General features: G+C 41.7%; 1 protein-coding gene and 1 pseudogene across 3 annotated transcripts; both read right to left on the bottom strand.

Annotated features, from left to right (window-relative positions):
* Window positions 1-11594: 11594 nt before the first annotated feature.
* Peli1 (pellino E3 ubiquitin protein ligase 1) lies at window positions 11595-65064 on the bottom strand. 3 transcript variants are annotated; one of them, XM_076546048.1, is made up of 7 exons: window positions 64927-65064; window positions 25754-25893; window positions 23613-23742; window positions 20093-20194; window positions 14835-15032; window positions 14560-14748; window positions 11595-14056 (listed from the first exon to the last, which is right to left on the bottom strand). In XM_076546048.1, the coding sequence occupies exons 2-7, from the start codon at window positions 25822-25824 to the stop codon at window positions 13490-13492; spliced, it is 1257 nt and encodes a 418-aa protein (XP_076402163.1). In that variant the 5' UTR covers window positions 25825-25893; window positions 64927-65064; the 3' UTR covers window positions 11595-13489. The 3 variants fall into 3 exon arrangements, with proteins under 3 accessions (XP_076402163.1, XP_076402164.1, XP_006974873.1); XM_076546049.1 differs by lacking the exon at window positions 64927-65064 and adding an exon at window positions 41009-48884; XM_006974811.4 differs by lacking the exon at window positions 64927-65064 and adding an exon at window positions 38597-38994.
* Window positions 56893-64524, bottom strand: LOC143267574 (ATP synthase F(0) complex subunit g, mitochondrial pseudogene; annotated as a pseudogene).
* Window positions 65065-72089: the final 7025 nt, after the last annotated feature.

Here is a 72089-nt window from a genome sequence, read left to right as displayed (position 1 = left end):
CTTAGGGTGGCGTTAGTAACTAGCCATGATCAGGTGTCCTAGCTCCATGAATTTAGCTCACCAGGAGCTAATAAAGGCTGTGGCTCTCAAGAACCCACACGCTTTAGGACGGGTTTAACATCTTACACATGACTACCCAAAGCCCCGTCTGATGTCTTTTGCCTGGGTCTTTGGGATCCCCTCCTGTCCTGTCTGATGTCTTTGGAATCTGATGTCTTTTGCCTGGGTCTTTGGGATCTCCTCCTGCCCGTCTGATATCTTTGGAATCTGATGTCTTTGGAATCTGATGTCTTTGGAGTCTGATGTCTTTTGCCTGGGTCTTTGGAATCTCCTCCTGTCCCTTCTGATGTCTTTGGAATCTGATGTCTTTGGAATCTGATGTCTTTGGAATCTGATGTCTTTTGCCTGGGTCTTAGGGATCTCCTCCTGTCCCGTCTGATGTCTTTGGAATCTGATGTCTTTTGCCTGGGTCTTTGGGATCTCCTCCTGTCCCGTCTGATGTCTTTGGAATCTGATGTCGTCTTTTGCCTGGGTCTTTGGGATCTCCCACCACTCCTTACTTTCGTTCTCCACTTAACCTCATTCAGTTTGTTTCCCAAGTGTGTGGGCTGTTGAGGCGCTAAGCCTCTGCGGGGCTTGGCTGGTGCCTCTGGTGGGATGCTCTTGACTCTCGGCTACCTCTTCCTCCAGGCCCTGACTCCTGGCACTTCTGCAGTGTCTCCCCTGACCTCCACAGTCTGCCCTGCAGCTCAGGTACGTGCTCTCAAAGGGTCCTCACTCCGCCTGGCACTTAGCCCGTGCTGTAAGTACCAGCTGCCCCTCCGATGTTCTCAGCACCGGGAGGGCCTGGGCATTCTGTCTGTCTAACGTTCCCATCTTCGGTGCCTTCCTCTAGCTCAGTGTCATTTATCAAAATAAAAGTCTGGGTTTGATGCATCTACTTACTTTCTCAGGGCCAAACATGTCTGACTAGTTGGGCAATTCGGGACATTCAGTGAGCAAGCACCTCCAGGCAGAAGAAAGACAAGAGACTCCCTCTAGATACCCTAGCATTTCAGTCACCAGTCTTCACAGAGCACTCTAAGTTGTGATACTCATGAAAAGAGAGGAATGAAGATGAACTCTTGCTTTCTGGGCGGAGCCGACAAACCTCCTTGCTTGAACTTTGCTGAGTCAAGGAGAGAGAAATGACCTGTCCCATGCTGTCCATAGAAACATGGCTTCCTTCTTTTCTGCTCTCTCCTCTGATCTCAAGGTTGCTCGGAAATTAAAAATAGTTCAACACATGAATGATGAAAGGTCCAGTTCTTTTCTACTCAAGTGTTTGATGAATATTTAACTGCAGGCTAATAAGCAAGACACCATCTTTCCATTATCCCTGTGTGTGTGTGTGTGTGTGTGTGTGTGTGTGTGTGTGTGTGTGTGTGTGTGTATGAGGGCGTGCATGTGTTATGGTGCTCATGTGGAGGTCAGAGGTCATTTCTGGCTGTTGATACTGATTTCCAATTTGAGACCGGTCTCTGTCATACTGTATATTCTGGGCTAGCTGGCCTGCAGGCCTCTGCTGGTTTTCCCGTCTCTGCCTCCCATCACATCACAGGAGCACTGGATTACAGCTGCATATTACTGTACTAGATTATCAGGCCTCTGGAGATTCAAATTCAGATCCTCACCTTGTCTTAAGCCCACTACCTGCTGATCTATCTCTCTAGACTGTATCTTATTTTCTTGCACAGACCTCTCCTAAAGAGACAGGAAACCTTTACTCTCTTGTAAAGGTTCAGAGCCTTTAATCAGCATAATAAAATCAGACAGCTTCAGGCTGGAGAGATGGCTCAGAGGTTAAGAACACTGACTGTTCTTCCAGAGGTCCTGAGTTCAATTCCCAGCAACCACATGGTGGCTCACAACCATCTGTAATGAGATCTGGTGCCCTCTTCTGGCCTGCAGGGACACATGCCGGCAGAACACTGTATACATAAAAAAAAAAAAAAAAAAAAAAATCAGTTTCAGTTCTAGTCACACAAGATTGGATCATGTTCCTAAGATTCCAAAAAGGATTTTGCTCTGAGCTGTCATGAATTTTGTCTAACACTGATAGACACACATCACACCATTCCCACTCTCTTATCCTTTCCATGTATCTGAGACCCCGAACATGCTTTTGAGACTGGTCATAGATGGCTTCACACACCAGAGGAAATAACTGGCCATGAAACAGGATCTTAATGCTATAACAGACCAACTAAATAGCTTTCAACGCTACTTGAAAGAGAACTGATCATCTCGATATCCATTAAAAACATGAGATCATAGGCGATGAGTTGTTTGCATACGTACAACACTTGGAAACAAGAAGGAAATGCTGGTGTTTCCAAAATGCACTGTTAGCTGGAAATAAACCAGAGGAGCACATAATCAATCAGACCTCTAAGGACTAGGGGCACATAATCAGGCCTCTAAGGACTAGGAGCACATAATCAGGCCTTTAAGGACTAGGGGCACATAATCAGGCCTTTAAGGACTAGGGGCACATAATCAGGCCTTTAAGGACTAGGAGCACATAATCAGGCCTTTAAGGACTAGGGGCACATAATCAGGCCTTTAAGGACTAGGGGCACATAATCAGGCCTGTAAGGACTAGGAGCACATAATCAGGCCTCTAAGGACTGACTTGCTCTCTGCAGCTAGGAGGACACTGCTGATGCTTCCTAAGAGCCTTCAGTTACACTTCTCCAGTCTCCATCACTAGTCCATTGAAAGAGAAGCTTTTAATTTATTTTACTTTGGAACAAGATCTCACTTTACAGCTCAGGCTGGCTTAGAACTCACGGCAATCCTCTGTAGGAGCCTCCTGTGTGCTGGGATTACAGGTGTGAACCACCATACTCAGCTAGAAAGAGGAAAAATTTGGAGAAAGAAAATGGGTTTCTGGCTTGCTGCTGCCCAGTTGCCACTCAGAGGCGGGTGTGGTGATATTCTATTTGTGCTGAAATGTGGTGATATTTTATTTGTATGTCAATAAATAAAGTTTGCCTGGAGATCAGAGGAAATAGCAAACCATTAACACAGAAGTCAGGCAGTGGTAGCACACGCCCTTAGTCCGATCATGTGGCAGGCAGGGTCTCTGTGTGTTCAAGGACACACTAGGGAACAGCCAAGTGTGGTGACACACGCCTTTAATCCCAGTACCAACCATAGAGACCTGGAGGTCTGTACAGACAGACAGTGACAAGGAAGTGAGGTAGCTGGGCTAAGAGCCAATGAGAGGGCAGAACAGCAAGGCATTAAAAGCCTGGGTAGACTGGAAGTCGTGGCATTTTGGAAGCTGCAGAGCTGGTGAGGTAAGGTTGTTTGGTGGCTTTCACTATTTCCTCGAGCTCTAAGGCTTTCACCCCTATATATGGCTCCGTGTTTTTTATTTAATAAGACCACATAGAAATTTGGCCACAGGCGGGGACTTCTTGTTTATGTGCAAACCTTCCCTTGTAGATATTAACTAACCTAGGCTGCAGGTATTTGGGAATCCATGTTAACGAGAGGCTTCAAATGCCGTCATAGTGAAGTGTGATAATGACCAAGGTCAGCTTACTCACATTCTCAAGTGCAAGCACACACTCTGCCTCTCTGCATGCTGTATCTCATTTCACTCATGACTCTTCCATGTCATCGTATGTTTGCTTGGTATGTAGGCTTACTTCACCACAACGAGGTCAGTCACAGAAAGCTGAAGAACAATTTTGCTTAAGTGAAGTATAAAACCATTTTTTTTTTTTAGATAAAAAAACTATTCAAGGCCTAGACCCATGGATAATGTACTTGCCACAAAGCGTAAGGCTCCACAGAAAGGCTGAGCAGGCCTGGCAGCCCACCTGTCATCCCAGCATTTGGGAGTCAGGATTCTAAGAGCAAGCTGGCTAGCTACATTAGCTAAACTGGCCCGCTCTAGGCCCAGGGGAGGTACTCAACATCAGTCTCTGGCATCCTCTCTCCCTCTCTCTCTCCCTCTTCCTCTCCCTCTCTCTCTGCTCCAAAAGGGTACTCAGTATCAGTCTCTGGCTTACACACACACACCCACACACATGTGAACACACACACATGCATGCATATCTCACACACAAAGATGTTCAAACTGGTACAAAACAAGCTACTGGGGATGGGTACTTGATTTAGGTACTGGGGTCACTGCTCCGCTGTCACCCCCAAACTCCTTTGTACTCTTTCAAAAGTATGACCTATTTCAATGATCTTATCCATTAGCCATTAAGTGATTAAAGGTTTTGTAGACTATCGGAACACACTCAACATACTCTTGACTTTGTTGTATCAAAGGGACGACTGAGTTCTGAATTATAAAACCGTAGAGGTGTTAGCTGGGGGGGGCCTCTGCTGAACAATCTAACTGTACACAAGATCAGCTCCAGGGACTGAGGGAACTAAGGTGAAACAGAATGAACGTCGGACCACGGCTACCACAGACTGGGTTATTTTCCTACAGAGTAGGCAATGAGACTCATGTCCAGTGACTGCTTATATGAGGCCAAACTGAACTCAGACTTGGGTTTGTGCCTTGTCTGAAGAATTCCCTGTGGCTGTGGAATCCCACCCAGGTATTTTCAACATCCCCTTTGTATTTCAAGAGGTATTAAAATGCGCTCATAAATAAGTATTGCCATATTTGAAGTCAGGAACAGTAACAAAACCATAAAAGCACCTTGAAATAAACTTTTGATTGTGAAGTCTGGAGGGACCCTGGAGCAGTCAGCTCTTCTGACATCAGTCTACAAGGCCACATCCTCAGAGCAATATCCCTGACTTCCATCAGACAAGTCCTGTGTCCTGTTTTATTACATCACAACTGCAAACAGACACCAACTTTGCACAGTATACTTTTAGTGATTCCTGCCAGTTTAGATCTTTGAATGAAATCAATGAAAAATATACATCAACATTTGCATTCACACAGATTGACTAATCCAGAAATGACAATAATAAACTTGTCAGATTTATACTCAAATGAACAGTTTTTGTTTTTAACTAGTCATTTTGAGAAGCGATCCTTACCCTAAAATTGGGAGCAACTATCTGGTACACACTCACATGGGTCCTAACACCATATCAACACCCACCACAGAGAATTCCTCCCTTCTCCTCCTCAGCTGCCCCCAAGCCCAACCTAGCTTTGTCGTTTCCTGGCTGTGGATATCCGACAGCCTCTCACCCTGTGTTCCCAGTCTGACTCAATTCCTGCATCTCTCCCTCAAGATTTGTTCACTCTGAACTAAGAAACCAAGATGAAATATAATGATCAGAGAACCATGGCTACCAAAGGGGTGGGTCATTTTTTTCCATAGCACCCCAGGTAGTGAGATTCACGTCCACGGACAGAGCTATGGAGTATGAGTGCATAGGTCCCTGAACAGCTTATCTTCAGCTAACCCCCTTCACTCAGTTTCCGGTTCCTGTCCAGTGAACAGCTGCCCATTAGCTGGTACCTGCACTGTACGAGTACCTGACATACAGAGGATTACTCTTTAACTATAGTGAGAGTAGAGACGTTTTTAGTAGAGATATTTTTACTTGACCACACAATAATTGTTACCATCTCCATTTCAAGTAATACATTTTCAGCAGGAATTCAATAAAGCATCCAACTGAAGATGAGGAGTCTGAAGTCACTGCAGAAGTGGGATATGCAAAGTAACTGCTAATATCCTGGGGGGATGAAACAAACAGAACCTTCTACTAGGTGCACACCATTTGCTGAGTGACTTACAGTGACCTACGGCGAGCCCCAAAGTGAAACTGATGGACTTGTGTAGTGGGGAGCCATTCCAGCTTTGACCTGGAAGTTCCAACCCCCATTGAGGCTTCGGTAACTGTCACGCCTACAAGGCAGGGCCAAGAGAGGACCCTGAAGACCCGAGATCCAGATGCGCGGGCTCTCTTGGTTCCTGGATGCTGAAGGCAGATGGAGCAGAGTTCTCCAGAGAACACCGCCGGACTGTGCCACGCCTTCCCCAGACCCTGTACCCCATCCCTTCACTTGTAAGTTACCCCACAAAATAAACCTCCCTTTTAACTATGTGGAGTGGCCTTAATACTTTCACCAATAGACTTGGTTTTTCTTTGGTTGGTGTGTGTGGAGGGGGCTCTCCCTACAATCCTGTCTGAGGTCCAGATGAGCACACATGGTCCTCCTTTCTCAGCCTGCCGAGGATCTGGGACTACAGGCGTGTGCCCCCACGGTGGGCATGTGTCACCACATAAGGTGGACCCTTGATTCTCTCTCTATACTCGTGTCTTTCATTTCTAAAACCAAGTAGCTTTTGTTGTTGTTTGCTTGAGACACAGTCTATTGTGGAGCCCTGGCTGTCCTGGAACTCACTATGTAGACCAGGATGACCTTGAACTCACAGAGATCCACCTGCTTGAGATCCGGGATTAAAGGTGTGCACCACCACACCTGGCCACAAATTATGCAGTTTTAAAGAAACCAGATCTGAAGCAGACCATTCCATACACGTGGGAACCTCTGTTCACATGACGCTATTTCCACTCTGTCGACACTCAGAATTTAGAAATGAAGCTATTAAATGCAATGTATTGCCTGTGTGTCAACAATGAAAACATGAGAACATACTAAGTCTGGGTGACTCGAGTTCACGATAACCAAATGTATTGGGATCAACTGGGCACAGTGGCTTGCACTCCGAAGGCTGAGGCAGAACGGCTGAAAGCTCAGACAGCCTTGGTTACAGCCTGGTTACACAGTGAGTTTTAGGAACAAACAAGACAGATAGATTAAGGTAGATGTAGGAGACTGAGGACCTAATACCAGGTCCTTCCATCCTCAGTGGATGGCTGCTTATCTGGATAGGACTTGGTTTCCTCATCTGCAATGTGATTGCCAGGATCCTTTTAGTCTATTTCCAATGTGGAAAATCACTAATCGTACAGTAATGTAATCGAACTTCAGGTACATCTAAAAGGACACAGTCTTACTTTTTCCTACATCGGCTGCCCTCTGAGCTCTTCATCGTCTGGGCACCAAATATCTTAGTTACACTTGACTTTCTAGTTTGCCGCTGTAAAACCAACTTAGGTAGGAAAGTGTAGTTCAGCTTACCAGGTCCAGCCCATCACTGAGGGAAGCCAGGACAGGAGAGCTGAAGGCAGGAACCTGGAGACAGGAACTAAAGCAGAGAGCAGAGGAACACAACTCACAGGCCCACTCCCCCTGGCTCGCTCACCTGCCTAGGGATGGCACTACCCACAGGGGACGGGGCCCACCACATCAACTAGCAAGTAAGAAAATGCTTCACAGACATGGCCACAGGCCAATGGTCTCTGGTCAGATCTCCAGCGGAGGTCCCCTTTTCCCAGGTGAATCTAGGTTTGTCAAGTTGACAGCTGAAGTTAGGTATCTATGACACTTGGTGTTTCTTTGAGTCAGGCTAGTGTTTCTGTAGTTCTCCTGAAGTGCTCTCCTCATGGGTTTTTCCTTCTTATCCGACCAAACGTCAAGCTAGTGCTGAGCAGGAGTCGCCTCTGCAGCCAAGGTAAACAGGGTTTTGATAGAATGAACAGCTTCTGTAGCCTTCGTTTTTTGGGTTATCTCTATTGGTGTTTCTTACTTACAAGAGTGTCATGAGAGCTGAAAGGGTATCGGTTTTCTCTGACTACGGAGAAATAGTGTTTGAACATTTACCTTGTGTCTTAAGTATGCTGTGACCATAATTACTTAATTCACTAACTTGCACTGACACATAAGAATCCTTCAATGTGTTCTCACTCAATACAACGGGGAAACCCTCGCAAACTGAGAAGTTCAAGCTGAGAGTCCTTCAGGTGAAGCACGTGAGCCTTGGGCAAGTCACATTGCCGGGATGGGTGTCACTGAGTTCCTGCTGCCCACGTGGATTTGAATACACCGACTTCTCTCCGTTGTGTCGGTGACGATGACTGGCATACAGCGAACACTCAGGAGCTTACCTTGGACTCTGACAGCTGGGTTTAACCACATGAAGGACCTGGTTTCCTGCCACAGCGTCTAGACCAGCGTCCCCACGCTGTGCTCTGAGTTCCTGGGAAAACTCTTGATTTTACCCACTCGACTTTCTGTGGACAATTACCCGAGAGAGACATGCTTCCTTCAGGGAAGCAGACTTTAAAATCTAGATCCGTAAAACAATCTTCAGAGCTCCACTTTCCCAACATGTCACTTTAATGATTTTTAAAGCTTTATGGAAAATAAAGAGTGCTAGCATGTCAAAACAGATAGGAGGCAGACAATTCCTGCTAACGTAAGAAAACTGCACTTTACTTTTTAATTTGAAAGTAAAAATTTAAAGGCCTATTTTACTTATTGCGTGTCCTTGTGTGTTGGGAGGGAGTGCCTGTGGAGGTCAGAGGACAACATATGGAGTTGGTTCTGTTTCTACCATGTGGATCCTGGGGGGCATCTCAGGCTGCCAAGCTTGATTGATAGTATATGTCTTTAATCGATAATCCATCTTGCCGGCCTCTGAGAACTCTTTTCTACAAGAGCCAATTTTTTTTTTAAAGTATATATGAATAGGTAAGAAAATTCATCAGAATAGGAAGTCATTGCTATTGAAAAGAATTTCCTCAGAGGGTGGCCAGACAGAGATGCACCAAGAGCTGAGCCAGCTCTACCTCAGGAAAAGGAGGCCCGCATCCACCAAGAGAAATACTTTTTCCTCTCAATCTGTTCCTAGGCTAGCATGGGGTGTACAGACAACACTGACTATAATGGCTGAGAACTTTGGCAATATATAAAAAAGGTGGGAAGCTGGGTGTGGTGGCACATGCTTGTAACCCAACCCTCAGGAGGGAGGGGGGAGATCATGGGTTCAAGGCCAGCCTGGGTTAGAGAATGAGATCCTGATGAAAACACAGAACTGGGAACGTACAGCTCCAGGAAGTGTCCCCTGTACCGGTGAGGCTACACTTCCAACTCCCAGCACCATGAACAAAGTGGAAACATCCACCTTCGACAAAAGTCTCGTGGCCTTGATTTAATGTCCATGGTTCCAGTCCTTATTTACTATCAGTATGCCTTCCTAAACTGTTTCCTCACAGTCTCTGCTTTGATTAACAGCAATTCCATCTCTCCAGGTGCCGAGGCTGATGGAACTGAGTCCTTTCGTACACGTGTGCAAGTGTGGGCACTCACATGCATGTCCACATAGTAGGGATGGAACCCATGACCCCTCTGCCACTGAGCAACTCTCTGCAGTTACTCTTCATACCTCCTTCCATTCACTCTCCATGTGCCAGCGAGTTCTGCCAGCGGGGCCTTCAAACCACATCCAGCCCATCTTCACCAGCACTTACACGCTGACCTCTCCTAGGATTACACCAACCTCCACGCTCTCCCCTTCTGTCTGTTCAGATGTGTTTAAGAACCAGATTTCCCTACTCTCACCTCACAGAACCAAGAGCCCCTAGTTCAGGAGGCCACTCCTGACCTAGCTCTAGTCCCACCCCTAAACACCTGGCTTGCTTTCTTACCAGCCTCCTCCTCCTACCATGTAGCCACACTGGCCTCCTCTACTCTCAGAAGACCCAGGCACGTTCCCACTTCGGGGCCTTGGTGGCTGTCTTCTTTCTTCTGCACAGCGCCAACAGCCTCCAGCTCCTCCAAACCCCTCCTTCCTAGCAAGACTTCCTCTGCGGCAGCCCCCATCCCACTCTCTCCCCTTCTCTGCTGCTTTGTCCTATCGGTCCGGTTCTTACCCCCCCCCCCACCTGCCTTTCCTACCAGATTAGAAATCCCATCAAGGTAGGGATCTTTGGTCCTTGCTCCACCGCTCAGCGTTTAGCACATAGCTTTGGCACACAGGCATCCAAGCCTATGCTCTGTAAGGATGAGTGACAGGAGTGGAGAAAGACAGCGCACACTCACTTGAGGGATTCTGAAAGGAAGTGTGAGGTGCAGTGACGGAGTGTGGCTATCCAGAGCCCTGCTGATCCGATCTGCTACAGGGTTAATGCTTCCAGCATAAAGAAAAAGCAGTGGGAGTGACCAGTTGTCCCTAAAGCTGGCAGCACAAGATGCACTGAGGTGAAGAGCCACAGTTCTGAATGTTTTTATAAACTTTAAGGGAAACTGAACAGATACCTACTGGCGCCCTCAGTCTATGTCAGAGAGTCATTATCACTCATGGGTCCCAAAATATCCTGAGGGGAATACTCAAATGTTAGATGTAATTATTTATTTGCATAATTATTTATTTTTACCCTGTTCCATAAGATTTTTCTAAGAGCAAAGCAAGCAATTATAGCTTCAAAAGGAGTTGGTAATATACAGTTCTCATGAGAGAATGCTTGCCAGGCATGTGTAGGCCTTAACTTCTGATTCCAGGTGGTACTTGATTCCAGTACCACCTGGGATCGGTAGGACGGGGTCACCTGGTACTGGTAGGATGGGTAAACCTGGTACAGGTAGGATGGATACTTACAACTGTCTAACCACCCTTCATGACCCACAACACGCTGCATGAATGGGAACCGAATGCCTTTCAGATTAAGGGCCTTCTGAATATGAAGATCACTTTGATGCAACAAGACTTAAGGGTTACCCTCTTGAGAGTTCATTTAGGAAAAGCACATATAACCGTTTTTCCCTTGCCCAAAATATGGACATTTCTTTCCTTCTTTACAGATGTGTGTAGTCCCGGCTGTACTGGAACCCACCCTGTAGCCCAGGCTGGCCTCAAACTAGAAGACCCGCCCGTCTCTGCCTCCCAAGTGCTGGGGTTAAAGCTGCACACTGCCACCACCGCCCGGCCAGATTTCTTTAATGTGCATGTGTCTGCACATGTGCAGAAACCCCCAGAGGGCAGAAGAGGGCACGGGATCCCCTGGAGGCAGTCAAAGGCGGTGTAAGCCAGCTGCCGTGGGTGCTGGGAGACACTCCCATCCTCGGCAAGAGCAGAGAAAGGGCTCTTCACCACTGCTCTGCCTGTCCAGCCCTGGAGTTCTTTTTGTTTTTGTTTTTTCGAGACAGGGTTTCTCTGTGTAGTTTTAGTGCCTGTTCTGGATCTTGCTCTGTAGACCAGGGTGGCCTCAAACTCACAGAGATCTGCCTGGCTCTGCCTCCTGAGTGCTGGGATTAAAGGCATGCACCACTACTGCCCAGCTCTGAAATTCTTTTAATACAGATGAGTAAGTATGGCATCGCCAAAGAAACAGAACTACCATTGCTTAAACAAAAACACCTGATTAATGATTTTTATTTCCTGAGTTTTAAAGACTTGAGTTTCATAGAAAATGAGACATGTTTTATTTTATTTTTTAGCTGATAGGAGGGAAAATTCATGGCTTCTGGGAAGAACACAGAACCGTTATCATCAGGAGCACAAATCAGGTAGCTCAGTGGCTAGCTCTCTAACAGGCCTAACCTAGAGAACCAGAGACCCAGTGTCCGTTCAATGCCAACTCCTACGTACGTAACAAGACCGCGTCACAAGAGTGGGGCAGATCCGTTTAGTCTGCAGTAGATTTATCACCTCTGGCTTCCCACTCTCAACTGTGCAGAAAGGAACCCACAGAGACAAATTCAAATATCTACTTTGAAAAGTATTTACTTAGTTTGAATAAATTAATTGCAAATAAAAATTAAGCTACAATATATAGCCTCAACAGAAATAACAAGAACAAACACAACACAGGACTCCATTTCCTTGCATTAGTCACAAAGCATGTGACTAGAAGACTTCAAAACCAATTAAACTTCTTTGAAAAAAGGGTAATAACCAGCAGTTACTGATACATCACAGCTAACTTATAATACAAATTTCTTGACATGCATTTCCTGAGTGAACCCAAATGATCATTTTCAAAACAAAGAATTTTGACAATCAAATAAAGTAAAACAGTTCATGGCTTCTAAGTGACTTTTTTGTTTTACTTAAAAAAAAAGACAAATAACAAAAAATAAAAACAAAAATTAACCCAAAATCCAAACATTGATGGAGTAAGATAAATTAAAGCTACACTACCACATATGAAAATTTGACAACAGTCAATTAAGTATTATACAATTTTTCAAACTAAAGGAAAAGAAATCAAAAGACTGAAAGATGATTCTGTCTAATGGCTACTGATTTCTATAAGTGTTGCAAGGGTTTGGTGTAGTGCAACTGTTTGTACTTCGGCTGCATTTGAAAAGGCTAGGGTGAGAAGAGACTGTCTTGCAAAGCACACACTGGAACTAGAGAAGGAGAGGGCCTGCCTGGGGTGCGCCTCCTCTGCTGTCACCCGCCTTCAGACAACCAACACTTCAGAGTCGCACTGTGGCCACCGCCCTCAGGAGTCAGGCCCACAGTGAAGGCTGGTCCGCCCTCAGGAGTCAGGCCCACAGTGAAGGCTGGTCTGCTGGGTCAAAAGGGAGGTACCACTGACATTCAACCCTCTGTAGCTCTAGGTTTCTAATGTCTGGAATAATCCAAATACAGAGTGATTAACGAAACACTTTTTATTTCATATTTCTAAAGGCAAATCAAGTAATTTTCTTTTCTTGTTAATTTCTTGTTAATTTATGTACTTTCTCATAGGATTTTTTTCTTTTTTCTTTTTTTTCTTTTTTTTAGAAACAGTGAACAGATGAACCACAGTTTATATCCAAAAAAATAAACTTGCCAAATGTCGCTGGCACTAAAAACAGATCAGTTACCATGGGAGAAAAATAGATCATCTAGATTAGATTGCATATTCAAAGGAGCATATAAAATGTCTCTTAGCATTAGCTTTTGTTATAGTACTACACTTGAGAGAAACATTAAGAAAAAAATGTTTTCCAATGAACTTCAATGTGGTTAAAAACAAACACCTCTTAGACAATGGTAATTAATGTGAATCTGGTTTTATGAAATACTCTAATTCATCAAGTTCCCTACTTACACGGGCCGGGGGAAGGAAGCTCTCTTGTCTTTCTCCTTAACTTTGCAAATCCTTGAGCGATGTGCCCACTAAACTACCATTCACACCGGAAGTGTGCGACACCATCGATACCATGCTATTCTATCACGACATCCTAAGGTATTTTCTATGATAAAGATAAATAGAAAAAAATTAATATACATGTTGCTGTATTTTACAATGTTTGCAACAAATTGTAAACTAACATAGTTTGAACCAACAGACCCTCAGTTATACATAACAACTCAACACTGAGGATGGATGGTGATTCAAAAACACTAAAACGAAGGCATCAAATTAGACTATGTCTTTTTCTCCTCAAAATATATTTTCAAAACTCAGAATTCAGAAGTCTGGAACTTTCAAAAATTCCTTTGCTTGAGTTTCCCAGATTTTTTTCTCAGAAATTGCTATTATAAATATTTAAAAAATTCTTCATCTTAATGCAAATGACCAGAGCAGAGAAACTTACATGGACAATGGGTCGGAAAACCCAACTCACTTAGCTTATAAACTTCTAATGCAGTCCTAGAGACAGCTGTTAGTCTAGAGGTCCTTGGAAAATAAGTCTGATATAGCCTTGTTCACCAGCCAACTGGTGCGCACAAAAGGGACAGGCTGCATGGAAAGTGTGAGTACCATGAGGAAGCGGGATCTGGGACCAGTAGGCCGTCGTCTTTTCTGAACACACGTGCCCACAGGGGCTAAAGGCATGGGTGGGGGGGCCGGCGTCCACATAAAATCCAGCTTCACATCCAAGCCACAGAGGGACATAGGGACCGACAGACCTACACATAGGACATTCACGATCTTTTCCGTCACGTTCTTCTTTGTTCCCCCAGTTATGATAACCATGAACATGGCCGCAGTTCAGATATACCCACGGTTGTTTTTCATCTACAACGTCTTTCCTCTTCATGCTGGGAAAGGCTAGTGTGTTGAAGCCTACAGGGCACTGAGGTCGAGCTGCGTTGATTTCCTGCCGTAGAGCTTCCAAGTGCTTCACAGTAGGCGTATGGGAAAGGCCTTCTGCAGTACGCCAGAGCAGGGTTGCACCACAGAGGTCGATTAAGGAGCCATCTTGTAGCTGATTGGTTTCGATTTCCACCTGAAGGAGACAAGAATCCAAACCACATTTACTATTGTGTTTACACTAGATCTTCAGTAAGTCCTAACAAGGGTACCTGCTAGACTTAAGGAAGTTTCTATTTGTGTGTAATGCGGAAATAGAAATTTTAGCAGAAGTTAGGAAAAATGCTAAATTTGAAAATCAATAATAACACATTGAATAGTAACTTCTCTCTTTCAAGCCAAAAGATAACTTATGATTTAATTATCTGGCTAATCAACAAACTTAGTTATTTTTAATTAGTTACATATAGTCAAAGACATACACAAAGAATAGAAGTTTAATCTTTCCTAACTGAAACAAAACACCATCCTCTAGAATTAGTGTTTAGAAGTCAGTGTTTGATGGTCTTAATTTTCATGTGTCAGGAATATGTCTAAGAGCTACAAACACACACACACACACACACACGCACACACACACAGCCCAGTTCAACTCATCCTGTTTACTGCTGTAAAAAGAAGCTACACAGAGGTCTTTACCATCTTTCCTCTCTGTTGGGCTGATCTGGTTTCTCGCAGACTGAATACATTTCCACACACTGATATTTCTCGCCATATCCCAGGCTTGGAGTCTTCCGTGAACCCATTGCGGGGATGCATCACAAGAACGCCGTTAGTGGTCAAGCCGTCCATCTGCCCGTCAGAGGTCTTCCACTTGGCGGCCTTTTCCTATAAAGACAGCGAGTCTCTATTTGTGTGTAATGCGGAAAGAGAAACTTGTATAAAAGAATGTATTAGGAAAACACGCTTTTTACCCCAAGAAAGATGTTTTTGGACGAATCGAACCCTGCAGCATAAATCCGGGCTGTAAAGGGGGGGTTGCGCTCACATATGATCCTACAGGCGAATCTGGAGATGGTGCTTTGCACTGACTGCGTGTCCGAGTTACTCTGACTCCCAGGGACTGTGTCGGTCACCACAAAGTCAATAGGACTCTCAGTTGACCGGCCAATCTAAAGGGGAAAAGAGAACACACAGCTTCATTCAAAGAACACAGCAGACTCCACTAAGAAAGGGATACGGTAAAAACATTAAGCTTCTGAAATTTCTAAAGCTCAAACTTACAACACTTAACTCTGGGGACATCTGCACCTTTGAAAACTAATCTGTCACACTCTCTGATACAGCAGTCACGTGGAGTACAGAATTAAGTGGGAACTTAGGATGGAATTCCTGAGACCCTTAGGGAATAGAGAATCCAATGTGGCTGAGGTTCTTAGGAGGCCTAGGCTTTAACCTTTTTAAGGTAGAAGTATATCTACCATATACTACCCCACCTTAACAGAATACACTGAACACGACAACCTTTTATGATGACTCCAGAACATCATTTAAATAAATCTAAACTGCTGCTGTGTTCAGAAGCTGTACATGAACACTGACCCTTTTAATGGCTGTACACAGAGCCTTGCTCTGACAGTTCCCACCTCTTGTGTTAGGTTAATGGCTGCACAGAGCCTTGCTCTGACAGTTCCCACCTCTTGTGTTAGGTTAATGGCTGCACACAGAGCCTTGCTCTGACAGTTCCCACCTCTTGTGTTAGGTTAATGGCTGTACACAGAGCCTTGCTCTGACAGTTCCCACCTCTTGTGTTAGGTTAATGGCTGCACATAGCCTTGCTCTGACAGTTCCCACCTCTTGTGTTAGGTTAATGGCTGCACATAGCCTTGCTCTGACAATTCCCACCTCTTGTGTTAGGTTAATGGCTGCACACACAGCCTTGCTCTGACAGTTCCCACCTCTTGTGTTAGGTTAATGGCTGCACACACAGCCTTGCTCTGACAGTTCCCACCTCTTGTGTTAGGTTAATGGCTGTACACAGAGCCTTGCTCTGACAGTTCCCACCTCTTGTGTTAGGTTAATGGCTGCACACACAGCCTTGCTCTGACAGTTCCCACCTCTTGTGTTAGGTTAATGGCTGCACACACAGCCTTGCTCTGACAGTTCCCACCTCTTGTGTTAGGTTAATGGCTGCACATAGCCTTGCTCTGACAGTTCCCACCTCTTGTGTTAGGTTAATGGCTGCACAGAGCCTTGCTCTGACAGTTCCCACCTCTTGTGTTAGGTTAATGGCTGCACAGAGCCTTGCTCTGATAGTTCCCACCTCTTGTGTTGGGTTAATGGCTGTACACAGAGCCTTGCTCTGACAGTTCCCACCTCTTGTGTTAGGTTAATGGCTGCACACACAGCCTTGCTCTGACAGTTCCCACCTCTTGTGTTAGGTTAATGGCTGCACAGAGCCTTGCTCTGACAGTTCCCACCTCTTGTGTTAGGTTAATGGCTGCACACAGAGCCTTGCTCTGACAGTTCCCACCTCTTGTGTTAGGTTAATGGCTGTACACAGAGCCTTGCTCTGACAGTTCCCACCTCTTGTGTTAGGTTAATGGCTGCACACACAGCCTTGCTCTGACAGTTCCCACCTCTTGTGTTAGGTTAATGGCTGTACACAGAGCCTTGCTCTGACAGTTCCCACCTCTTGTGTTAGGTTAATGGCTGCACACACAGCCTTGCTCTGACAGTTCCCACCTCTTGTGTTAGGTTAATGGCTGCACACACAGCCTTGCTCCGACAGTTCCCACCTCTTGTGTTAGGTTAATGGCTGCACACACAGCCTTGCTCCGACAGTTCCCACCTCTTGTGTTAGGTTAATGGCTGCACACAGCCTTGCTCTGACAGTTCCCACCTCTTGTGTTAGGTTAATGGCTGCACACATAGCCTTGCTCTGACAGTTCCCACCTCTTGTGTTAGGTTAATGGCTGCACACACAGCCTTGCTCTGACAGTTCCCACCTCTTGTGTTAGGTTAATGGCTGCACACAGCCTTGCTCTGACAGTTCCCACCTCTTGGGTTAGGTTAATGGCTGCACACACAGCCTTGCTCTGACAGTTCCCACCTCTTGTGTTAGGTTAATGGCTGCACACACAGCCTTGCTCTGACAGTTCCCACCTCTTGTGTTAGGTTAATGGCTGCACACACAGCCTTGCTCTGACAGTTCCCACCTCTTGTGTTAGGTTAATGGCTGCACACACAGCCTTGCTCTGACAGTTCCCACCTCTTGGGTTAGGTTAATGGCTGCACACAGCCTTGCTCTGACAGTTCCCACCTCTTGGGTTAGGTTAATGGCTGCACACACAGCCTTGCTCCGACAGTTCCCACCTCTTGGGTTAGGTTAATGGCTGCACACACAGCCTTGCTCTGACAGTTCCCACCTCTTGGGTTAGGTTAATGGCTGCACACACAGCCTTGCTCTGAGTCTCTGTAACAGTTCCCACCTCTTGTGTTAGGGTAGCAGCTGTCAGTGTTTGCTTTTGGTTGTGCTTGTTCTTAGCAACAATCCTCTCCTCCAACCACTTACTGATAAGAATTGAGACATCAAATAACCAAACTTCAAAGAATAGTACTTCAAAGGTACTTTGTTTCAAGGTCCCCCAAGGAAGCACAGAAAAAGAATTCTCTATGTAGGCTGTAGGACCTGTCATATACCTCGGTACTTTTTCATTTCTAGCTGGAGTCCTCGGGAGGCAGGTGTCAGGGTAAACTATCTTTAAAGCACTAGCTAGTAAGCAAGTTCCTTGCATCTTGAAAGTGGAAGGGGGAAAAAAAGGAATGAATGAAACGGATGACAAAGTGTCACTGGCTTTAGTGGAAACGTTCAGAAGTCATCGGTTCTTTAATGTATTACACATCTTAATGACGGCATGTAGAAAATACCAACTCTACAAATGGGATGCCTGTGTGTGTGTGTGTGTGTGTGTGTGTGTGTGTGTGTGTTTACCTATATAGTCCACGATGGCCTAGAACTCTACCTCCTCCTGCCTCAGTTTCCCAAGTAACTGGAATTACAGCTTTGTGCTACAGTATATGGTTTTTACTTTTACTTTTCCAGAGGTGATAGAAGTGGACTCAAGAGCTGCCTTAAAAAAGTCAATCCAAACTAACATCCTGTTATTTCTATGTTACCATGTTCTAGCTATAAGTAGAATTGTCAATCTTCTACACACTTTATACTATTTCTCTGACATCCTTTTTTTTTTTTTCCCCCAGAATGCTTTCACTGGTTATTGTCAGAAGTCCTATTAATCATGGTCAGATTTGTTTTGTTTTTCTCCAAGACAGGGTTTCTGGAATTTGTTCTGTAAACCAGGCTGGCCTTGAACTCACAGAGACCCACCTATCTCTGTCTCCCGAGTGCTGGGATTAAAGGCGTGCGGCACCACCGCCCGGCCTGAAGGTACAGATTTTAAAAAGACTGTGAAGTCTTTTTCCCATCCTTCCTCCCCATCAGAAGTCTGCACTTCACACTGGGACACTGGGGAGCACCTCCACCTAGAACTGACTGGAATCTGAATTTCTACCTGACAGATTCAGCATGAATGCTCCTACTCATTCTGGAAGGTAGATGATCCATCCCTCAATAATGAGTTAATTTATTAGACTGGCTTCTAATTTTTCTTAGACTTTATAGTGCAGATATGCATTTTGGAAAATTAGGAAAACAAAGAGCCAACTACAAAGGCTAAGATAAACAAATAAATACAAGGTACTTTTTGAAGTTAAATTTCAAATCTGTGAGCAAACAGCTACTTGTCATCTTGATTTTTAAAAAACTAACCACATTCATTTTAAAAATTCCTTGTTAGTAATGATGTGAAAAAAGTTACTATTAAGTTATTTTATCGTGATCCAATCTTTCATTACTAAGGATGTTGTTTATTTAGTTTAGTAAAAACAAGGAAGAGAAACAAACACCCATATTCTAATAATAACTGCAAAGATACTATTCTTTTTTGTTTTTGTTTTTGTAGACAGGGTTTCTCTGTGTAGCTTTGCACCTTTCCTGGAACTCGCTTTGGAGACCACGCTGGCCTCGAACTCACAGAGATCCGCCTGGCTCTGCCTCCCGAGTGCTGGGATTAAAGGCGTGCGCCACCACCTCCCAGCGATACTATTCTTAAAAAAAATAAATCTAATCTCATTTACAGAGCTAGACGAGAAATCAGCCTCAAACATATTCTGCTAATGATCAAAATTAAAGACATCTTTATGTCTTTTCATTTAGTATTATAAAGAAAAATGAAAAAACTAACTGGAACAATAATTTTAATTGATTGATAATAGTCAATTCTAGTTAAGCTTCTTTAGAAAATCTAGTATTAAGAGAAAATATCAAGACTTTATGTCTCTGGGCTTCACTGCTCTATAATCTATCAGCATATAAAAATAAATACCAGGACCAGATTGAATGGGAGCCAAAGGGAGAGGTTTTTATTAAACAGTAGCTTTGACCAGATGTGTGCTGAAAAACAATTCCTATAGTTGATGTAAACAGTTAGAAATTGCCTGGACTTCTTGTTGCTTAAGGAAGGTAGGAGGTGGGGGAATAAAAAGTTCAAAGTATGTACAGAAGGTTTCTGGGTTTCTTGTTTGGAATAAAAGCAACTAACATTTACTAAGAGTTTACTAGACAGCTGGCTTAGATCTGCATGCTACATGCACACACTCACTTAAGCCTCTTAACAGTCCTCAGGGAGAACTATTCTCTGCACTTTACAGGGGGGGGGGGGCGCACAGGGTAGCTAAGAGATGTTTGCCAGGAATTCAGACCCCAGAGCACATCTCTCTCTCTCTCCTTTCATATTTTATTTTTATTTCATGTGTATGTGTGAGTGCCTGCATGTATGTAAACACACCATGTGAGGCCAGAAGAGATGTCAGATCCTCTGGAACTGGAGTCATAGGCAGTTATGAGCCACCTAATGTGGGTGCTAGAAACCAAACCTGGGTCCTCTGTAAGAGTAGCAAGTGCTCTGAACCCTTAAGGCAATTCTTTGGCTTCAAGGTCCATCTTTACACCACAATACAATGACTTTTTAGATCTGAGGTCTCAAAAGTCAGTACATACTTTAAACAATAAGTGATGAAAGTATGATAATAGTTCATGTAATCAAGCCAAGTCACTGACAATAGATTTTTTACCGTTTTCCCTGTTAAAGAAAAGCTTCACGTTGAATACCTGGAACATGTCAGTGTTGCTGTCCTGAGTATACTCCACCACCACCGTCTGGGCCCGAGACAACGTGTACGATATGCTGTGCTGGTCCTTGTTGCTTATCGCCTGCGGGTGAAAGGTTAACAGCAAATGAGCAGTCAGTCGGTCAGCACTCTCTTCACTAATGTATGTCACACACATATTCCCTCCTGGAGTTCAGGGCGGAGGCCAGAACTCTACATAACTTCAATTGTGACTGTGGCTTCCTCAGGCTCAGGGGTTAGAGAATACTTAATAGTTAAGAATAAAAACATACATTTTAAACTCTTAAAAATCTGTGTTTCATTTAAAAGTACTTTACATTATAAGGTAATTAAAATCAAATACCATGTGGAAACTGAAACCAACCCCCAGAATTTCTCTGATAAGGAAAAAAAAAGAAACTCACTTTTAAAGTGACATAAAGAATTATACAGTTAAGCCAGAATTATCAGTTCATTCTATAACCCTACAGATGACAAGTGATTATGGTACGCTGGACCAGACACAGAAAAGTTTATAGGATGATTAAACGTTGCAGGAGGAAACAGATGCACCGATGATGGCCATCATTGGACTTATCCTCACGGAAGTCCACTGTTGGTCTTACTTTCGGGCTTCCTATGACGATGAGGTGAAGCTAACACCGGAAGGGAAACCCTGGTTACTACAAAGGACAGAGAAACAGGCTGTACAAAAGGAAAACAGAGAAAGGACACAGGAGTAAACAGCAAAAAGGGGGAGATGCTTCTTTTCATCTTTTTGTCTGTAATAGGTAAGGCCTTTTGAAGTTTTAATATTAAAGAAACTAATTTTCTAAAGATATTAAATACCTAAGCACCAACTACCAGGTTTTAACAAAGCCAGTACACCATCTCACTTGTTTGTGACTATTTTGAGACAGGATCTCTTTACATAGCCCTGGTTGTCCTGGAACTTGCTATGTAGACCAGGCTGGCCTCTAATTTACAGAGATCCACCTGCCTCCGCCTGCTGAGTGCTGGCATTAAAGGCGTGCACCACCACCATAATAGGCTTCTGTGTTTTTATTTGTTTTGAGAGAGTTGGACTATACATCCCAGGCTGGCCTTAAACTTGAAATCCTGTCTCAGTTTCTATGGAGTGTGGGGATTACAGCAGGTACGCGTTACCATACTTGACTTTCTTTTCCTTTTTTTTGTTTTGTTTTTTTTTTTTAAATCTTATCTTATGTAGCTCAGGATGACCTAGACCTCACTATGTAATTGTAGACTGGCTTTGAACTCGGATCTTCCTTAGTTTTCTACGTGCTGGGATTATATAGGTGTGGGCAATCAGATGCTGTCTTGGGCACAAATGTTATTTTATTCGTTTGTGATTATATTCATATGCTCATGCACACAGATGGGAATCAGAGTACAACTTGTGGGAGTCAAGGGATGACTATTATGTGGGGTTCCAGGGATCCAACTCAGGTAGTCAGGCTTAGTACAAAGTGTATTAGCCCACTGAGACATCTTGGTGGCCCTCCTTCTGTTTTTTGTTCTTAAAATAAACTCTGAGCTATAACTGAGGCTACCCACATGCTCCTTTCTCTAGAGGTGTCCAGTCTCATGAGTGCAGCATAGATAATTTACAAGCATGGTGTTCATGTCTTACTACATATTTATTTATGTATTCATAAGTATAATTGTTTCACGTTTTAAAATCTACAGAAATTCTGTATTAAGAGAATAGATTTTCAAATAATGGCTAACTTCTGAAATTTTTTTTAGGGGAGCAAGGAAAGAGGACAGGGTCTCAAGGTGTTGCCCACGCTGAGCTCCGATTCTCCATCCTCCTTTAGCCTCGGGAGCACTGAGGCTACAGGATGTGCCACATGCCAAGGGAAAGTTAGCTTGGTTGTAGTTGATGTGTTAGGTTCGAACACACAGGAACAAACTACAACAGGGTAAGTCTGAGTCTCCATGAAAGTCAGGGTTAAATCCATCCTAGATGTTGCCAGACATTTATAAAAAATTAAATTTTCTTCATGATATGTCAAAAAATTTAAGAATTGACACTCATCAATTTTCAATCCCTGAGATTTTTCTTGCTTAAAAGGGAGCTAACAATGAAAATATGAAGGACAAGATAATATACAAAAATTGAGGGAGCAGGGCTGTGGAGACAGCTCAGTGCTTGAGATGCAGAGGCAGGAGGACACCTCAAGCTCACTGGCCAGCCAGTCCATCTTGATCAAAGACCTCCATGTTCAGTGAGACCCTGACTCAAAAGACAAGATGGAGGATGACTGAGGAAGCCACGAGGGGTTGACCTCTGGCCTTCATGGGCACACACACAAACATGCTTGCATATCCATACATGCATGCACACACATAAAACGAGAAAGTGCTTTACAAGTAGATTATATGTATTTCCCTTGACAGTGCTCCTCAATCAGAGGTATTATATAGCTAAGAGGCATCTGAAAATATTTAAATGCTTTTGGCTGTCTCGATGATGCTAGTGATTAACTGACTTTTAGTGCATATGGAACCAAGGACTTAAATATCTTGTAACATGTGAGACAGCCTTCATAATTAAGAACTGGTATATTCCAAATCCCGAGAGCACTTCCATGGGTAAACACTACAAAGAGCACCTGAGACTGAACTGCCACCACGAACTAAACATAATCCTTCTCTACACAGGAGCAAGAGGAAGCACCTTAGAAAGAACAGCCCTCCCACACACTCACTAGCTCTCAAATAGTGATCAGGGAGAGGCCAAATCAAGGCTTGATATCCAAGCTGGATATAAAACAAGGCTGGAATCTAATTAACGTTGGGACTAGGTACCTAAAACAACCACATAACCAGCTTTAATGTATCTCATTTGTTTAACCATACATTTAACCACAGATGCTACAATGTTCATGCGTATCCTAGGGCTGCTTAGCTCTTGATACCTCTAAAAGTCAAGGATCTCTGTAATTGATTTTATCTGGCTAGCACATAACTGAATTCAGTTTGTGTTATAAACCGGAGAGGAATTCCAAGGGAAGATGAAGATTCAAAACTTCCTCCACATCCATCAGTCTAAGAAGGTCTTAAAGGTCCTAGGAGGATTAATAAGGCCTGGAGCATGAGAAGCATTAGGTCCAATGGAGAACATGCTTCCACTATTTGCCTTGTGTGTATATTTAATTTTCATTTCATCCAATGGTCGCTGAGGTCTACTGGTGTACAAGGTACTAGGGCAGAATCTATGAATGTCACAACCAAGAACAAATAAAAACCAGAGGACTCACAGAGCCTTAGGGACTGGAAATATTTTCTTCTAATTCCTACCTGCCCTGGTCTGTCATTAAGGGGTAGATGGGTAGGGAGAGAAAGAGGTAATTCCATTCGGCTGCCTTTCAAATCACATGTTTCCAAAGGCTCTTCCTCAATCCAAACGAAAGGAGAAATTTGAAACAGGAATGTGAAGAACTTGAGAATACAGACCACACACAAGAATTAACTTCTGTAGAACTTTCTCTTACCTTGGCAGCTTGAGGAGTACATGCAATATGCACAGTGCTGGGCTTCACCCCATTTGCCTTAGGTCTTTTAAACAAAGCAAACCTACTTTTCCTCCTTCCTCTATCGCCATTTGGGAGAGACCCATTATACCTGGTAGGAAAGAAAAGCAGTTTAGTTGATCTCTTTGAAGGATTACACAATCATAAAACAAAGGCTATAGTTTGCCTTACATGTATATTTAATTTTCATTTAATTACCTCAAATTCCTTCTAGCAACTGCTGATCTTCAGACCAGCTGCTTGGGTATGAAACAAGATGAGATTCTTTCTAGCTGTGTTTCCAGCCACAGAGAAGTAGTACACACAGCTTTGAGTTATCCATATAAGCAAGAAGTAAGTAACAGGATATTGGATTCCTTGTGACTATACTTTTTAAGGTAAATTTTTTGCAGCATTAATTGAAACAGAATCTCTAATTGTAAATCCAACACTTTGAAAGCTGAACTTTTGAAATAAGGAGTGTGTGGATTTGTTAAATCCTAGCTACCTGAATAGAACACTGACATGTTGCCATCTCCTGTCCAACTGAATTCTTTCCCAGTTAGTGATTAAACCTGCTTCTGCTGCTTCAATCTTCCAGTCACTTCTCTACAGCACATGTAAACCTCAAGGGCAAGCAAGTAAGTAAGAAATAGAAATAAAAAAACTGGGGCAAAAGGGAAAAACAAACAAACATATCTGGGTATGTACCACACCAGGCACTACTGAATTGTATCTTATACAACTTTAATCCTATACTCAACAATTAAATAGGCCCAAAGCAATTAGTTTTCTAAAAGTCAACCCAAAGTTGCAATGCTGTGGCTACTATATGGAGGTTATGCTGGGGTTGCAGGCATGTGCCATCATATCCAAATTAAGTTTGGTTTGAGTTTGGCCAGCACAGCTGACCTGTTCTCCCAATACCACTAGCACTGCTGGGAGAAACAGTGGGACCTGTGACCTATGACCTTCGGTGAAGAAGTCACAGTAGGAATTGGTGAGGTTGTTCGGCAGTTAAGATCACTGGTTACTTTTCCAGAGAGCCCAGGTTCGATTCCCATCACTCACATGGCAGTTCACAACCTTCTGTAACTCCAGTCCCAAGGAACTCAAAGTTGCCTTCTGGCCTCTGTGGGCACTGGGCATCAGGCGTGCATGTGGTGCACAGACATACATGCAGGCAAAATACCCATACATGCTAAGTTTTTAAAAAAGTCATAAATAAGCAAGAAGTTATTCCAGTCTGATTCTCAAAGGCATTACAAAGTGTAGAGCACCAGATATGTAGGGAAAAAAATAAGGTGGACAGGACATTTCATAATTTTCAGTTTCTCGACTTCTTGGTTAACAGACTGTACTTGGGTTTTACATTCTTCTTCTAAGTTTAGATTAAATAACGGAAATAATGGCATCACCCATTCTCCACTCTTCAGATGCTTTTCTGGGAGTTTAGACAATGAGTAAGGGAACTGCGCAAACGGACGCTCAGACGCTGTGCGTGAGAGCCGTTTACTGCTCCCAGAGGTCTGTACAAAGCTGTCCTCATGCACAAACTAACGCTGCCCCAGAAGGCAGAAGAACAAGTGAACACGTGCCAGGGGACACAATGACTACAGGAGAGGGAAGGGGAGCTTTTGGTAAAGTTTGGTAAAGTTTTTGTCTTGTCCTTTTGAAAAAAATTTTCAAAAGGACAAGACAAAAAATACAAACTCTGTTTCTGGGGTAGGACAAGGTAAAGCTTATTCAGTACTTTAAAATAGATTTTATTCATGTGTGTGGTTGCCTGCAGGCCAGGAGCGGGTGTTGAATTGTTTTGATCTGGAGTTATAGACCACTGTGAGCTTCCTGATGTGGGTGCTGGAAACTGGACTCAGGTCCGCTGGAAGTTACGAGCAGTGAGTGCCGTTACTGTTCATCTCTGAACCGCCTCTCTAGCCCCTTACTCAGAAGGGCATAAATATGGGCATTAGGAATTTCTTAAACTGGGGCCATCATTAGCTTTAAATTCTTCTGGAAGTAGTAAAGCACAAATTCTTAAACACAACTTAACAACAATTCTAACCTAGAGACCCAAGTCACCACATCATTCTGTTTTATGTCTCATCACACAGAGATCTTACCCTAAGACAATGAGTTCACCATATTTCACTGGGGCTTTGGAAGGATGGTTTTCTTGATCAGGAGAAAACATGAGCTTGGCTGTCTTTCTCAAATCTTTGTTCACTGGTCAGGAGCCTTGAGACACCTTTTGCATTATTTCCTAGAAAGAAATAGTTCTTGTTAATAACATGAACAGTTACTCCAGTTTAAATAAAGACATTATTTCCCAACAGTCTTTGTGGGCACATTACGCAAATCACGTGAAATAAACAGTGTGTGATGTCCCCTGATAATGGTTCTGTATTTGACACAAAAAGTCAAATGTACATCTGGCTGTCTGCCACTTTACAGAAAGTACTTATACATTTCCCTATTATTTCTACAAAGTATAATCAAGACCCTGGAGATAATAACATACGAAAATATGAAGGTTTTTTTCTAAACCTGTTAAGGGAGGGGGCTGGTCAGACGGCTCAGCTGGTAAAGGGGCTTGCCAGCAAGCCTGATGAACTGGTTTGATCTGGGACCCCTTACGGTGACGGGAAAGAAGCGACCGCTGCCGACTGTCCTCTGACCTCCACATGCACAGCATGGCACATGCAGGCACAGTCAAGAAGACAGGAAAAGCTGAGAGAGGCAGAACAGCAGGGACTCAGGATCCAAGGAACAATATTACAGTGAATTCCCTGTGCTCTCTTTGGCTAATATGTGCCAGATGTGCAACCGAGAAAGCCGGCAACCTGGAAATATGAACTAGCACACACAAAAACAAACAAAAGCTTGCTTTCTGTTTAAAGGAAGAATAAAGTAGCAGCTTGGTAACATAGAAAGCTTTGACCATAACTGTTCCACCGCAGCCAAATACTACCGAAACTGCCTCATTCTCACCAGCCAGCACTCGGTGTGGAGGGAGCCTTGACAACCACTGTAACCGCAAAAAAGATAGAAAGTCCCAGTAGGAGAGTGTTAGTGCAGGCTGAGGTCGATCCAAGCCTCTTACTTTGGTGGACAGGCACACTCTCACTCAGCCCCGTGACACCACTGGAGACCACAGGGATGACTCTCACATGCACTCAGCAGTAGTAAGGATCCTTCCCCGACCCACCAACAGAGGCTGAGCGGGGAACCTAGACTTTCGTCTGTCAGTCACAGGAAGACCCCCACTAACCTGACAAAGCAGTGTCAGGAAACGGCAGTGCAAACAGAAGGTTTAGATGATGTACAGTCTCAAAACAATCTGAGATGTCCAGGTTTCAACATCCCACTCCAACATCTCAAGAACCAAAAGATTTACAACACACAAGAGGTAACCAACAGATGAAGACAAAACCAAGACTTAACCAACAAAGAGTTAGATGCAGTCGTGGCAAAATGCTCCAATAAGCAATTACCAGCACATCTGGGACAGTGGGAACAAAGTACAAGATCTCAGAGAACACACAGAAGATACAACGTGGAACTCTCTGAACTAGGAAACATCAAACCACAATAAAAGGCTTATTAGGCAGGCTGGACAAGAGTGGGAGAGTGCTTCCGGGTCTGTGGAACTACAGCAAAAGACCTAACGTTTGCATCACCAGAACTCAAGAGGAAAAAGTGCAGAGCTCTAACAACACTAAAGAAAGAAGTGGTGTCTGAAGACAACAAATGAGACGAGAAATAAAACTATAGGTTCAAGAAACTAAACAATCTTGACCCAAGATAACCCAGATGTGGTGATATTTTGTTTGTGATCTAACAAATAAAGCTTGCTTGAAGATCAGAGTGTGGAGCTAGCCACTAGTTAGCCATAGAGGCCAGGCAGTGGTGGCGCACACCTTTAATCCCAACACAATGGGAGGCAGAGGCAGACAGATCTCTGTGAGTTCAAGGCCACCCTGGGCTACACAAGATTGATCCAGTCTAAAAGAAAGAGCCAGGCAGTGGTGGCACACACCTTTGATCTCAGTCCTTGGGATCTCACGCCTTTAATTCCAGCACTAGGGAGGTAGAGACACGAAGTGATATGGCTGGGCAGAGATGAATATAATAAGGCAGGAGGAGAGAGGAGCTCAGCCCCTTTCAGGCTGAGGATTCGGTAGAGGTAAGAAGTCTCTCTCGTGGCTGGCTCCTTTACTGATCTTTCAGCATTTACCCCACTACCTGGCTCCAGGTTTTTATTATTAAGATCAATTAGGATTTGTGCTATACCCAGATATCTGCACTGAGATAAAAGTCCTACAGACTGAAATCGAAGAAAAGATTCTTGAAACAAACAAAAAGAAACAGTATTTTATCTACAGTGAAGAAGCTATTAGAATGATAGTGTATGTCTCACCAGAACCCACATGATCCATAAAAAGTGGCTTAATATATTTTTAAAAGTTATTTATTGGAATTAAAATATAACATATCATTCTTTCCCTTCCCTTCCCCCCACTAATTCTTCCCACACGTCCCCTTGCACCTTTCAAATTCATGGGCTCTATTTCTCTAATTCTTGAGATGTGTATGTGTGTGTATACAAACACACACATATATACAATATTATATACATATAATCTTAAACATATAAATTATAAAAACAACCTGTTCAGTCTATATAATGCTGTTTGTTTGTATAGTAAGAAATGTCAACAGAAGAATCTGTATTCAGTAAAATCAGAGGGAAGTAAGTAATCAAGACATTCTCAAGTAGAGAAAAATTAAACAATTTGCCAGTGGCACATCATAAAGGAATGACTAGAGAGAATTCTTTCAATAGAAAGAATAGCTAACAGGGTAGCAAAAATATAGGTAAATAAGAAAAAAACCTCTCCTTTTATATTTTCCAAATTATAGTATTAGCAAAGCACGGCTCCTCCTGCAGTCTGAAACTATGATGTGAATGCTCATATTTGACTGGCTGTAGGGTATCACAGAGCTAGCCAGTGTCAGCCTGTGTTCTAGCTGCAGCTCTTTAGACAAAGCAATCGTTTTCTCTTTCTCTAAAAATGAAAGGACTAAAGTAGAAAGAAGGGAGTTTTGGAGCTAGAAAACATATAAGCAGCCACCTGGCCCTGGCCTGAGAACCTACAAGTAACGTATACAATGCTGTAGTATTCAGGAAGTCTACAGCTTCTCAGCCTCCCCAGTGCTGTGACCTCCTGTTGTGGTGACCCCCAACCATAATATCATTTTCCTTTCTACTTCATAATTTTGCTACCGTTATGAGTTGCAATGTAAATATCTGATATGCACTGTGACCCCTTGAAGGGGCTGTTGGTCTCCCAAAGGGTGCAGCCCCACCACAGGCCATACAGCAAAGCAACAGGTTTTAGCCTAGACAGGGAACCCAGGAAGAAGAGCAAGCCTAGCATATGCCCCTCCCCCAATTTTTAGGATCATTGGACAAATTAGCTGGGGGGAAAAAGATTTTTTTTTTAATCAGACATATTCTTACTTTGCTTTTGACTCCTTAGAAGTCCTGATTTTGGACAATTTTACTAGTGACCAGAGCTGCAGTCACAGGAACAAGCTCAAACTCAATTTCTACTCCTATCTCTAATGTTCTAAAGCCTAAAATAATCCAGTACCATCAGCTACTTACATACTTAAATGATCCAAGATTAAGTTTTCTTAAATTTAGTCACCTGACATGAATTAGCATTATTAAGCTGTAAATAAAATATGCCACAACAGCTACTTCTCTTTCCGTGCATTCTCACACATGGTGATTGATGGAGGTAATAGAAGTTGCTAGAATCTTTACATGAAGGCCATTGTCTATATAATGGGTCAGCATTTTTAACACAAGCCCAGTTGCTAGACAGTACTTTTGTACCCACTTCCTTCAAATATTCTCTATGTATCTAAATCTGCTAAGATATGTAATTCTTCAAAACGAATCCCTGAGTTATACATTTGAGTACTTGAAAAGGATGCATGTACAAAGATGCCCTAAGGTCTCAGTTACCAGTTCTACTTGTTGTCATTATGTTAGCATGGCTGACACATGTGCGCAGTCCTATCCCAATGTGATCTAGCACTAAGGGTGTGAAACAGCACCACTAACTCCAAGACAGGAAGACAATGCTAAGAATCCTGCTAAGATAGTGAGGCTCTTTGCTGCACCAGCTGCTATACTGAAGCTCTGTGTAACTGTGGGAAATCGTGCATGTTGCTCTCAATGGGAGGAATTAACCTTCCCAAGAAAAGGACCGCCCCCCGCCCCCCCAAAACCCCATACTCTACCATGGTACTATTTTTTGGGTGTGGTTGGGAGAAAATGAAAATAAAGCCATAAAATATATTAAATTTTAGTTTGACTGCTAAGTCTGCAGCCATTTGTTCTATAAAGTACAGTAAAGGACATTTGGTTTCATATTAAGTCTTCCCAAAGACTGATTTTTTTTTTTTTTTTGTAATGTGAAACTGTCAGGTATCTCCTAAAGAAGGGAAACTGGAAAATTGATCTTTGTCCTTTAATATTACAGGGTTGTTTGTTTTTTAATCATTCACATTGGGTCCAACCCTTTGCTTATCACCTACGAAACGGCTACAAACCCTGCTCTGAAAGAGAAGCAGGGCAGTACTAAGCCAGGAATCAAACAAGCGTGGCTGTTTACAGTCTTGTGATCACTTCTATTTTAGCGGGCAATGGGTGGGCATTAAAGTGGTGCTGAGACAAAGAGAATGCTTGCAAACATGAAAACGTTCTAATTCTTTATAGTGAAAAATTGTGGGCTGAAGATCGTCTCTCTGATGGGACAGATTTCTATTCTTCACTAGAGTTCCACTGTGCATGGTTTCAAAGGGATGACTCAAAAAGAGCTGCTTCGGTGTATGTGTGGTGGAGCCATCTTATGAAACCAGTACAGCTAAGGACCAAAACGGGTCCTCTCAGTCCCGTTCTCTTATAATCAGGAGGATGAACAAGCAGCTTTTTTACACAAAAAGAGAACAATGGTGTCAGAGGTAACGTTGGAAGTTAGTACCTCTGTTCAGCTTACTGTAACAGTAGAGGAAAGCAAAGTCTACATCCCCTTCCCCAAATAAACAAAGGGCACAATGTGTACCCTTCCAACCCTTCTAGATTAGCCAAATGAGATGCCGAGAGTCCTAGTACTCGCAAGGGTAACTTACTGCATCCTGACAGGAAAGCACTGACGACTTCCCCCAAAGATGTAATTTGTTTCTCTCAACTAGGGTTTTTCAGCCTCAGTACCACCAACATTTTGATACTGCAGTAGCCTGGCCTGTATCTTAGGAATTTCAGGAGCATCCCTAGAGGTCAGTAACACACATAACTATGATAATCAACAAGTCTCAGTGGTACTGGGCACGGTGGTGTGAGAGTGAAGGGCAGAAGGATGACTAGTTAGGAGCTAGCCTGGGTTACATGAGTGCCAAGACACAAGAGACCAACAGAGAACCAGCACCACCCAACCAACAGCTCACTACCCCACTTAACCCACCCGAGAACCCCTGCTCAGATCTTGAACTGGGAATCAGAGAATTATTCTAACAAAGGAAATTTCCCCGATTTTGGTGTATTTTTTAGAACATGGAAAGGTATTAAAAATATTTGCTTATCAACACAAAGATAACCATTGTCCTTAAAGTTTTCATATTAAGCCTTGTGCTAATAGAGTTTGGGAATGGTTTTGAAGGTAGCTGCATTTCACTGTTTAACTAGAACCGATAGCTGAGTGAGAATGGGAGAATCTCTTGTCTTGATAGAAGTTAACCATTTCTATGCATTTAAAATATTTTGACAGTGTCTCCTCAAATGTGTGAAACAAAGAAAGTAGAGTTGGGGTGACCACAAATGAATTCAAGACCAATGCTGCACGCAGATAAGGGGGGGTGGATCTTCTGAATCTAGACTCACATTCATAAAAATTAGAAGCAAACTTTGTTAAAAGCAAGAAAATCCTTTTAAGTAAAAAGAGTATCAGTTTGAATCAACTCATGGGTTAAGGTCTATCTTGCACTTGCACAGAATACTAATTAACAAAACGCTGTCACATAACATCATTATATTTGACCCTTAAAAGAGCTATCTGGATTGAATACGAAAATCTCACTAATCTCCATTTTCTAGACAAAGGAACTGAGTGGGTCAGGAAGGTGATGGGCCATTTACGCTCCAACAGCTCTGGAAGAGCTGTCTAATTTCTACCACAACTATACAGGTGCAGTCATTCCATTTTATAAACAGAGAGAGTGAGGCTCCCAGAGGGAAAGCAGTCTTAAGTTTCCCAATACCACTGTTGACACAGAGATAAGGTGGAATGGGCTAGTTCTCACCTAGGAACCAAGACACCCTGTCATGGTGGAAAGCATACTGTCTAAAACAAACCCCAACAGTTACAATTCAGTGTAAACTAGGAACGGACAGACAGCCCTGATCGGGGCTTTGAGACCATCTGAACGCTGTCCCTTCCTCAATGTTCAGTGTATTGACCTGTCTGTCAACCCTGCTTCCTGTAGTGACCACCAACAAGGACTCCAACAAATGAAATGAAACAATGGAGGAAGAAAGGAGCCAAGGGAAAAGCAGGGTATCACACCAAAGCAAATTCTTGGTGCCATCAGAAAGGAAAACATGTACTAGAAAATGAGAACAGACAGCTCAGGAAGAAAGTTTCACTTCATGTGAGTCAAGAAGAAACTGCCAGGCAGTCTTCCTGATTGGGGGAAGCAGGGTCTGCTTAAATGTTCACCATACTAACCCCAAATCATTTTATTCACCATGCTACTGGAAAACGTCCTTTTAAAACAACTTGGAACTTGGGGCTAGAGAGATGGCTCAGAGGTTAAGAGCACTGACTGTTCTTCCAGAGGTCCTGAGTTCAATTCCCAGCACCCACATGGTGGCTCACAACCATCTGTAATGAGATCTGGTACCCTCTTCTGTATACATAATTAAAAAAAAACTTGGAACTCAAATATGTTTATTGCCCTCTGTCCATTTCTAGCCTGTATTCAACAATTTTCCCCCCTGGAGCTGAGGACCGAACCCAGGGCCTTGCGCTTGCTAGGCAAGTGCTCTACCACTGAGCTAAATCCCCAACCCCGCATTCAACAATCTTAAATGACCTAAATTGCTGAAGTGAGTATGTTTCTCAAAAAGTAAGGTAGAAATTACCCTATTAACTATTAACAAATTTTACAGAAGGCAACAAGTTCTGCGGGACTCAGCAGCTATTCAGAACACGAGCACAGGAAAAGCGCAGGGATTGCCAGCTCCTAAGTCAACACACACACCATTAGCCCTCCACCCCACCCTTCACACTGGTTAATGGTGGGTTCCGTCTCTGTGCCAACACTGTTGTAAGCATTCACATGTAGGAGATTTAAACTTCCCAGCAGCTGTTCCAAGGCTCAGTTAATAGATAAGGACCCTGAAGTGACAACTCACCACCACTGTGACCTGCTGGAACCTTACGTGTTAAAGGACGTGAGGGGGAATCACATTTGGAAAGTAAGTTAGGCACTGGATGGAAAACATCAACTCTGCACTACTGAACACACGGAGCAAGAGCTGGGTAACTGGTTCTGTTGTCCTACCAGGCACGGTCCTACGAATAAACTTCCACGACAAGAAATAATCATTTCAATTTTCTCAGTAAAGTGATCAATTGCTTAAAGTTGAGTTTTATTGTACCAGGAATAAAATTTAAACTTGGGGAAAATGAATAAAATGCATTTCTTCTCCCCAACTACTTCAAATCATTACCAACTTAAGAAATTTAAAAAATGGAATGCCAAATAATGGCCATTGTTGTATTTCTAGGAGTAAGAAATATTAATTTTAAATGGGCCATGATAGAAAGTACTACTAAATAATTATGCTGAGCAGTTAAATTACTCCTAGAAGTAGAATATTTTCTAGTCTTATTAAAAGACTAAACTAAGTTACATACATTTGCTTAGAAAAGCAACAATAGCCAAATTATGTAAGTGAACAGAGATAAGGGAAACCTTACACAGGCACGAGGCAGCCTCTCTCGGCTATAACGAAAAAGCAATAATATCATCTACAAGAAAATGGATGGCTCTGGAGAGCAGGCTACAGCAAACAAGCCGCCCTTTCTATCATATATGGACTCTGGGTAAGAAAGTACAAATAGGAAAGTAGAAGGAGTAATATTAGGGAAAGATGGAGCAGAGGGTTATGGGAAGTGGTAAATCTGAGTAAAGTACATGACTATACGTGCATGAAATCCCATAACAAACCCCACTGTTTTGTACAAAAGATATGCTTGCAATACAAAAGTTATGGCTGGTGAAATGTCTCGGCAGAGAAAGGTGCTCGTGGCACAAGCCTGGCGACCTGAGTTCAATCCCTGGAATCCGAGGTCTAAGTTGAGAACTGACTCCACAAGTTGTCCTTTATAAACATGGCCCCTCCACATCATACACAATAATATTAAGTAAAATTTATATTAAACTGAAGAGTAAAACTATGTAAAACTAGATGCATTTGTTCTGATTCCTTAATAAAAATTCTCCAAGATAAGCTTAACTGCTCTCCATCTTCAGAACAGTGCTGATGATTCAAGTGTCTTCTCATCTAGACTAGAAAACCTTCAAGGATAAGATGTTCTCTTTGCCTGTGAAGGACATAGAATATTCATCAGGCACATGCAATGTATGTATGTTAGTTACTCAGCAAAGCAAGCATGCCACAAATTAAAAAAAAAGGCAACAGCAGTGTCAAAATATCTCCCTGAGGGCATTACTAAGTACCCAAACTGACGGAGCTACACAATAACTATGAAAGTCTGTTCAAAGTCTCCCAGGCACAAAAGGAAAGAGAGAGGGTTGTCAGGGACGGAGATTAGAATGGTTCAGTTAAGCAAACAGTACTGCGCCAATGTCAAGTTCCTAGTTTTGACAAACACATGTGGTTGCAGGAGTTGCTAACATCAGAGGGTTGAGTGAAGGGTATATGAATGAGCTTGTATTAGTTTAGCTTTTAAGATTTATATTTAGAAGCTTTTTGAATGAAATGTGTCAAGATTACCTCAGAGCTGCTCTTACACTTCATGCTTCCTCCTCTCAGGGGGACCCTTCCTAGACCATCTTAAACTCGTGCTTTAGGAGTAAGAGTAGCAGGGTAGATAGTTGGCAGACTGAATAAGAGAAGACACTTGTAAATATTCCTGAATTACCACTAATTATCTCATTATCACAGCGTTCTTTTGAACTGGAAGAGACACTTTGTAAAATAAAGCCATCACTACGTAAGACTGACAACAAGCTGGGACCTTGAATAAGGGCTTTCTCCAGTGCTTTATGAATTCTTTATGAAACCCCAAATTGACCAGCCAGGTCTGCAGCATGTGATTTCCTGTCTTACAAAAGCAGTGACAGCACTTACCGTATGTTATAGACTTGTCATGAGGACTGAAAGAAAACACCTTTGCAGTAAGATTTCAATGCTGGGCCACACGCCAGAGTTCACTCACCAAACACACTTTCCTCCTTTTACAAAGCAATCTTACACAGGACATGATTCAAGTTTGCACCTCAGGAAAAAGACCAATAACTGAAAACAGAGTTTGTAGTATCATAACATTATTACAACTGGAATATTATTCAGCTGTTAAGAAAAATTAAATTCACAGATGAATAGGTGAAGCTAGAAAAAAATTATCCTGAGATAAGACAGACCCCAAAAGACAAATACTGCATGTTAGCTTTTAGGTTTTAGATGTGTATGCTACAATTAGAAAACCAGAGATTAGGTAGCTAGTAAGGGATAAGATGGGAGGAGAGGTTCTTCCAAGGAAGGGGAAATAGAATATAGAATTATGGAGAGATAAAGGGGAAGACAGACCAGGAGCATTAAACAGGGATGGGGAGGAGAGCTGGGAAAAGGAGGGTACGTGGGGAGGGACAACCAACACTAAAAGCCTTTGGAAACGCCATACTGTAGAAACTTCCTAAAATATACACATAGATGAAAGGAATCTAAATGGAGTCACCATAACATGGGAGACAAAAAGCCCCAACTAGACATCTTTTGCCCCCAAGTAAAACCACCAGTGCCAGGAATGGGTCGCATCTTGTTGAGTCATTACCCAAAAGGACTCTCTCAAACACCATAGGCTATTTATTGCCAAGGCTACTAGTTGCTCCTCACAACCCGAGGTAGGGCCCTATTGCTAAAGACAACACTTACTTATGCCACTGAACACAGAAGCTTCATGCCTACTGATGACTAGCATTTGGTTCTAGAAAGTACTCTGCATGATACAAAGCCTGTGACCTACAACAGAGATCTACCTGCAAGATACACTGGTACAGTGATGTTATGGGAGTAACCAACCACTTTTTGATTGGGTTTAAGGCCCATTGCTGAGATGGAACCCATGCTGACACTGCTAAAGGACCCAAGAACCTGAGACTAGATAGGACTACTATTCTGTTAAAGGAAGATAGCAATACAATAGCTCCTAATGTCATATTCCCATACCCAGAGATCAGTGCCTTGCTCAACCCTCACCAGAGAAGCTTCTTCTTGCAGCAGATGGGAAATAACACAGACACCTATAACTGGACACTGTGCAGAGAGTGGGAGACTCCGCAGCTCTTAGACCTCAATGGGATGTCTGCATCAAACCCTCCCCTCATGGCTCAGGCATCTATATGGAGGAAGAGGCAGAAAGACCGTAAGAACCAGGCCAAGAGATGATTCTGAGGAAACGTGCTTCAAGACATAATAGGACTGATGAAGAAATGAAATCACAGACTGTGGTCGCATATACAAGATCTGTGTAGGTTCAAGGCAGACAGGGCCCCAGCAGTGAGAGGGGAAAGTAGACATGAGGTCCCAACCTAACCAAGAAGCTACAGACAACTGATAGCTGTTGGCAAAGTGAAAATCCCCTTCCTCCAGTGGATTGTCACCGGGTCACACCAGGGCAGGCCCCATGGCCAGGAGTAGCTGGCCAATGAACTCTGTGGGGTTTTTGTTCGTCTATGGGCTTTTTGTTTTGGCATTTTTTTTTTTTTTGTCTTACTGGTTTTTGGTTTGTTTTGATTTTCATTTTGTGTATTTATTTATTTAAAGAGAGTATACACACATAAAGTTGGATGGGTAAGAAGGTGGGAAGGGTATGGGAGGAGTTAGGGGAGAGGAAAAACATGATCAAAATGTATTGTATGAAAAATAAAAGAAATTGTTTTTAAACTGTGAGAGTTCAAACAGTGATTTACAATGACAATGAAATGTAAAAAAATCAAGTATTGATCAAAGCCTATTAAATATTAAATGAAGACTACTAAATAGGGCTTAATAAACACTTGGTTGACTTTTGGTGGTGCTGCCCCATCACTTAAGACCTAACCATTTTCTCAGATTTAACTGTGTTTCTTGGTACCTAAACTAATGTTTATAATTAACTCTTTGTAGATAACTTTGATACCATATAAAAGTTCTAGTTTTTAATACTCTTAATATTTAATAATGGTTAAAACCATAATACTTAAGGGCTAAGACAAAAATTTTCTAAAAATCTCAAAATCTATTATAATTAGTTTTAAGACTGAATGCTATACATATGTTTGATTTTCTTTTCAATAGAGGAAAATCAGATGGATTTGAATATGTTTTTACTATTCCTATAGGAGTTAACTTTTTAGGCTTTTTTTTTTTTCAAAGTGTCTTAGTAAGCTTCATTCAAAAAGAATGAGAAGAAAATTTTAGCTGAATTTCTAAATACAAATGAAATACCTTTTTTTCCTGAGAAGGCAGTGCTCAATATAGAGGAGCTATTACTAATGACAATTATTGCTACTTCGAACAAACAGTGACAGCTTAATCCTACAGCTTCATTTCCTTCTTGGTTCTTGCTAAGTGCTCAGGAGAAGCAGGTGATCTTTCTCTGGGAAATCATACTGTGTTCTCCAGAAACTTTTTAACAGTAATTTAGAGACACTGTGTGTGGGAGGTTAAGAACATCTATTTTTTTTTAAAACAAAGTGAATATTTTAAATTACTCAGTGTAGTATTCCTATTTAACCCCCTTCATTAGGAAAATAAATACATATATCTAGGTTATTTCCATGAATTTCCTTTTTTTCTTTCATCTGATTATTGTTACATTATCACATTACAAAAATCCCAAATAACTAAATTATGCTCAATTTTCTAATTTCAGTCATAGCCATTTTTTAATGCACAAGAGATTATTTCTTCACATGCTAGAAAACTGGAAAAAATATCTAAATCAGACTTAGTTTCTTTTAAATTTACTATAAAAACCTTTTTCAATTCTATTTTTTTCTTTAGGTAAAAACAGAACACTGCTGGGAAATGATGAATGTTAGTTTTTAATGGAAAGATTCCCTGTAATTAATAATCAGCTCTCTTCTTACCCTAATCATAAGAACAAGTGAACTATTCTGGTAGAAACACCACTTACATTCCCCGTAAAGCACAGCTAACCAGTGTACAATGACGGCACACCATTCTAGTCTTCTGAGAACAACATTAATTTCAAACTTGACAGGAAAACAGAGATTAATAATATTAAGCTCTACAACATGTAAAAAACCAAGAATGTAGGCTAGCCTACAAACATTAAGAACAGCTTTGCATTTTCTGTTGGTATATAACCGACAGGCCATAAACACCTGTAGTCAGAGTTCCCAGGCTTTCTTCCCTACTGATAGGAGTTTAATAGTTAACAATACAGAAACTTTGGATTTGAGATTTATCCAACCTCTGTCCTAAGACAGAAGGAAATTTAATCATACACAACACAATTCTAAAGCTAAATATGACAAAATGAAAAATAAAAGCAGTCTGATTATGGTCCAGATAATTAACTTTTCAAGTTTACCGGAAGCCTCAGAACGACCCTAAAATTACGGCACAGAGCACCCACCGTTTTATTCTGTCGCTATCGCCACACGCTCAGCCACCTCCTCACCAGAGGACAAAATCAAGATAGTATGAAAGCATCTGCGGACGGCACTGGGAACCACACACCGCTCAGTGCCGTCTGCTCGGGTTCGTTCACTGGAGCGCCTCAGAATGTGTGGGGGTGGGCCTGTGTTACGCAGTCAGTAAACACTACAGAAGTCGAGCTTCTATTGGCTAAAGTGAGAATTTGCTTCTCCTCTACCTCCTCCCTAAGACAGTATGTGGCCCAAAAGGGAAGAAACGGAAGAGGAAGCAGGGAAGAATTTTTAACACAGCTTTAACAGCAAATTATAGAATAAAGCACTTCAAAAGAAAAGTATCCTACTTCTTAAAAAGCTACTCAGATTAACCATGTACCTGCTCCATAAATGCTAAAAATATAACTAAGGCGTCAAATTATTAGTTCATGATAGTAAAACAGCCTATTTTTACAGATTTAGTATAATAATCAGTTAAACACCCCATTTAAGAAAACAAAGCCGGACGGTGGTGGCACATGCCTTTAATCCCAGCCCTCAGGAGGCAGAGCCAGGTGGATCTCTGTGAGTTCAAGGCCAGTCTACAAAGCAAGATCCAGGAAAGGAGCAAAGCTACACAGAGAAACCCTGTCTCGAAAAACAATACAAACAAACAAAAACAAAACAAAAAAAAAATCAATAAAATTCACATGTACAAAATATCCATTAAGTACTCTGAAATGAATTTGATCCCCCCTCCACTACAAAACTCTGGTCACAAAATAGTATACTACCCCGAACATAAAATCAGGTGAACGTTTAATCGCATTCTCACTGATAACAGCTCCAGTTCCGGGGATCTACTGCACTCCTCTGGCTCCTGAGGGCCCAAGGCATACACGCAGACAGAACGCCCACACACATAGAAGAAAAACAATGACGTTCTTTAGAGGCACTCCAGTGTGCAGCCCTACTAAATGTTCTACCAGTGCCCCAAAACTGATGCTGGTACTCATGGGTAAGAGCCACTATGGAAATGGCTGACTAATTTAACAACTTTAGACTTAATTAAATTATGCTATACTGAATAGCAGTACCATTACTAGCAACACTTGATTTCAAAGTCAGTAAGTGCCCTTATTGATCTTCATTAGAATCAAAGTCCTGCCTAGAAATAGTTTATCTTTCTTGAAAACTCATATAAATAATCTTGGTGGCCCTATGTTTATTCAAGAAACCTCTCACAACGTGCCCACAGGACACAGCTCTGATTCACGGCAGCCTATCACATTTAAGACAGTAAGTACTGTTACAGTCACAAGTGCCTTGGCACAAAATGAGCCACCCTTCTCTTAGAGCTGACAAGTTTCTATCTATTCTTCCCAGCATTCCTGTACCCGTGTCAACATGTCCCGAAACTGTCCTTCAGTAATTCTTCATAACATTTCTTCTGCTCCTTCTGTTGGCAGCAGGACCACTTAGGACACAGTGAGATAAATCTGCTCAGGAATCCTGTTTATGTCTAGTACAGATACACCCAGGCCCTAAAACTCACCCAAGACAATCCGAATACATTCTAGGATCTTGCTATCTGAGGACCCTAGTTTGTCATGTTATTCTAGGCTGAGGGTTGCTTAAGAAACAGGACGTGACAAGTTTAACACTCATACCAAACAGAATGTAGTTGTAGCTGTCTATGCCTAATGTCATGACAAAACCTAAGGACCTGCCTGCCACTCTTGGAACCAACATATCAACCCTCTTAATGTTTGGAAGTATATTTCTTGCTCATTCCTAGGGTAATGAACTTATCAAACAGTCTATATAATATATCATCATCCCTACTTTAATAAATAGAAACAGAGAATTAAAAGTATAAAAATTCCTTACATATTTCAGGCTATGCTTATATCAGGAAATTCATTTTTCTTAAAGAGCCCTGAGAAGACACTAAAGACAAAATTTCCATGTGTTCTAAGTGACTACAATGAGCTGCTTTTAGAAGAGGCCAAAGACATTTCCATGACAGAGAGAATGGTTAGAATTAAATTTCTAGACTTTTCTTCCCTAGTCTAAGTTCTGACTGCTTAGACAAAACATTTTTGTTTCTGACATGTGCTTTTATTTATAATAATGTTTGATTAATAATGTCATGAAAGCCAGCCAAACACAAAACCAAAACATAATGAAACCTTTAAGTAGCTTTCTTGGCTGGTGGGAATTGGTTACTAAGCTTTGGCAAATGGCCCTAACTCCCACCAACCTTTCTTCTGTTCTTAAATATCTGGCTTGGATTCTGGGAGCTTCCATGTCCTTGCCTCGCTCTTCTCTACGACTGCCATTACTTGAGTTGAACTCCAGGACCAATGACAACCTTGAACATCACGATTAAGTTAACCAAAACAAGGGGCACTCACCTCACAATTCCCAGGCAGTTTCAGGTGTGTCTTTCCTTAACTGTTCTTTTTCTTATGTGCTGGAGCCTAGGCTTCGGCTTCACCTTTGGACACAGCTGTCCTTTGAGAACTTGCTTCTCTAATGATCTATGCATACTTGCAAGGTTATAGTCAAGGACTCATTCCTTATAGTCCCTGTACCTCCAGCCACACCCTAAGCAGGTGTGTAAATTATTTCTTCCTTTAGTCTCACCTTCCTGGTGATGCTTTGGTCACGTTCCTCAACTAGTCACAATACATTCACTTAGCTGGCATCTGCTATTCTACAGTAAGTTTTTTTTTTTTTTAAAACATGGATATGCCCAGTTTTTTACTTGCCAAATCAATGTAACTCTAATCGGAGAAAATGTACATTAGGTCCAAGTTTTATTAACAAAGCATAGTTCTTCCCAGTTAAGAACAATAAAAAGAAAAAAATCACTAGTGAACTTGTATTTTGAAGTTGAAAAGAACTTTAATGAATATACTTTTCAATTTGTTCAAGTCTGCTCTTTTATGGAGCAGACAAGTCTGTGTGCAAATGCATGAGCTCAAGTTAATTTGCTGAAGGATGGAGGGCTAAGCACTAAATCTAACCAATGGAACTCTTGAGTCTCACGTCAGAACTTATTTGGAGGCAATATCCCAAACACTAGAGAACAAAACCATCAGCCAACAAGCAACTATAATGTACTATGTACACAGGACAGCGAAATCTTTAGTACTATTCGTTACTGTATTTGCTATAATTTTAAAAGATTTAATTTTTATTTTATGTGTTTGCCTGCATTTATGTGTGTATGTGCAATATCTGCATGCCTGGTACCCAAAGAGGCCAGAAGAGGGTGTCAGATCCCCAGGAACTGGAATGACAGACTGCTGTGAGCCACCATCCGGCTACTGGGAAACCAACACAGGTCCTCTGCAAGAACAGCAGGTACTCTAAGCTGACAAGCTACCTTTCCAGCCGGACTTGTTTTAATTTTATATCATAAAGGAAAAACGGAAAAGTAGACAAAAACTTGATGACAGGCACCATGGAGACTTTTTTCTCTTTTTTTCCTTTATGTGGGTATGTGGGGGTTGGGGGAAGGTATGTGCTTGCAAAGGTCAACCTCAGATGCCTTCCTCTATAGCTCCCCACCCCCACTACCTTAGTCTTTGAATCAAGGTCTCTCTCTGACTGGAGTTGGCTGCTCTGCTGGACTGGCTTGCTGGCGAGCCCTCAGGGTCTGCCTCCTCTGCCCCAGCCTCCCCATGACTAGAGTTACAAGCATATGTTGCCATGCCCAGTTTGATGTGCATGCTCCACCCTCTGAGCCATCTCCCCAGTCCTGGGACTTTCCGTTCGTTTTGTACACAAGTCTATGGAACCACTGAAGACTCCACTCCATGGGCATGCTTCTCTAAACTGCTGTTCAGGCACCTCCTTTGTGGGCTCTGCTACTTGTAAGTTTCCTCAAACACAGGAAATCCAGGTATGGACAAGTGCCACAGCTAGTCTACAGAATGGGAAAAGGGAATTTTCAAATCACATATCTGATAAAAGGCTTAAAATCTGAATACATAAAGAACTTTAAAACTGAAGAATAAAACAATAACCCAGTTAACAAATGGTAAAGTGAAAACATTTGTTTCAGAAGACATTTACAGAAAAATACAGAAATAGAAATCAAATCCATGAGATGTCATTTTTCCTTATATGTTATAGGACAGCAATGATCATAGTAATAATAAGAGCCAGGTAAGGCCATTGAAGAGTGAAAATTTTTAATTGCTGCTGGTTGGAAAAGAAATGGGACAGTCACTTTGGGAAAATACTTTAGGGTAATTCCTCAAGATTAAATATAATCATATGACTAAACAATTCAATTCTTAGGCATAAACACAAGAGAAATGAAAATCTGAGTCTACACAAATGTCTGCATCAATGTTTACAGCATCATCTCAAGTTGGAAATATTCAAAATTGCCCCAGAGTGAAAACAACCCAAGTGTCTATCAATTTATGAATAAATAAAATGTATACACCCACACAGTGAACCATTAGTGGCCAGTGAAAAGAGATAAAGTATTGGATACGCTACAGCATGGATGAACTTTCAAAACGGTCAGCTAAGTGGAAGGAGTCAGTCACAAAAAGATTTTCTGTATGACTGCAGAAATGTCCAGAAGTGGCAAATCAAGAGAGAGCGAGAGAGCGGGTCGGTAGGTGGGTTGTCTGAATGTGTCTCTCTCCGTATGTGACACACATAGAAGAGGGAATGAGAGCTAAAGGGCTGTCTGCTTCACACGACGCAAATGTTCTAAATTTCAATGGTGGTTTACACAAGTCTATGGAGCCACTGAAGACTACACTCCAAGTAGGTAAACTGAAAGGTATGTAATTATACCTCAAAACAGCTGTGAGAATAAATAGGCTAACAAAGAAAGCACTAGAATAAAGGATACAGACTACAGACTCAAGGATCACTGGATGCTGGCAGCACTCACCTGGAATTTAAAACTTGACCTTACTTACACAACTTTAGAACTTACATCAACTTCAAATTCTAGATACTTTACACCTACTTCTTGAGTCAACAGAATGGAGGGAAACTAATCATGTGAATACCAACATAGGTTTTTAAGTTTCCACAGATGAAGTTGGATTTCCCAATTCTACCTTTTTATTTTTATTTATTTCATTTTTGAGATGGGATTTCTCTGTGTAGCCCAGGCTGGCCTCAAACTCACTCTGTAGACCAGGCTGGCCTCAAATTCAGAGATCTGCCTGCCTCTGCCTCCTGAGTGCTGGAACTAAAGGTGTGTGCCACCACAGCCTGGTTTCAATTCTACTTTTTATATCACAAATCATGAAATTCACAATTCAGCTTGGAATTTTAAATCTTACTTTTCCCATGTAGTTTTCATTGCAGAGATGGATTGGTATTATATGTTTCTGCTGACATCTTATATAGCCTTCATTTTTGTTTGATATCAACCAATTCCTGACAATAACTGGGTATTCAACAAATTTAAGTCAATTTTAATACTATGTATACCCAACGAAGCCACAAGTTAAAGGGCTCAGTCTCATGATACTATTTTGCCAATTTCGTCATCTAGACATTACGATGCAAACTGTAACCCCAGCATGGAAGGAGGCTGGGGCAGCAGGATTGCAAATTCTAGGTCAGTCGTTGCTATACAGCGAGACTGTCACAAACAGGCAAGCTGCAGTTCTGACCTATGGATACAAAGGGAGGGGCTTTTACCCTTTCTTGGATTCCAGAATTAGTATAGTTTAAGAACTCACAAAACAAAACAAAAGAAAAATACTTTGTGTATGTTTCCTAGTCTACTATAAAGAATATAAGTTAGGGACAGCTACTTGGGAGCCTGAAGCAGGAAGATCACTTGAATCCAGAAGCTTATTTCAAAAAAGAAAAAAGAAAATGAAAATGAAATAAAATAGTATCACTTACAGTCAGGCAAATGGAAGGGCAAGGCATTAAAAGTAATGGTGTGCAGGGGAGCTTTCATGCCCTCTCCAGGCATGCCACTTGTGGTTTGGATAGGAATGGCCCCCACAGACTCATGTGTTTGAATGCTTGGTTTATAAGGAATGGCGCTATTAGGAGGTGTGGCCTTGTTGGAGGAAGTGTGTCACTGTGGGGGCGGGCTTTGAGCCATATATGCAAGCTATGCCCAGTGTGGGACTCAGTTTACTTCCTGTTGAGGCAGATTAAGATGTAAAACTCTCAGCCACCTCTCTAGAACCATGTCTGCCTGTATGCTCTCTTGCTTCCTGCCATGATGATAATGGACTAAACCTTTGAAACTGTAAGCTGTCCTCAATTAAATGGTTTCCTTTTTAAGTGTTGCTGTGGTCATGGTGTCTCTTCACAGCAATAGAAACCCCAAGACACCACTCCCAGTGCCCAGATGTATTCACTAATCAAAAACCCAACCTTGCCCTGCTCTTTTCATGTGGATCAGTAGGGAGACTATGTTCTACTTTCTAGTCACTTGGGGGCCAGTCCCATCCTGACGCTATCTAGGGATACCATTCTAAGTCACTCAAGTGCATATATTTAAGAATGATCTAAAAGAGACTCATATTATGAATAACAAAAGCTACTATCAGGAATTTCAGGGGTTTTAGCTTATGCCGCATTAAACATACTTTTGTAGCATTCTATAGTGATAGAGTCAAACTAGGTTTAATATTCGAATAAATAGCTCAATATAAACCCATGGTCAGTATTACTTAACTTAATCCCCACCCCTTTTTAAGAGTAGAACAAATGTAGGTTTATGAAGGGGAAATGAGGCAAACTCCTGGATTTGGAAGACTTGCCAAGGAAGGGACAGCACCAAGCTGACTTACAATAAAGATTTATCACACCACACACAGATCTGGTATTAAATACAAAGCACAAACAACGGATCTGTCAACAGTTACCCACCTATCAACCTTACTGATAGTCTTATTTTGCTAAATATCACTAAAAATCAAAGTCCTCTGACAACTAGTATTTCTAGGTCAGTAGATGACCGCCCTCCACACTGGAAGAGAGAAACCAGCCTTCTTCAAATATTCCAGGTTAGCACTTTCTAATAAACTCTTATTATGATTTCTATTAACAATTCTGGCTACTCCCTCCACTTCAATTAGCTTGGGTGTTGGAGCAATGTCCAAATTAAGGGATATGGCATCTCTACTTTTAATTTTGTGTACCTAGAGTATCTATTAATGCAATTAGTAACTCAAAAATACTATTTACTGTAAGACCAGAAGCTGCAAGAATATTCAAACCAAAGAAAAAAGGTGACATAGTTATAAAAAAGGATATACAGAGCGAGATCCAGGACAGGCACCAAAACCACACAGAGAAACCTTGTCTTGAAAATACAACCAAAAAAATAAATAAATAAAGATATAGCTCAACCAGCCCAAAAGACATACAGTATTTAAACAATTGATTATATAATTTATTTATTGTACAGAGGAGCACTTGTATAATAGAGCATGTGTGGAGGTCAAAGGGCAACTTGGAAGAGTCAATTCTTTCCTTCCAACATGTGGGTCCTGGGGATGGAACTCAGGTCTTGACGTGGGCTTAGGAGAAAGTACCTTTATCCACTGAGCCATCTTGCCTACCCAGATACAATATCAATGTTCCTTAATATTAAATACTATATAATGTCAAAAGTGTTATGATTTAGTTGGAAGAGGTTCCAAGGGAAAGCTTCATTTTAAGAGTTGAATCTCAGAGACAGACTATTCTTGTAAATGGGGAGAAGCACTTTAAAGTGGAGGAAACAATTGCATCAAGACAGAAAAGACATAGGGAAAGAAAAACCATTTTTGTGTGTTCAGGCAAGGGTAAGTCATTAGGTTCCCTGTTGGAGCCCATCTAGGTTTCCTGGTGGCTTTATCCAGCAGGTCTGCATGAAGAGGATGACTGGACCACAGGCCTGAGTATCAGGTGCTTGGAAGGGTCTACACTTGGCTGTACTGAGCAAGGGGGAGGTCTTTGTTCCTCCCCTCGGCATTGTCATAAAAAGCCCTTTGGAATAACGTTCTGGGCTGGTGGGTAAGGATCTAGGCCCTCCCGAGGCTATCCTGTGTTTCTGTCTTTTCTCTCCTTGTCTAGGTATCTCTTTCTAGCTAATATTTCTCACTTCTCCCTACTCAAGAGTAAGTACCCTGGGTGGTAAAAGTGGCGGCTGGTCCTTCACAGTTCCCTGGAGTGAAGATTTGGTTAGACAAACGAAAACCAAGTAGAAATCAGGGGCCATGTTTTTGTATGCTTGGAGACCATCAGAAAGCACATACACAAAAAGTCTAATAAGTGAATGAGATGCATTTGGAAGGTAAAAAGTGCCTCGTATTGTGAGTCCTAAAAATCAGAACCAAGATTGAAGGTTGCCCAATCAAAAACCTTTAACTAAGGTTTCAGAAAGAAAGCAAACACACATAGCAGGTATTAAAAACTGTATGTTAAATTTAATCTTTACAACTGTCATGACAGATAAGGGAATCAGGCTAATAATTTGCTCAAGTTAATTTAGAAAGTAGGTGGCAAAAGTTGAAGACTGGACTTCAGCATGTGCTGTACCATTCTACACTGCATGAATTAACAAACCTATCACGCTACCAAGACCAAAAAATGATGTAAAGTAACAATATCTCAAACAAAACATAACATGAATTGAAACTTTTAGTCTGTTCATTACTGATCATGGCAAATTGGATTTTGTTTGTTGCCAGTTTTGAGAGCAGCCATCTGCAAGAGCTTCCTTTAGAACCCGTTAAACAGGTTAAGAGAATCTAATGATGGAGATTAAAGCATGCTATATGTGCATTTAGACAGAATGGATGATAGAAGTTGTAAGCTAAGTCACAAAGGGCAGTTCATAATTTTAGGTACTGAGAACCAGGAGAAATTGATCAAGCATGATCTTACAGAGATGGGGAGGACAAAGTAGTTTGGAACAAAATTATTCATCAACAATCGATTTTAAAATCGTCAGAACAAAATATAAAACCTTATTTGAAAAACTTCAAGCACAAGTGACAAGTATGACAATGACTGATTCTCCTTTACATCCTGACAACAAAGAAAATCTCACTCTCTTAATAATGGATGGATTACTGATGAAGACCTAAAAACATATATACCTGTAAAAAATATATTAATTCTTGAAAGCCTAGCTTGTTTAAATATTTTTACTGTTATTTATTAAATAACAAAAGGGGCCTGGGGAGAAAGCACCAAATCCACTAAATTCTAAGCCATTTAGACCTTATTTGAAAACTGTTCAGAAGCATGGTTCTACACAAAACTTGGGCCACTGTACTTCAGTAGAAGATCACAATGGTATTTATAACAATTATGACTCAGGCTTTTGATACCAATGAATTCGACTTAAAAGGGAATGTCTTCTGGGCTCTATTGCTGCATTACAAAGTATATTCATTAGGCTAGGTGTGATGGCACATGCCTTTAATCCCAGAATATACAAGGCTCAGAGGCAGAGGTAGCTGGATCTCTGAGTTCGAGGCCACACTAGTCTACAAAGTTTCAGGACTACACAGAGAAACCCTGCCTCACCTCCCCCCAAAACACACACACACACACACACACACACACACACACACACACACACACACACACACACACACACAATCTACTCTTCTCCAGTACTTCCCAGAGCCCTTGACAGTGTCACTATCATTTTGCTCATAATGATTCTTTCTCTTGTAAAGTGGTTACTGTACTTGAAAATATCATTAACCTGGGAGACCCAGCCTTGCTTCAGGTAACATCTGAAAGACGAAATTCAGCTTTAACTGTACTGTTAGGAATGACCACTAAACAGCAATATCTATTTCTTGTTTTCAAACCAGTTCTCTACCTTACCTTATAACTTGGCATGAATTATATTAATTCATACAATTTACAGTCACTATTTTCTAATCTAGATATCTGAAAAGAATAAACTCCAAATTAAGTTCCCTCTTACTAATTTTTGCTCAGACCAAGATTTAATAAATAAATAATATCAATCAGCTTTCTTCATTTCCAAATCAAAGAATATATTTATATCAAAACTGAGATTCAAGGAGGTGAGCATGGTGCTATTAAAAGCCCAGGGAAAAAAACATATTTAAGCCACCATATTTAAAACTACCTTATACTAAGATTCAGGTTAGCTCAGTAAATATTTCCAGAGTGCCTACTATGTTTTCAGTACTTTTGACAGATTAATGTGAAATGCTCTTACCTTCTTATAAGCTATCAAAATTAGGTAAAAGTTTTCATCATAGAATTTTTCTGTGATTTCCTGTTTTAGCCACATAATAATGGCATTAAAAGTGAACAGTCTTTAGTCTAAGCAATCATATTTGAAAAGATACTTTTAAAAGTATAATGGTGCTGTGGATATTGTTCTATATAAATAAAACACTGGTGGCCAGTGACGAGGCAGGAAGTAGGTGGGACAAGGAGAGAGGAGAATTCTGGGAAGTGGAAGGCTGAGAGGAGAGACACTGCAGCCACCGCCAGGACAAGCAGCATGTGAAGACGCTGGGAAGCCACCAGCCACGTGGCAAGGTATAGATTTATAAAAATGGGTTAATTTAAGATAAAAGAACAGTTAGCAAGAAGCCTGCCACGGCCATACAGTTTATAAGTGATATAAGCGTCTGAGTGATTATTTCATATGTGGATTGTGGGACTGCGGGGCTTGGGGAACCTGGAGAGAAGCCCTCCAGCAACATAATGGTTTTATTTGCCCATCAATATTTGTTTCTCCTCATATTCCAGCACCATACTCAATTCCTTTTTCTTACTGGCTCTCAAATTCTTTCCTAAAATCTTATATTTTAACCTGAGTTAAAGATTTAGTTGGACTACTGTAACATCTATAATGAGTTTTTAAATGCATACTTTGATCTGTGTTTGTCTACTTTTTTGCATTAATTATGCATTTTTGGCCTTTTTACTAGAGTTTTACTGCAGAATATATAATAGAATGTTTAAACTTTTCAAAACTTATCAAAATGCTGTTTCAATAAGTTTACCTGATTATTTTCATAACAGAATACAAGTTCCTAATTACCATATTGCCTTTCCTCTCTGAAGGAAAGGAACAAAGATATAAAATTGTATAGAAGTGATGGATTTTCATCTCTAAGTTTGGATTCTAACTTTTCATCCCAGATTAGTTGAGCTCTCACTCTTGTACACTTACTGAGCCAAATCTACAAGGACCAATAGCAAAGCTTCCTGTTCATTGCAGTGAAATCAATTTGGTTATTCACACATTTACTGAACACTTGCCAAAGCCTTCCCTTTTTTGGTATCAATAAAAAGCAGTCATATTTTTTAAGAAAGTGTTTGTTTTGAAAAAAAGCCAGGGCTCTCAAATTCAGTGTCACTTCGCAACTCTTGCTTCACTTTGTGTGGGTGGAGGAAAGAAACCAAGACATCCAGAACAAAATGTGAAATCAAGGGAAATTTTTAGACAGCAATAAATTGTAAAAATCATTAACTTACAGTCAGGACAATATTCTGCAAAGAAACATAAATGGAAAACCTTTTATATGCTCTGGCAATGCAAAAATACTAGGTGCAGAAGTCATAAATGTAGAGGGATCTTATTTGTTTACATCAATTTGGCTCTTTCCAACTCAGTAAGTTACAACTGAAACATATTTAAACAGTTTTTATCTAATTGTTCTTAATAACTATAAAAAATGGTTGCACCTGGAGGCTTGAATTTTTAACACTTTTATGGTAGCAGTAAAAGTGCTTTTCATCAAATATCTATAATCTTTAACACTAAGCACTTAAGTATCTATAAGGACTATCTCAGAAAGCCCACTTCAAAGAAACCATCCAGATTTTGTAAAAACGCAAGACCTATACAAACTCTAACAGATACACTGATGATCCCTGAAGACGCACGAACAGACAGTGGTTGCTAATATTGCTGATCCACACATGAATGTGGAACTATCTGAATCAGAGTTTTTTCAACTTATCATACATGCATAATCACTTTTTATCTGAGAAATTTTTACATGACCCCAGATAAACAGTCATATAAAATGGGCATACAAATAAAATATTTACTAGTAATAAATAAATAAAATAATTTAAAAACAATTCTTTGGTGTACATATAATTTACCATTCATTAAAAATGAAGAAAATCTGGGCCGGGCAGAGGCAGGTGGATCTCTGTGAGTTCGAGGCCAGCCTGGTCTACCAAGTGAGTCCCAGGAAAGGCGCAAAGCTACACAGAGAAACCCTGTCTCGAAAAACCCAAAAAAAAAAAAAAAAAAAAAAAAAGAAGAAAATCTGAATGTAATGAGTTGGCTGTGCTTATGTTTACACAGAGAATTAATTGTTGTCTAAAATTCTGCCTGAGGATGTAAAGCAGCTCCAATGTTCCCAGAGGTGACTGACATTTTCTGTAACTATGAATGCTGAGAACACCTCTTTGCATAAACACAAAGTACAAAATGGCAAAAGTCTATTTAGGCCCTTTCAGAAACTGTTAGAGAATTCTCAGTTATAACTTTATTGAACAAGTTGTCTAAAGTATTTGATTTTATTGAATCTCCTTCTATCCCATGGGCTCTTGGGTGTAGTTAATTACTATGTTCATTTAACCCAGCCAACCACAAGTTTCAGGCTCATTTCACAGTACTGGTGCAGGCTTTTTGTTGTTTTTGTTTCTCAAGACAGGGTCTCACTCTGTAACCCTGTGTGTGGCCTCAAACTCACGGAGAACTGCCTGCCTAAGCCTCCCCAGCGCTGGGATAAAGGCGTGGGCCGTGATGACCGGCTGGTGAAGCAGGCTTTAATCCAATCAGAAGTGGTTGGTTACCCCCAACACCGTGCCACTACTGCAGCAGTGGGTCTACCCTGCCAGGTCGGTCACTGTTACTACTGTAGCCAAAGAAGACTCTTCTCCCTCCATAGCATGCACAGACACCTTCTAGCACCATAAAGCTAGCCAGTGGGGATGAAGCTTCCAGGTTGGTACTAGCTTGTTTTCTGCATGTCCTGACTCATGTGTCTCTAGCAACAGGGTCTTAACATCAACTTCTGGAGAGTAACAAAGCAACAGCAATAGCCTGTAATGTCTGAGGGCAGTATATGAAACCCTACTGGGTTTTTTATTTGACAGCCTATAATGCCCGCAGAGGCATTTTCTTTTTGCAGTAGATGGCAATTAATACAGAAACCCTGAACCTCAGTTATTATGCAAAGGATACGAACCTGTGGCGTGCTCAGCTCTATATGGGACATCAATATCACGTCCTCTCCTGCCAAGTTACATGGAAGAGGGAGTAGAAAGGCTGTAGGAGCTATATCTGTAGGGAAACAGTACTTGCCAGACATGACAGGACCATTGTAAACATGGCTTACAGTGCCTATGACTCATGTGTAAGACCTGCACAAGATCAAGCCATGCAAAATCCCACACAGATTGGGAGGGGCTCATGAATTCCTGCCCCTGTCTGAAAACATTTTTCCTCACAGATGATTCTGGGTTTGTTTTGTTTTTTTTTTTTCCTATATCTGCCCTCCTCTCAACGCCATGGGGCTCTGTATTTTATGCCTCATATTATCAATAAAAAGGAGTTTTTCCTACAGGGATAAAAAACTGACATGCAAAAAAGTAACAAGTAATAGGAGGAGGAGATGGGGGTAAACCATCTAGTTATGTTGTAAAAAGTAAACAGATGTGTTTTTATTTACAGTATAAACAAGAGCTAGTGACTAAAGCTTATAAAGTTAAGTAAATTCAATAGTACACAAATTTTAACACAAAGTCATCAAAGTTCAATTTAAAAAGCAGCTGATAAAAAAAAACTGGGATTCTCAAAAAACCCCTCAAAAATTACAATGTATTAAGACAAAAAAGTAAAAGAAACCCAACAACCAGGCAAATCATTGCATAACTTCAAGATAACAGTTAATCATAAAATAAAACTCCTTGATTATATGTACACTGTGATTATGACATGTTATCGAGTGCCAAAATGTCCTAAAAATGGTTAGCAAAAGGCTCAACAAAGTAAACCCCAACTGCAGTTACTGTAGTAATACTGTGGCACTGCACAGTTACCCTTTCTGGGGGCTTGGTGATTTAAACTAAGAGAGAAAAGCAAACAACGCACAGAGTAAGATGGAATTATGGAACATACTGTGAGACTTCACATACTGTGAGACTTCACATGCCCATTCTAGAGTGCCTAACACACCAGGTGTGCATCCTTGAGCAAACCACACTTCTCATCACAGTGAGGCCATTAATACGGAGTCTGTATGCAAGCTGATGAGATAAGTTATTACTTGAGATGAGGTAAAATAAAGTGATACTAAAGGAGCCCAGGAGCCAGACTGTCTTATGTTTGACTGCTGACACCAACATCTAGTTTCTGTAAGACTTAGACTAGCTTCATTGAGGATCAATTTCCTTACTTGTAAACTTGACACTAATATCGAAATTTTACATGTTAATTCTTTCATTCTTAATAATGTTCTTAGCAGATGAATAATAAAAAGTAGTACTACTGGTTATTTTGTAGAGGAAGAAACCAACACCCAAATCAGCTCATTTAATTGCCTGAGACCACAAAACTAAAAAGGTGACATTTAGGAAAGATGGGGGAGATGGTTCACTGGCTGCTCTTCCAAAGGACCCAGGTTCTATTCCTAGCATCCATATGGCAGCTCATGAAGACTTGGTTCCCTCTTCTGATTTCTGTGGGTAATGCATGCACACGGTACACAGACACACATGCAGGCAAAACACTCATACACATACATTTTTTAAGTGACATTTAGGACTAAATCATGAGAAATTTTAATTTGTTTCTATCCCTTTTGGAATTTGAAGTGTCCCTGTAAATTTTCTTCAATCTTTCAACACCTTTAATGAAACATTAAAATGTTATCCCTGAATATAAAGAATTCTTAAGTTCATGTAGTGTCAAGAGTGAATCATCAATATAAAGAGACATTAGTACAGACTGTCTCTCAGAAGCAAATCAGTATAGAAGTGAGACTTCCTGTAGGCAAACAATTTGAAGTCATGGAATCTTGAAGCTGGAAGAGACTTTAAGGCTGAGATGACAAATAGACGTCATCTAAAATGCCAACTACATATAAATACTGTTTCAGGAAAGGAGTCTGGTTGAATGCTACTGTGCATGTCTATAATACAATACGGCACAGCACAGCACAGCACTCAGGAAGCTAAGGCAGAATGACCAGCCCGGGAAACACAAAGATCCAGACTCAACATTCAGTTGGAACTTCCATGAGGAGTTCCAAAGAGAACGTAAGTACTACAGAGCATGTGACTTTGTAAAGATGAAGAAACTACAGTTAAGGTGGGTTAAATGAAAAGCTATGACATAAACAAATCAGAATTCTAGGTCCTGCAACTTTAGGGATTGGGATTTTTATCCTGCACGTAATGCCACTCCTCTCTGATGTATTGATACAATAAAAACGTTTTTATATAACAGATAATAAAAGCCAAACCAATTAAAATTTAACAGGGAGGGAATACACACCTTTGAAGGTTTTATTAGGCTTTTAAAGGGTTTGCAATCCTATAATAAAGACATGTTCATGTAAGTACATTCAAAGATTTAAATGAAGCCCACAACCTTTAGGTTCTATCACTGTGATCAATGAATCTCTGACTCAAACTGTTTCCTGACAATTTCACTTCATGGTGAATTTTCCCATATGACAATTCTTTAGAGTTTAGCCATTATGACTCAGGGCACCTCGATGCTATGAAGGAGCTTTCAATATAAGGGGTAGGAGGAGAATGAGGAGGCCTACTGAATCATTAACAGCCTACACAGTTATGAAACCCAGCAAAGTCTTTTTGGAAACCATTTTCAAGGCAGCTTTAGGAGGCAAATTCTGATGAAAGCCTTATTAAAAGACTGGTCTTTAAGAGGTGATCTATAAAGAAAATCAACCTCTTATTTATTTAAAGACACACAACTTTCCTAGTTTCTTTTTGAATGTCAGTGATCCATATTTTTTGATTTGGGTATCACTAAAGTCAGTGTACGCCCTACGTTCAACAGTTTAAGAGCCTCCTCAACATCTGTCAGAGCTCTCGGGTAAACTGCGAGAACTAGTTCAGAGACTGAATCATACCGCTTTATGTGAAAATCACAGTAAAGCAGCAGTGAGTACATGTGAGGAGTGTTCTCATGCACTAAGTCTACAAGGCTGTGGTTTCTCATTAAAAATAGCTACTACCTTACAAAGACACATCTTAACACATTTTCTCATGAATAATAAACTTGATTAGGTTTGTAATGCGGATGTTCTTGTCCTTTTATGGTAAATGGTAATGAGAACAATCTGAAGAAAATCCATCATGCTAACCATAGCCTGAAATGAAGAAAACTACCTTCCAGTACTCACAGTTCATTATATCTGGCATAAACCCAGAGGAACTCAAGTATTAAGGATAGTGTCTGCCAGGAATCAGGAATACAGCATTGAGGTTTTGAAGAACCAACAAAGCACCTCTTAATGTTTCCACTTACTGTTAAGAAATAAAACTAAACTTAATTGAGCCTTCAAAAATTATATGAAAACTATAGTAAACAACTAGGAAAAATCAAGGCCAATCACTTTGTATTTCATTCTTGTGGAAGGAAGGTAAAAACTTATCATCATATTACCCCTCTTCTCCTGTCTTCTGCTTGAATACGGGGGGGGGGGGGGGGGGGGGGGGGAAACTCCGCAGAAATCCAGACAATCCTCTCCTAAGGTCATGTGCAATTGTATTATTATAGTGCTAATTAAGGCTCCCATTGTTTCACATTTTTGGAAAAGACAACAAACACTGAGAGCAGAACATAACCTTGGAAATGCCACTCAGCTGTTAGTTCTGCTATCAAATGTTGCTCTAACAGCATACAGTTCCACCTGAATGTAGTATTAATTTATGAAGCTTTCAATTCAGTATGCCTATTTCTGTGTCCTATATTGATCTAAAAATATATATCCCACAGGTCAAGTAGCTGTATCTTGGTGTCTAACTGACAGAATAAACCACCATTACCAGATACACATTTTAAAAAAATTAAAGCAAAACAAAGACAAAGATAAGGAGTTAAAAAGAAGCAGATAAGGCAGAAGCAGGAAACTGCTACACAGTTACCTTTCCTTCTTAGGCCCTTCCCTCATTTCTAGTTCATTTTATCAGCACAAAAACGGTAGGCTGGGTGGAAAGCTCCACACAACAGCAACAGGCACAGCTAAAGAAAGCCAGCAAAGGAGCATAAAGCAAGCAAGCAGAGGGGCTGGGGGATGGCTTAGGGTTAGAGTGCTTGCTGCTCTTGTCTACGACCTGGGTTCAGTTCCCAGCACTCACATGATGGCTTACAACTGTCTACAACTCCAGGACTGGACACTCCTCTTCTGGCTTCCCTGAGCACCAGGCACACACGGTACACATACATACATGCAGGCAAAACATACACATTAAATAAATCCTAAAGAAGAAAAGAAAGCCAGTGGCAGAGTATGGAAAGATGAAAATGAAGGAGGCAGGGATGTGAAATTAGAGTACTTTGCAACACACAAGCTGAGGACCACCACCTGGAATCTACTGCTGCTTGGTTATCATAGGCTTTTTTTTTTTTTTTTTTTTTTGGTTTTTCGAGACAGGGTTTCTCTGTGTAGCTTTGCGCCTTTCCTGGAACTCACTTGGTAGCCCAGGCTGGCCTCGAACTCACAGAGATCCGCCTGGCTCTGCCTCCCGAGTGCTGTGATTAAAGGCGTGCGCCACCACCGCCCGGCTAATATCATAGGCTTTTTAAAAAACTGCCATTTTTACAGGTGAATCAAAGACAGCTTTTTACAACTTTCAGAGTTACCATAAAGCCCAAGAATTAAACATAGGCTGCTCTGTTATTTTATGCTAAGACAGCAGTGTTTAAAACACATTAACAGTACCTCCATCCTGATAGCATGTTTACATAAGGACTGAGTCTGGGTATTTATACACACACATATATATACACACATGAATATGTTTTTTAAAAACCCTACATTTCTAACAACTTACAGAAAATATTTTAAGATAGGGCTTTGCTAAAGTATTCTTAATACACCTGGACATGGTGGTACATGCCTTTAGCACCAGCATTCCAGAGGCAGAGGTAGAGGAAGATGGATGTCTGTGAGTTCAGGGCCGGCCTGGTCTATATAGTGAGTTCCAGGACAGCCAGAGCTATAGAGAGACCCTATTTCAACCCACCAGCCAACCAACCTACCAGCCAACCAACCAACCAAAACTAACAACGTATTCCTTTTTTTTTGGGACAGGTAGTATTTTATTCAGATAGCAGTCTCAATACACATGGTTCAAGAACATTCAAATAAGAACTCAAATAAAATCAGATGTTAAAGACTGGTCTTCAAACATCATAGCTAATGAGGCCACGCTTGCTTATGATCTCTCTGATATAAAACCACATCCACATCTCAGTGGCAACCAAACCATTCTACACCGTTTCCTTAACTGTAAGCTGAAGCGACCAGTTTTAGCACTTTTGAATTATTTTTTTTAACACTCTGAATAGTTGTAGGGAGTTCAGCAGAGGTTGGAGGAACCAGCTCATTCTTGGCGTAGTACCAAAATGTGGCCAATCAAGGCTTTGAGTAAGTCATGGCAGTGTTCACCAGCACCAGAGCCTTGCCTGAGAAGTTACCGATGAACTTGGCCATGGTCTAAGGTGGAAGGTCCAGCTCCCCGAATCCATAAAGTATTCTTAATTCAGATATGCATTTATAGTCTTAATGGCCATAATTAAAGTTCACAAATTATGATTACTGCCATTAAACTCTAAAAATATGAATGAAAAAGTTGTACTTCCTCCATCATTAGACATAACTAGAAAAAGTGTGGTCTTTATTAAATCATCTAAGTAAGTTTCATTTCTCAGGTTGGAAATATTGACTGTAGGAAGTACGAAATAACATTAATTTTTCAAAACTAATAATGTCTACATATACAGTGTCCTATGGAAAAATTTCTAAAAATCTCTAATGAAGAGTTTCTAGGTGTTTAAACATTTGGGTAAGATTCCTTTTTTTTCACCCCATGGTGGGAGTGCTGTAAGGTCCAGGGGTGAACCCACTACTATTATAATACTCAAATGGCACAGGATCAAACCCCCTCTAAAGTTCTATCTCTCTACCACAGACTAGGCAGCTCTCAGACCTCATCAGAGAAGTTTCTTTGTGCAGTGTACAGCAGTTATACAGAAATTCACAACCTGTCAAAGTGCAAAGAACCAATGTCAGTGGAACACTCGGCCACAAACGGGACATCTGTGTCACGTATCTCCTCTGGCCTCAAGGGGCCACCACAGAAAAGGGCAGAAAGACTGTAAGAGCCGGAAGACTGGAGTGAAACTGTCTTCTGAACTTAACAGGTCAGATGCACTCATGAACTCACAGCAGCTATACCTGTCTGCAAAAGATCAAACCCGTCAACATTCTAACGTGGAAGGAGGAGGGGCTCATGAACAAGGTTTCTAAGAAAGAGTTTTCTTTAAGAATGTGGCCCCTGGCAGGTCAGTAAGGCCATGAATGGCCCCTCACCCAGGAACATATGGACAGCACAAGTTGGACTGGATAGGTTTTTTTTTAAAGACAAGTTGGGATGGGGTGAGGGGGATTTGGGAGGAGTGGCAGTGAATAATAATCAAAAACATTGTATGAAAATTCCAAAGACATTATTCTAATAATGAAGATTTAACTACTGATCTGAGAAATTAAGCACGAATATACAATTTGTGATTCATTTCCACATGTACATGTGCAGAGGCCAGAGAGTGATGTAGGTGTCTTCCTCGGTTGCTTTCCTTCTCATTTTTGAGACATAGTCTCTTCAAGAATCTGGAGTTCACTATTTCAGCAAAGTCAGCTAGCGGGGATTACAGGTACACGGCTTGTGTCACATGGGTGCCAGCGATCCACACTTCCATGTATGTATGTAATTACTTTATCATGCTCCCCTTCTCTCCTCCCACCGAACCCCTTCTTCCCAACAAGTACCTCTCCTACTTTCATATCTTTGTTGTTTTTTTTTCCTGAGGGGGGGTGGATCCACTGTATTTAGTTAAATTACTTGGATAAACATGGGTGTGAGGTAATTATTTACTTGATCAAGAGAAACGTATCATGGCTACACCATTGAGAAATGATTCTTCTCTCCCCCAGCAATCATTAACTGCTTATATAGTTCCTCGGGGAGGCTGAGGCCTTGTGAGTCCATCCCCATCCATGATGGAACACCGATGGGCTCAACTTTGTGCAGAGAGACATTGTGGCTACGAGTTCCTGGTGCCACAGCCATGCTATGTCCAGAAGACAGCCTTTAGTAGTGCCGCTTTCCATCTCCCAGCACTCACATTCTTTGCACCTCTATCTACTTAATGATGCTTCCTAAACCTTATAGGGAGTTATACAGATGTCCTACTTAGGACTGGCTACTTAAACGTCACTTATTTTCAAGCACCTTTATCAGTTATAAGTCTCTACATTAACTTGCCCACTGCCAATAGATACTTCTCTGGCCAAGGCTGACAGCAGCACTAACCTATGGGTATAAACAATTTAGAAGGTAATTTGACAGGAAATGGGCACATTTGACAATAGTACACCCTCCTCCAGGGCCTACAGCCTCCTTATCTGCGGCTCTTGACCAGGTTCAGAGTACCTGGCATGAACTCTTTCTGTGTGGTATGAAAACCACCTGAAAGTGGCTGGTTACCACTGAAACACGTACACAACTACTGTTCCGTAGGCGCGTCTCAGCTGGCAGGTTGGAACTGTAGATCACATGGTTCACAGCTGCTTTACGATCACTGAGGACTTTCCTTCACTAGAAGCCTACCTTCCGGCTCCGTGAAAGCTGGTAAGCAGGGAGGAAGCTTTGAGCTCCGTTCCAGCAGGCCTTCTCTATGGCCTGCAACCAAGGTGTGTGATCGATCCCAGTAATAGGGTCTTATCTAGTTCTTGGTTAGGAGCAATTGACTGTAGCCTGTATTGTTTGGGGTCCTTTGAGACCTCCATGACCAATAAATCATAATGTGGTATCCCATACCTGGCACTGGGATTTTTATTAATAATGTAAGCCTTCTGGGAGGAGCATTAGCCACCTATACAGAATAACTCCCTGAATGATGTCTTTCCTAATGATCCTTTATCTTCCTCTCTCTCCATAGTCCCTCTACTACTTCCCTGATATATTTCCATATGTGTACAAATTTTTAAGTATTACACAAAAGTAGAAAGATTATATGAAGTTTCTTGTACCCATCTGTATGGCATCTATCCCCAACGATTTTTAGTCTAGGCCAATTACATACCATCAATGTTTTATCCTTTTCAAATAATTTAAACCAAAACATTCCAGACATCCTATTTTTGGTATGTGCACATTGTATATAGGTGTGTGCACCCATGCTAGGAGACCAGAAGTTGAAGGACCCCCACCTCATCTTTTTGTTGTTGTTTTTTGATTCTACCTAATCTGTTCGGATAGACTCTCCCACTACACCTTTGATTGAGCTAGATGGCTGGCTAGCACGCCCCAGGAATCACCCTGTTTGTACCACCCCAGGTTTAGAGGCGTGTGACACCGTGCCAGGCTTTTTAAATGAATGCAAGGACCAAACTCAGATTCTCCTGCAAACAAGAAGCACTTTCCTGACTACACCATCTCAACAGCCCCTAGAGATTGTAACTATCCCTACAAAGTAAAGATCTATATCATCACACCTTAAAAGAAAAACTGACAATTCCTCTTCACTAAATATCCAGGGTCTACACTGTCCATATTTTCCAGACATCCTTTTACAGTTAACTTGGCTCAAGCACCATTTAACTAAAGTCCACTTTCTACATTTGGTGGAGTTCCCTCTTATGGCAATTTAAAATCTTACAGCTTCTTCTTCCTCTCTTGCCTTTTGCCATTTATGTTGGAAAGAAACATGGTCATTTCTCTTTTGAAATGTGAAATATTTTTGAATTTTTAATTCTGGTAGTGATGGGGTTTGAACCCATGGCCTCATAGATACTAGCAACTAAGCAAGACCCTCAGTGTGCTCCTTCATTTTATTGTTTGGGTCTTATGGTTAGAATGTAAAACAGCAGTAAGCACTTCGGGTGATGTCAACAACTAGATAGTACTCAACACAGAAAAAGCACTCAGTATACACTGAGTAAATTATTTGGCATTAATGTCAACATCTAGTAGCAGTGAGTGGAACCTAGAATCCCTGTTTTCTAAACACAGTAGGACATCAAGCAGCCACTGTTAAGGAATCAGAATCTGGTAGACAGCATGGTATTTACTTGCTATTGCTTGCTTTAATGCCCTCAGAAGTATACTTCCAAAACAAGAGTTGACCATACTTTGCATGATGAAATTCAGCTGGAATTTAGTATAATAAATTAGCGTGTTTAAGTGTGTTTAAATATTTCTTTGTTTATTCTAGATAGTTGGGCAGGGGAAAACAAACTCCAGCAAAAAAAAAAAAAAAAAAAAAAAAAAAAAAAAAAAAAAGGAGGAGGCAGAAAATTATGGGAAACTAGGGATACTACATATTTTTACAGTTAGCCGCATCCCAAGAGGGTCATTACAAAATAAAAGTAACAACAAATGCTTTGAAAAGGAAGTAAATTCCATTTGTGCTGAATTAATTTTTAACTACACAAATGGTCAAGATTAACTGGCAGATGTCAGGATTTTCTCATTTATAGGCATTAGTAACATTCTATTTTTCTACAAATGGCATTGTGAGGTGTAATATTACAGGACACAAGAGGTACCAGCGGCCTCAGGCAAGCCTAAGGAGCTGAATCTAATCTCTGGACCCACACAGTGGAAGGAAGAGAACCAATTTCCACAGTTGTCCTCTGGCATCTACCTGTATGGCAAAGCTTCTGTAGGTGGTTAACAAACACGCATCTTCCTCACAAATAAAAATAAGCAAAATGCAAAACTGTTTGTCTGAAGTACAGCTTATTGTGGCAAAATCATGTAAAACATCCTGTCTAACAAGTCATTTCTCTTAAATCACCCAATGGAGCTATCCCTCTCTAAACCTATTTCTGAAAGTAGCTACTTATTTCATTTAAAAATTCCAATCTTCCAGGCATAGAGCATTCCTAGGGAGGCTAAGGAAGGAGGATTTTCAGTTCAAGGACTGGGTGGGCTACAAGGCAAAATCTTATGGGGGGGGTGACTCTTAGAAACAAAAAAAACCTGTAAATTCCCTGACAGTCACTCAAGAAACCTCATGCTTTCTTTCTCTTTATAAAGTCTCTCATAAAGTCATTTCACCAGAACAAAATTACTTAAAATTTACTAAGAATAATGTTAGCCAGTCTTTCCAACCATTGATCTATTTAAAACAACACAGAAAAGACTAATAGATAACATGTAATCATACCCAGATCTCTGAATGACCCGTATTTCTTGTTTTAAGGTCCCACACATTAGTGTAGGCTGAGGAGGTCAAACGTTAACAAAGAAAAACAACAAAGTGTAAAAACTCCACCACAAAGTCTAGCAAGAAACTCTAGAACAACCCAAATCATGTGAAAGAATGTTTTTATTTACTTTTCTGTGATGTGTAGAGGGACTCTGAGAAAGATGGCTACAAATCTATAAACTCAAAGTGCTATGTGTAATTCACTGTCTGAGACTTCAACTAGAATTTTGTTCCTTATTTATAAATGTTTCTAGGAATCTTTAATATGGTACTTCCTAAAATCTTTATCAGTTTTCCTTACCTATCTATCTATTAATTTTCCTTCCTTCAATGCATTTTTTAAAAATATGCTTTATATTTCTCAGTTAAAATTCATAACTGGAATAAAACATTTTTTTTGAAAATGAATCCTCAAGCCACCTCAAGGACCATCATATATTGACCACTACAACATTTTAACATAATACGTGTGTGATCTCTGTAAGTCTGACTGAGCGATAGGCCTATTTTACTGTTCCACGGGAAGATCTATACACATGCTGGACAGTTTCCAATTCTAAGTCTTGTCGTAAAACGTCTACCACCTACAGAAGCTTCTATCTGAAAAACTGTTCACAAAGCAGAACTCTGTATCTACTGGGCAACGGAGCACATTCTAAGTCAAGGGGCTCAAAATACAATTGACATTTTGAAAAGTGAAAAGGAAGCGGAAACATTCTGAGGCTTCCCCCTGAAACTTGCCTCAGTAGCATCATTTCCTGCCCCATATTTTTCTGCCACTTGTTTTAAAGGGCCCCAAAGAGCTCAGGAAACCTGGAAATTCAAAATTCACTTACTTCTTCCTCTGGACTCCTGGGATGGACTACGCAAAGATACTGTTAGTAGTTTCTTTAAAAGTACAAATGGCCCTGGCAAATCTGGTTGGTAAGTACCATGGGAAAAGTTCAAAATAAGGTTACTTACATGCCAATTTTAAGAAGCACATAAATAATCCCCAAATATGGAACTAAGGCAGATTTCCAGTTTACTGTTTTCAAGTCAATAAACAGAACTACACTTCTATTACACTAAAAAAAACAAACAAACAAAAAACAAAAACAAAACAAAAAACCCAAAAACCTAGGTGGCAAGTTTCCTCTTTAAAAGTCTTATATTTGTTAGGTGAGACGCTCTAACCATAACATGCAATCTTCCACACTTAACTGTTGCCGTTTTCAAATGGTTAAACGTACAATCTATCAACAAACTTCAGAAAAGGGATAGGCTGGAGAACAGGGAAAAAAATCAAGTCTCACTTTCATTTTCTGACACACCCACCAGATGTAAGTCCGGGGGCAGCTATACATTACAAATGGAATTATTTAAGTGAAAGCACTGCTATTACAGTTCTGAATCTCATACAACTCAGGACAAGAACCTGTAGAAATAACACTTGATTTAAATTTTTCACACCTTCCATTTGGTACCAGAATTAAAAAAAAAAAATAACACTAAGTATTTACTACAGATGTGAGAAGAAAACCAAAAAGAAAGAAAGAAAAATAAAAAGAATTTATATGCTTATTTAGACAATCAGGAGGTTTCAAGTATGTGTGTCTGAGGACTTTGAGAAAATATTTTCGGTTACCTGCAAAAATGTATCATAAACCGAAACAGAAGAATTTGAGGAACTGCACCTTTTCCATAATTCAAAAACTTTAAATTCACACTACTAGGCAAACTCAGTCCATGTGAAGGGAAGACAATGACACAAAAGTCTGACACCAAAGATCACCTGCTACGAAGACAAAGTAACAATCTACTGAGTAAGAGAAAGTCAAGAGCCTCTGAACGAAACAGACAACCTACTGATACACAAAAGCTTTAATTCTCGGTAGAATCCAGTGGCGAACTTGTATTTAGTGGCTAAAACATGCTAAAAGTATTTTAAGTAGAAGCTCTCCCTCTCCTCAGCCTGCTCTGACTTCCAAAGAGTCTTGCACAGATAAACATAGATGGCGAAGTGAGTTACGACTTACAGGATCTCCACCACTCGGGAACATTTTTCAGAAAGTCCTTTGAGGTTTTAAGATTCAAACACTATTTTAAAAGAATCATTGTTTCAACTACCTAACAATTACTCAGGGTTCTTTCAGACTTCACTTAACCTGTAAGTGAAATGAGCATCTTTAACTTTTCCACAGGGCATTTGGAGAACGAGTTATTACTCATAAACGCTCTCGGAGCCTCAGACACCAGGCGCGGTACATCAAGCGTATCCATCAATTTGAGGGCTTTCTGGACCTCAGTTTACCCACGTACGGAAACGGGCTTGGCAAGGGCCCGGGAGGTGAAATTAATTAGTATTTTTAAAATGCTCTGAGATCCGAAGATGAAAGGAAATGTGAGAGGCACGCAGAGATGATGACAATAATCATAACAATAAAAAGAATGACTAACTTGGAAGTCTGCGTTATGTAAGGAAGCAGGGAAGTTACCAGATCCACACAAACAAAAGAGAAGCCCACCGCCTCTTTGTTCCCGTTCCACTTCTCCGGCCTGCAGCCGGGCCGCGGGACCGAGAACCGGGCAAGCCGGGCCGGGGCTCGCCGCCGCCGCCGCGCGCCGGCTCCTGCCCGCTCCAGCCGTGGGGGAGGGCGTTCCGGGCAGCTCCTCACAAAGGCGCTTCCTCCCACAGCGCGGGATGCGGCGCCGCAAACTCTGCTCCCCGCCGCCTCCCCGCGGGCGGACGGGCGGACGGGCGGGCGCGCGCACCGCCGCGCCGCCACCGGCAGGGGCTCGGAGGAAGTTCCGCGCCGCCGGCCCCCCGCGCCCCCTTCCCGGCGCCGCACTCACCGGACGACTGCTGGTGGCCGGAACGCCAGCTCGGCCCGCCGCGAGCGAGGGCCGGAGCGCGGACACCCGGGGCGGGCGCGGGGGCGGCGCGAGCACCGGTTGATCGCAGGCACCCGCGGAGCCCGCCGCCTTCCCGCCAGCCGCCCGAGCCCCGCGAGGCCGAGCGGAGCGCGGAGCCGAGCGCCGAGGAGCGCGGAGCGGAGAGGGGCGCGGGCCCGCTTTGTGGTGAGCTCCCCGGGGCTGCAGGCAGAGCCGATGGCGCCGCACGGCCGCTGCAGCCGCTGCTCCTGCCGCTGCCGCTGCTGCTGCTGCTCCCGCTGCTGGTGCTGGCGCTGGAGAGGAGGCGGCGGCGGCGCCCCCGACGGTCCCTCCGCCTCGAACCGCCTTTGGGTCACTGACACACACTGGGAGGGAGGGGAGAGACTAGCGGGAGGGCGGGGCATGAGGGGACGGGGCAGGGCCACATCGGGAGGCGGTGCCGAGGAGGCTCCTGGGAGCTGTAGTTCTCTGAGAGGGAAAAAAAAAAAAAAGCATCTATTGTGGAGGGGCCTAGGGCTCGCTCTGAGTTGCGCGTGCGCAAGGGGACTGGGGCGGGGACTGTTACCATGGTCACTGATTCACCAAGCCTGAAGGTTGAGTACTGTAGTTGACTAAACAAGGCTGGTCTTGTGTCTTTGGTGCCATTGGGTTCGGGCCCATAGCCAGTCTCTCCTGCTTCACCCCACCCCCAACAACAAGCCTCACCACTTTGAAGTGCCCAGTGAAATCTCACTTCCTCCCGACATGGCAGGCTCTCTGGCTGCTCAGATTTCTTCTACAAATCGTAAATACCCCTTTCCTTTGCCTCCTTAAAGTGAATTACCCGAGACACTAAATCTAGTTGTTCTTAGCGTTTTAACAATTAAGTTATAAAACTGTTAGGAGCATAACCAATAACAGAATCCCATAATTTCTTTGCTCAGTTACCTACATTTAACTTTAGTACTGGCAAAGGTAAAGTTCAGCATTAATAACATCGTTTGATCATTGTAATGCAATTTGCTCATCTTAAAAATCCATAATTCTTCAGACATCCAAATTCCATAAATATCAGTTCAGAAGATAAGTGGAGAGTTCCAAACTGTTCAGTGTACATATTAGCCAGTTTTCATTTAGTAATGAGAAACCTGAACCACGGTTTGGGTATGCTGTTGGACTGCTCAGCTAAGTCTACACCCATTCTAGTTACCCAGGTATGTATGTATATGTGGTGGTGGTGAGAGGTGTGGAGATAGCCAGGACGATGTACTGGCTCTCCAGAAGGCGTGGAGGTCACCTGCCTCATTTTCTCTCAATAGACTACCGAGAAATCTACAACCTGGAGAGAAAAAAAAAGAAGATTAATGCCCAAGAATCAGACATATATTTTAAGAGGGGAAAATCAGGATTTTCAAATAGCCACAGGACCAGAAAGCCTCGATGCCCACAGACTACGTAATTTTTGCTCATTCAAGAAACAAGTGCACAGGGACTGGGGAGACGGCTCCGAAGTTAAAAGCACTGGCTGCTCTTCCAAAGGAGCTGGGTTCAGTTCCCAGCACCCACATCATGACTTACAACCATCGGTAATTTCAATTCAGGGAATCCAATACCGTCTTCTGCCCTCATCGGCACACAGACATATATGCAGGCAAAACACCTATATTTAAAATATTCAATGTAACTATTTAAATAAAATATTAAAGAACAAGTGAACATGTTTACTATGTGCCAGGCATGTTACTGAGCCTCAAAACTAGAGCTATAAGAATATAAAAGAAGAATACTTTGTATTCAAAGTTCTTACTCCGCCAAGGGAGAGACAGGTAAATGGACTCAGTGTGAGCTGTGCTGTCCTAGGAAAATGCATACTACCTCAGACTTGGGCGGGGGCAGGAAATGCTTCCGAGATCATTTGAATGTGGGGATGACTTGGTTTTTATATTTGCGTATTTTAGAGGAAAGAGAGAAGGTAAGGGACAGCATAAAATGCAAAGACACAAAGGCCAGTGAGCAGTTTTGCTAGCAATGGTGGAATGGCCTTGGGGAAAGAGGCAAGAGGAAACTTCGGAAACCACAGCAGACAGCTAAGCTCGGGAAGGTCTTGAGTAATACACTAAAGAATATCATCTTCTTTTTCTTCTGGAAGCAATGGGTTATAAACATGAAATTTTGATAAAATATATGCTTTAGAAAAACCAGTCTGTGAGACGTAAAATGTGTGAAGTTGTCTTAGTCAGTATCCCATTGCTGTGAAGAGACACCATGACCACGGCAGCTCTCATAAAGGAAAACATTTAATTAGGGCTGGCTCATAGTTCAGAGTTTCAGTCCATTATCACCATGTCGGCAAGAATGGCAGTGCCCAGGCAGACATGGTGCTGGAGAAGGAGCCAAAAGTTCTACATCAGCAAGAAGAGAGAGAGAGAGAGACACTGGGCCTGGCTTGAGCATCTGAAACCTCAAAGCCCCAGTGACAGGCCTTCTTCAACAAAGCCACACCTCTCCACAGGGCCACTCCCTGTGACCAAGCATTCAGATCTACGAGTCTGTGGGGGCCACTGATATTCAAACTGCCCCAGAAGCCTCTTACAGTGTTGTTGAGGGAGAGATAGAGACTCACTGGGGCACGGGAGGGAGCATGAGACAAAACTGTAATTAGGCCCTACCTAGAGAACAGAATTAATTCTCCAGTGCTTAATGGCCTATGTTTGGGGGTAAATGGTGACAGGAAGTTATGAGTGGTGTGTTTGGGGCTGCAAGCAGCAGAAACCAAACTCCAACTAATTTAAAAGCAATAAAGGAGAATTTCTTACGCACCTAGGTAAAAAAATCCAACTAGGGGATGGCTATAGGGATGATGGATTCAATGACCCAGTGAGTCATTAAAGACCTGGTTCGTTCTCGTTTTTCTCTGTTTTTCTTTCTTAGCATTAGTTTTCTGGTCAAGTGACAGTTGCCACCAACTTCTGTTTTACCATCAGTATCTAGGAAGACATAAGAAGGAAGTCTCTCTTGGAAGTTCCTTTTAGGAAGGACTGAAAACCCTTTCCTTCCAGCTACAAGCAATTGCTTCCCATGCCGATACGTGAATTAAAAACGGGGGCCAGGAAATCGCACAAGGTTGCTTCAAGATGAAGACTCATGCGCACTAGAGCAAAAGTAGTGAGTTTCCCAAAGTTGTGATGAAGAGGAGTGGGTATCCCAAAAAAATGTGGTGATTGCCCAAAATAAGCAGAATGGAGGCTGAGAAGACATCACAATAGCTAGTACTAGGGAGAAAGAAGCCAAGGATGGCTGCCATACTTCCAGTTTCCAGGTGTTCAAGCTAGTGAGGCCACTCCTTAAATGAGGGAAGAAGAAGAGTCAGTTGCTTTTGAGAGTGGTTTGGGGTAGTGTCCTTTGGGTACGTTGAGTTTGAGACACCTCTGGAACATCTAGGTGGAGGGGCTTCGGTGACATGTCCCGTGGCTCTTGGGGCTGTGGAACGGGATCAGGCAACAGAGACATAAATGGACTGGCCATCATAATGGATTGCTACTGAAATTATGGGGATGGATAAGGCTGTGGTGTGTACGGCATAAGAGGAGGAATCAGTAACGGAACCTGGAGCACACTGGCAGGCACTGAAGAAGTACTCAGCAAGAGGGAGATGATTCCCAGGAAGTAACAAGAGAACTGGGAAAATGGGGGGCGGGGGGTAGGGTGGGGGGGAGATGAATCTGTCACCAGGTGTGAGGTCGGTCTACAAAAAGCCGCAAGGACTGACATGTTAGGATTGGCAGTCAATAGAAAAGCGGCTATGATAAGCTTCTTCCATATACTGAAAGAGAAATTAGAGGTAGGAAAAAAAAAACCAACAACAACAACCTAAAGACTAAATTTACAACTTCTAAAATACAAGTTTTGCTAGGTAAGATTAGGACTCAGGGATGATTAGTTACTGAGCAAATTAAGTCAGTTAAAAGAAAATAAAATTGGTTGCTTAAAGGCAGAGTAATAGACTCTCTACAAAATAAAGCACATTAAACAGCACCACACACAAGCACTAAAGAAAAAAGTCCCCAAACACTAAAGAGAAAAGCCCCTCAAATGCAGTGTGGTTTGTGGGATAGTACCAAATATTTTAATATTTGTGTGATTGCAGCTGCTGGTAAGAGAAGGGCCAGCGGCAGGTGACATAAAAGTTATTTGAAGTAACATGTCTGAAAACACTTTAATATGTGGTGAAAATGATAAAAACCACATATTTGAGAAGCTGAACGAACCCTAACCAGGGTAAATGCACACACATGAAAACCACCGCAGGAGCTGTGAGATGCTTCAGTGGGGAAAATGTGCTCCCGAGCCTAGCGACCTGAGTGAGTGCTGAGAATTGTAACTATATGACTAAATATAAAAGAGCCCCCTCATTAAAAACAATCTAAAGATAATTTAAGGCAAAACAACAACACTGTATGATAAGACCATAACATACGCAGAAGTAAAATGTTTTGCAACATGTAACTCAATGGGTTGAGGGAGGAAACCGAATCGTATTGTTTAGATTGAATGGTGGTAAGTTAGAAGAGCATATTCTGAAATATAGAATAGCTGTCAGAAATAAAACAAACACGAATACACAATAGTGAAGATAAAATGAAATTCTAGTCCTAAAACAAACCAACCCTGGATGGAGCGACAGAAACACAGAAGAAAGTTATGTCCTTAATGACAGTGGAGCCGACACAGCTGCTCTGGACCAGTCCGAGTTCTGCACAGCTCAGGATCAGCGGAGCAGGCCTACCGCAGTTTCGTGGACGGTCTTCAGACCCGGGAGCACCCACACATTGCATGGAATCTGGCCACCTTGCCAGCAACTTCATCCTGTCTGTTTTTCCTTTTCCTTTCTTCCTTCCTCACTATTATTCCATGTGTGCGTAGGTATAGATACTAGGGGGCAACTTTGTGAGATGGATTCTCTCCATTTACCTTCACATGGGTTCTGGGAACCACACTCAGGTCACCAGACCTTCAGAGCTAGCTCTTTTCTTTGCTGAGCTGGCTCTCTGGTTCCTTTGTAATTTTTTGTGTTGTTCAGACACAGCGTCTTCCTATGTGTCCCAGGCATGTCTCGAACTTGCTATGTGATCCAGGCTGGCCTCGAACTTGCTGTCCTCTTGCTGCCTCTGCCTCCTGAGTACTGGGATCGCAGGCATGTGCCACCATGCCCAACTCCAGTTTTTCCTGAAGGCTAAAAACATGTGCAAATGCTTAGCATAGTCCTTAGGGTATAGACATAGCACATAGTCAGCCCTTTACAATGCTTTGGTCTGAGCCACAGTAATAAGTAGATACAACAAAATTTAGATACATGCTATAAACACAGGTGTAGAATTCAAGGTGGTGTTCATGTATCATATATCAAGATCTGTGAAGCTCCTTTTGAAACTATGTCTTTACCTTCACAACATGGCTCTTCAAAATTGGCAAGCCTTTGAATTCAGGACAGTTCTGTCACGGAAAATGAGTGCACTTCCAAATTCTATCCATTCGGTCCCCAAATGTGGTTTAATGTCTATCCGTCCTTAGCCAAAGCAGGTCTGCTTCTGTTGTACTCTCTGACTGCAAGAATCACAGCCGGCATTCTGTCCGGCATTCTGCTTCTGCTCTGTCCTCAAACACACACGCAAGCAGTGTTTAGGATATGAAAAGAAGTCTTTTTAAAAATCACAATGTGGATACAGTGCCACTCAGCTTTCTATCAGGTACGACAAATGCCTGGGAATAGACGTCTGAAAAGAAAAAAAAGGGTCATTTGAGTTCATGGTTTGGTGGTTTCAGTCTCTGACCCACTGGCCTTGCGGCTTCTCAGCCCGTGTGAGCCTCACTTTACAGCCACAGCAAAGCTGCTCACCCAAAGCCTGGAAAGCGCTGGCGCCCCGCCTCTTAATGTCGCAGCCCCGGCCCCACCCCCACAGTCCCTCTCTGGGAAGCAAACGTTTGCCACAGGAGCCTTGAGAAGACACTTGAGATTCAAACTACTCTAAAACAACATGCAATGAATATAGAATTTTCTGGTAAGCAATATAGGGTTAACTGAACATACCAATCTTTTCTTGCAACTTGAGGAAATGATGGGAAACTTTTCTTCTTTTGTGGCAATGTTTCATTTGCTGCAAAGGAACATATCTTTGTATCTTCTCAGGTTTACAATTTTAAAAACTCCAAGTGGACTACGTCCTTCTGGGACCAGGAAGACCTGAGACTACATACTGCGTTCTGTCGAACTGCTCGGACTTCTGAGTGACCATTTTGTACATCTGTGTTCATTCTGATGTTCAAATCACAAGTAGTTTATCTCTCAGAACTCCAACCTTCCAACATTGCTTCTCAAAATAAAATTAGTCTCTCCTAATATCCTCAAAGTCTCCAAATAGCTGGTAGTCAGCATGGAACATGCTCCTATTTTAAACCTGTGAACGGCACACAATTTGAAGGCTTGCGCTTTCACTCAAAAGATTTGTAGGTCCCAAATGCTGGCTATGACATTTTAGATACAGTTGGAAAATGTCAAAGACAAGCTAGTTGAGATGTTAATGTTTTAAAGGAATATTCTTGAACAACAAGGAATACAGCCGAGCTAGTCTCACTCAGAGAAAATGACATGTAGCGGGGCGGTTGTTCTAGAACATCAAAGACAGTAAGAAGCTGGCCTGATGGTACACATCCATAGTCCTAACGCGTGGGAAGCAGAGGCAAGAGGACTGCAAACCTGAGGCCAGACTTGGCGATGTAGTTAGACCCTAACAACACGAGCCAAACTAGGAAACGAGGAGTGGCGTGCCATACTCGGGAAGAAAAGATGAGATGTTTTCCCATCCTTAAAGCTGCCTTTTTTTGTTTTTGTTTTTTGTTTTTTTTTGTTTTTTTTTTTTTGGCCAATGGACTGATGGATTTTTCTTTCTTTTTTTTCTTTTTTTCTTTTTTTTTCTTTTTTTTTTTGAGCACAAGCTGTCCTTGTGTACCTGAAGATAATTTTGAACTTCTGATCCTCCTGCTCCCACTTCCAAAGTAATAGCATTAATTACCACCACACCTGTTTCGTTTTGTTTTAATTGCATAAACTATGGTTACAGACTGTGGATACACAAATTGGTTTGTTA

This window comes from Peromyscus maniculatus, chromosome 10, assembly GCF_049852395.1.
Source record: "Peromyscus maniculatus bairdii isolate BWxNUB_F1_BW_parent chromosome 10, HU_Pman_BW_mat_3.1, whole genome shotgun sequence".
NCBI classification, from domain to species: Eukaryota; Metazoa; Chordata; class Mammalia; order Rodentia; family Cricetidae; genus Peromyscus; species Peromyscus maniculatus.
Note: the sequence above shows the minus strand (reverse complement) of the source record. Positions and strands in the feature narration are given on the sequence as shown.

What these genes read in the sequence shown, in the direction of transcription:
- Peli1 (XM_076546048.1), bottom strand. Translation starts at nt 25,824, where the DNA reads ATGTTTTCTCCTGATCAAGAAAACCATCCTTCCAAAGCCCCAGTGAAA. An exon ending in GGTGAACTCATTGTCTTAGG is followed by an intron (nt 23,743 to 25,753) that starts GTAAGATCTCTG and finishes CTTTCCTACCAG; the next exon opens with GTATAATGGGTCTCTCCCAA. An exon ending in CCAAAAACATCTTTCTTGGG is followed by an intron (nt 14,749 to 14,834) that starts GTAAAAAGCGTG and finishes CTGTCTTTATAG; the next exon opens with GAAAAGGCCGCCAAGTGGAA.